This window comes from Lactuca serriola, chromosome 9 (genome assembly GCF_051521515.1).
Source record: "Lactuca serriola cultivar US96UC23 chromosome 9, Lser_US96UC23_V15, whole genome shotgun sequence".
Classification (NCBI taxonomy): Eukaryota; Viridiplantae; Streptophyta; class Magnoliopsida; order Asterales; family Asteraceae; genus Lactuca; species Lactuca serriola.
The window spans coordinates 35,101,397-35,173,485 of NC_136416.1; the positions used below are offsets into that span (position 1 = coordinate 35,101,397).

Sequence of the window (72,089 nt, forward strand, 5' to 3'; positions counted from 1 at the left end):
GTATTATCCTAATATAGCATACAAAACAATGAGTGTAACAAGATAGAATACATACCTCTTTGATGTAGAAAGTCTTCATGAAGCTTGAGTGCCTAGTGCCCCAAGTGTGACACCTCAAATGGTTCACACAACACCAAATACACTTGGAATAACTTGAGAGAAATCTACACTTCATGAAATCGGCTATCCCTTTCTAGAATGACACTCTAGTGACCGATTTTGTCAAGAATAAGATCTTTATATAGTGTTACAATTAGGGTAAACCCTAATTGTCATGACTTTCCATTTCCTTGGATCCATGGGTTCAAATACACCATGGAACATCCATGGACCATCCTATGGGTTTTAGCCCAACTTGATTATCCATGGAGCATTAGCCCACTATACAAGTATGGATGATTTACACAATCAACCCATATATTTAATTAGTCTTCTTTTGATCACTTAATTAATCCTAGATTAATTCTTGATCAATACTAATTAAATAATCTTATTATTCTTATTATTAATATACTAGAACTTATAATATATTAATAACCATAAGTGTCTTATTTCTCTCATTATAGTCTATCCAAGTGCATGATGCCATGCAACCCAAATGGACCATGCCGGGTCGGGTCAAGTCTTACCAATTATAGTTATGGACTTAGACATTAATCCAACAGTCTCCCACTTGGATAAGTCTAAAACTATTATTGCGAATGACTTCAAGAACCGACTGGCAATCGTAGCTCTCAAAAGCTTCTGTCGAACTCTGACCTTGTCGATGAACTCTGACCTTTGTCAATGACTTGTCCATTAGATAAGGGATAATATATTCCTCCATTCTAGATATCATATGGACTGACACATGGATTATAATCATTCTCTCTGTCCATTTGTTGTTTCCCGATTTCCGATTTATGACGACTGACTAATTGAACAAATCAAATCAGTCCTGGCCCGGCCGAGCACTTCCATTTGTCATCATCAAATCATCGAGGGGCCCACAGATATCGCTTTTATTCCGAAGGTAAAAGGAATGGATAAACTTCGACTCATATGGCTTGTTCTACTACTTGTTGAATCATACACAAAGGCACGTTTTATAGCACCGAGTTACCGAATGCGTTTTCATGCAATCAATGTACAACCAACTCATAGTAACAACTCATATCTCTAGGTTTGAAGAATATAAGATATTATCGTCTCATGATCACTCGTGATAAAATCCATGAAGTGATTCCAATGAGCGCGGGTTGAATCCAATACTCAGAACTTATGAGCACTCATGAGTGTTGTAGCCCTTTGTCCAACACCTTAGACCTCTACAAGCCAACCCATGACAGTCTTAATTCATATCTACTTCTAACATATGACCGAATGTGGATGGTTTGAATAACTTAGTCATTCCGGAAGAATAACCTAGTTTATTCGGGAAGTCAAAACATGCAAAATGAAACACAATAATAATTGAATCCAATATGGTATCAAAGCCTATGAACATAAATAAAACACCTTTTATTTATCACCATATGATTACACATTAGTCATTGTATACTGTTTCAGCTATCAACTTTATTCTTGAATTTAAAACAATAGTTGTCCCATGCTCCAAGCATGTACACTATGTTTTTCTAAACACTAGTCATGCCACACACCAAGTATGCATGCTATGTTTGTCTATGATCTTTACTTTGTGAAATAAATCAATTAAACATAACTCCAATGATTCTCTTTTCACACTCCCAAATCCTTACTGCAAATGCAAGAATTCCAAATTCATGCCATTTACTGAAATCTGTTAGATTCTAAACTTATATGCATTGATCCTCTTGTAATGATTATGCACAAAGTCAGAAAGACTTGACAACAATCATTACAGAGTATTCCAAAGGAGATCAGCTCCTTGGAAACATCCTTCTTGCATTAAGTTTCCTAATCTTAAACAGATTGAAAATTCTAACTTTGAAACATTTCCAGATTCCATTTTGACTATCACTTCTGAACAAGAGTTGTCTCCTTACAGACTATGTCAATATGGTCCTTCCAGAATTATCACTATACTTCCAACTGTCCTTGAGCAACCAATCTTTGGTAAACCTTAGGTTGTCCTCGTCAATTGTTTAATCCTTTTAGTCATATCCAGTTCTAAACCTTTTCCCTTCTTAATGCCCCAGGCATTTGGAAAATTTTAGAAAGGATGAATATAACACATGTAATCGATCCTATATCTGAAGCATATGGGACACGATTCATGATGTCTCACATAAAGACTAAACCAGTCTTTTGCTATAATATGTCCATTTGAATTTGCCAAGTTCTCATAATTCAGATTATGAAAAGGGATGTCGTAATCATAATCGAATTTTAGAACGCAAACAATGGACCCATATACAGAATTTCCTTATGTTGAGCCATTCCAACATGAAATTCATATATATATATATATATATATATATATATATATATATATCCTTGACTAAATGATTAAAACCTCACGATCTAAGCTTATAGATTTGAGATGAAGTATAATTTCCTCTCCCTTAATTATAGCAAAACAACTTTTTCCCAATTGAAACCTTTTGTTTTCTATAATTAACATTGCTAACTTGAAACCTTTATCATAATTATCATGCTCCCACTAACATGATGATTATTAGCATAACACTTATGCTCCCACTAGCTTTGACATGTACTCAGAAATCAGCTGACTTTCTTACCAAAGTTCAGATTTCTGATACTAGATTGTTTTGATAAAAGTTTATCAAAATCATACACCTTCCCTTAGATAGCACACTTGTGTGTCTAAACAATTATGAAGAGGGATGTCATAATCATAATGGTTAGACCTTTTTTCCACTTCTCACAAGTCCAGGTTAGTGTGCCGGTAAACCACACACGCTCCACTAACGACTTTGAGAATGCAAATATCACAATTACTATCTAGCTAAAATCTACTTAGTGAAAGTGTTTCCTCACCATCATTTTCATGAATCGGAGAGAAACCTTATGACACTTAGATTTACTAGTGTATGTGTTCTTATCCATGTGAATTGTCAAAACCATAGTCACAAGACAGGGATAATGACAAATCCAAACCCATATGGATTGAACTCAATCTTAACTTCTTGCCACCTGGCAGCTCAAGGGCCTGCCATTGCTTCCAAGTTGTTATGCAACCAATTGAGAACTCTAAGAACTCATATGCAAAGCCAACTTTAACTGGAATGGGCACAGAATATGTCAACACGATAGGTTATAAACCTCAAGTTGTGTGCTAGTGAAGAACTTCAGGTTTTATTCTTGATTAGTTCTTGAGACTTTCAAGACCTTTAAGACTCCCACTGTCCTCTTGACATATAAGACTTTCTTGTCAGTTATTCAAGAGATAGTGTGGATTCTAATCAAGACAAACACTTCACACAATTAGCCTAAGTTGGTCTTTGTTTTATCCAAAACATCACAACTTACCAATTTCAAATGTACAAGAGTAGAAAACTTTTACTCTTACATTTGAAAAGTGTTTTAAACCTTCTTTAAGACATGTCACTCAAGTTACAATCTTAGAGTATAACTCTAAGAATTGTTTTGGAACGAAGTATGACTCATCTTCTTGAGTTAACCACTTCAACAATTCAAGTTCCTCTTCTTAGTCATAAGAATGCACTAAGATTTTCCTTAGAGAACTAATTTTGATATGGTTTCTTAATCATTAAGATGATCACAAAATTGATACTAAAGTACTCGCCCATCTTTTCAGATTTGAGAAACTTTTATCCTTCTGCCTAATTTGATTCTTCTTATTCGCTCTGTCATACATTGGAACCTTTTTCCAATGTCTCAGAGTTACACTTAAGCTTGTAAGTATAACCATATTTACTAAGCTTTAGTAAATTATGACGAATAATCTTATTGATCTTTTGTGGTGGACTTGACCAGTGCACAAGAATGTGTACTCGATCCCTTAGTCCATTACTTGACTCACACATCCATGTGAACAAGTAATTATTCTTAATTTTCCAATACTTGAAAATTCTCATTCATCATGCTATACAACTTGCATGATTCCAAGTTTCGGTCCAATTGAAACTTGGGTGATGAGAATCTTTCCTTATTTGGTAAATTTAGACATTACCACAAATGGAAGAATCAATTTCATATTTCCACTCTTGCTATTAATGGAATCATATAAGCAACAATTCTTCCTCAAATGCCATTGTAAGGATATTTTAAAACAAATAAAATCAAAATTTTCCTTTATTTTAAAACTATGCGGAAAAACTTATCCTTACAATCCATATCAAAACTTGTTGTTATCTATTCCTAAGAAATATCTCATAACTCCTAAGAAGTAGCTCAAGAATCCGATCTTCAAACTATGCGATAGAAATCCATCTACGCCATCAGATTCAACATATTCTTTCTTTAAGTTTCTTCACTTTTCTTTGATTCTTAAAACATCACCATGTGACCCAGTCACATCATGTATCAAGAATCTCAGATTAGAAACTTAGCAGAGTTAGATAGTGGACTTTACCTGAAGTAGAGTCAAACTTATTGACTTTAACATCCTTAGGTAAATTTGGCAGCTTCGCAATCAATGCCCCTTTCTTTGGCAATATAAACATATGGAACCTTTGATAATGGTACACGGGACTATCACAGACTTAGCTTTTCTTTTTACCATTTGGTCAACCGAGTTGACTATGGCCGATCCCTTTCCATTGGGAAGAGAATGCTTTCCGGAATTTTCGGTGTCACTATTGTCAATGTCCATCAAGTTTTAAGGAAGTTGATCTTAACAAATAGATAAGATCATTAAGGGTCTTGTCATAGTCTGTTTCATAGGTGTTCCAAAAGAACTCACTATGTGACTTAGAAAGTAGTTGAACCACCAACTTTCTCAAGACTTTGACACCCAACTCGCCCGGTTTGTCAATATGTGACTACATCTCCAAGATGTGACCACACCTAGACCTTGCCTTGCCAATAGGGCCTGAGTGACCTTAAACTTTTCAAGAACTTGTGGGTTAGGGAGAATAATTTGAAGAGGTGAAGAAGTATGATATCCATGGGACATCATCTTCATTTAGGAAAGCTTGTTTCAAGAGATTTGGGAAGATCATAACTGTCTAAACCAGACATCTTTTGGGAGATATTCAAGATAGTTGATCTTAAGTCCTTAATATGACACCCAATATGAAATATTAAGGCTAGGACCCAACAAACTATTTTATAACTTAGAAGAGGTATGCCGTAATCCAAGCTATAAAATATTTGAAGGTAGGTGAATGACGATTCACCAATTTCCACCAAGATAAACGAAATGTATTATTAGGTTTTAATTGGTTTTGAAACTCCTAGATCTTTTGAGATTCATTGAACTGTTCAATGGCATGTTTCAATCTCGAGTGTGCCCTTCAGGTTTTGTGACTGGGATGCCGAGGATCACAAAACAAGGTGTGAAGTAACCATGCAAATTACTTGGTACCCTTAAGTGTTTACCTCTCAATCGATGTGCCGGTTAACCACACACGCTCCATCGATACTACGATAAACATTAAGTTACCCTTTTCCTACCTTGTTAAATACGAGTTAGTGTGCCGGTTAACCACACACGCTCCACTAACCGACTTAAACAAAGTGCAAAGTGTAATTTCATGGATTAGCACCTTATTCACATTTTCCTAAGTAACTAAGATTGGGTATTATTAAGAGTTTAGTTACTTAGTATTTATCATTAATACTTTTAATGAAGGGAGAATTCTAGTCCTGTCAAACCCGTTCGGCTAACGACCCTCCACCAGTCAAGCAAGCGGTGGGTAAGAGTGGACACCCATTAAGTTGTCATTTTATAGGCAACAACCTTATACCCACCTTATAGACCGACTTCGTGAATGAGGCGTACTAGCGGTAAGACTGACTTTACTCTTATACATATATATATTAACTTATAATATTATAAAGTATAAGGGTTGAATTTTAACTTTTAAAATTCTAAGGGCTAACTTGGAATTAAAGTATTCATAAGAGAAAACTTTACAAATTCCAAAACTTGAGAGCAAGTTTTGAAACTATTCAAAAATAATTAATTCCATAACTTATGTGTTTAAAGTAGTTTTAATCCAAAAACTCTTCAAGTTCCATAACTTGAGGACAAGTTATGGAAGACTTTAAACTAATAAAAGAATTAACTTTTCTTTATTTTATAACTTAAAGAATTAATTAAGGTTACACATTTTTTTTATTTATTTATTAATGAAGTGACTCTTGAACCTCCATAACTTAAGGACAAGACTCTTCATCTTTTGTAACCATTGCCAACTTTTATGAGTTTTATGAAACTTAAATGTGACTTTTCATATAACTTGAGGACAAGTTACAAAAACACATTTTAGAATCACCTCTTAGATTAATTTGGATTGAAAACAACTATTTCACTCAACTTTCTATTAATCTAAGCAACTCATAAGAACAAGATAATTCAAATCAAACTGTTTCATGTAATTAGTCTAAACCTTAAACTAATACAAAACATGAATCTATTGACAATTATCTTTGAAATCGGATTAGCATGAACATTACCACATCAAAAACAAGTTTATAAGTTCAAAAACAACTTAGGGTAATGTTCCTAGTCCATTCCAGCCAAAAAAGTCGAGTTTATGCTGTCTGGGGGTCCAACTCGTCGAGTGCACGAACCAACTCGGCGAGTTGGATGCTTTTTGCCTTGGACTCAGCGAGTCTGCTGGGCAGACAGCATCAAAACTCGATTTTCCAGCTTCTTTTGCAAGTATAACAAGAAAACAAGCCTAGGCTCTGATACCACTGTTAGGTTTTGAGCATTCTAACACTCCTAAGTGTACATGCAACCCTAAATACCTTGGATCTATGTTTTCTCTATTATACATGCAAATAAGAACTTCCAAGGTATTATCCTAATCTAGCATACAAAACAATGAGTGTAACAAGATAGAATACATACCTCTTTGATGTAGAAAGTCTTCATGAAGCTTGAGTGCCTAGTGCCCCAAGTGTGACACCTCAAATGGTTCACACAACACCAAATACACTTGGAATAACTTGAGAGAAATCTACACTTCATGAAATCGGCTAGCCCTTTCTAGAATGACACTCTAGTGACCGATTTTGTCAAGAATAAGATCTTTATATAGTGTTACAATTAGGGTAAACCCTAATTGTCATGACTTTCCATTTCCTTGGATCCATGGGTTCAAATACACCATGGAGCATCCATGGACCATCCTATGGGTTTTAGCCCAACTTGATTATCCATGGAGCATTAGCCCACTATAAAAGTATGGATGATTTACACAATCAACCCATATATTTAATTAGTCTTCTTTTGATCACTTAATTAATCCTAGATTAATTCTTGATCAATACTAATTAAATAATCTTATTATTCTTATTATTAATATACTAGAACTTATAATATATTAATAACCATAAGTGTCTTATTTCTCTCATTATAGTCTATCCAAGTGCATGATGCCATGCAACCCAAATGGACCATGCCGGGTCGGGTCAATTCTTACCAATTATAGTTATGGACTTAGACATTAATCCAACAAAAGCATCAACCACCACATTGGCTTTCCCGGGATCATACAGAATCTCACGGTCAAAATCCTTGACTACGTCAAGCCACCTGCGCTGCCTCATATTCAGATTTGCCTGATCCATGAGGTACCTCAGACTCTTGTGATCCGTGTAGATGGTACAACGTGCCCCATATAGATAATACCGCCAAATCATGAGAGCAAACACCACTAATCCCAACTCAATGTCATGAGTTAGATAGCGAACCTCATGTGACTTTAGCTGTTGAGAAGCATAAGCAATAACTCTCCTACATTGCATAAGCACTACACCCAAACCAGTGATGGATGCATCACAAAATACCATAAAATCCTCAACACCCTCGGGAAGGGTCAACACTGGGGCCTCACACAACTTCCGCCTCAGTGTCTCGAACGCAGTCTGCTGATTTGGCCCCTAGTGGAAATCCACGCCCTTCCTCTTCAGACGAGTGAAGGGTACCACAATCTTGGAGAAGTCCTGAATAAATCTTTGGTAGTACCCTGCCAAAACCCAAGAAATTCCTGATCTCCAAAAGAGACTTCAGAACCTAACACTGCATCACAACCTCAATCTTGGTTGGTTCAACTAAAATCCCGCTTTGGTTGACAAGACGTCCTAAGAACTGAGCCTCTCGTAACCAAAACTTACACTTTGAGAACTTGACATACATACGTTCTCGCCTCAAAACCCCCAGAAGCTCTCGAAGGCGCCCTCATGCTGCTCAATGGTCTTGGAACATACCAAGATATCATCGATGAACACAATGACTGATCGATCGAGCATCGACCCACAAACCCGATTCATTAAATCTATAAATGCCGCAGGCGCATTAGTGATCCCAAAGTACATCACCACAAACTCATAATGGTCATAACGAGTCCAAAAATGGTCTTCTCCACATCCTACTCTCTAACCCTCATCTGATGATACTCTGACCTCAAGTTAATCTTGGAGAATAGGTGCGCCCTGCAGCTGATCGAAGATGTCATCAATCCATGGAAGAGGATAACGGTTTTTCACCGTCAACTTGTTCAACTCTCGGTAATCAATGCACATCCGGTGTGAACCATCCTTCTTCTTGATAAATAAAACTGGTGCTCCCCACGACGAACTGCTCAGTCTAATGAACTGCTTGCCTAATAGCTCCTGAAGCCAAGAGGACAACTCATGCATCTCAGGCGATGTCAATAGGTATGGCGCCTTAGGAATCGGAGTCGCACCAGGAACCAAATCAATCCTGAACTCAACCTACCTCTAGGGAGGCATGTCGGGTAACTCCTCTGGGAACATATCAACAAAGTCTCTAACAACTGGTACATCGAAAACTAAAACTTTGGTCCCAACCCGGGTGTCAATCACATATGCAAGATAACCCATACATCCGTGTTGTAGATACTGTCGGACCCTGGTTGCAAAACAAAATTTTGATCCAATCCTGGTACCCCCTCCATAGATAACCAGTTCTCCCCCACTTGGGGTTCGAACTATCACTCGCTGTCCCTCATATTCGATCATAGCCTCGAATATGCTCAACCAATCCATCCCTACTATCACACACACATCCCCCATGGGGATAGGAACAAGATTAATCAGATAAGGCACCCCAAAAATCTCCAATACACAACCCTGATAAAAGCTCGATGTAAATATCCCGTGTTCATTGGCGATAGAAACCCACATCAGACACCCCAACTTATGGGTTTTTAGCCATAAGAACATCCTATGTGCTCATGCAAACCCTAATGCTTGGATCTAGGTTTCTCTATTGTACATGCAATTCATCCAAGACTTTAAACCCTAGATCTAACATACAATTAATCATATTAACATATGGATGGGGTTTAGATCTTACCTTGATTGTTATGTAGCAATAACAATCTTAAATCCTCCTTGTAATGACTTTAGAAAGATTAGAGTCACAATTGTCACTCCTCTAATGGTTCACAAACACCAAGAGCAAGAGGATGAAGAATAAGGAGAGAAGAGGCTGCCCAAAACGTGTAGAAAACCTAGTGGAACTCTTCTCCACGTTTTTGGGGCTTAAGGGTACTATATATACATGTAGGCTATTAGGGTTTTCAACTAGGAAACCCTAATCTGACTGCTTAAGCCCTAAGCAGCCCATGAACCCTTTTAGAATATCCCTTGGACGATTTCTAATGGGCTTCCCCATAGAATTCGTCCAACCTATTATTCCAAGGTGATCCATAGCCCAAATGTAATTATCTTATAATTACAGTTCCAGTCCCTTAAGTTTAATTAATCTCTTTTAGCCATAAAATTAATTATCAATTAATTCTTGACAAATATTAATTAAACAATATGATTTCTCCTTTAATATATTATTCTCATAATATATTAATAAATCATAATTAACCCTCTCTCTCCATAAATCATCCTATCAAGTTGCTTTGGTGAAGGCAACCCAAAAGGACCATGCACCATCGGGTCAAGTACATACCAAAATAGTTATGGACCTAGACACTCATCCAACAGTCTCCCACTTGGATAAGTCTAATAACTATTCTGCGTATGACTTCAGATCCTGATCTGCAATCATAGCTTTCAAAAACCGCTGTCAACTCTGATCCTATCAGAAGCGCGTCCTTTAGATAAGGGATCATATATTCCTCCATTCTAGATATCGTATAGACGTGAGACATGGATTTCAATCATTCTCTCTATACTGTTTCCCGATTTTCGATTTATGACGACTGACAACAGACAACATTTGAACACATCAAATTAGTCTCGGCTTGGCCAAGCGCTTAGTGCCATCACTAAATCATCGAGGGGCCCACAGATATCGCTTTCATCCCACTTTGGATAAAAGGAACAAATAAACTTTGATTCAATGCTTGCTTGCACTCACTCACCGAATCACACACAACAATATGTTTTATGACACCAAGTTACTGGTGCGTTTACATATTATCAATGTGTAACCGACTCGCAAGATACAACTCACACATCTCGGTTTCAAGAATATAAGATATTATCGTCTCACCAATCACTCGTGATAAAATCCATGAAGTGATCCAAGTGAGCGTAGGTTTAATCCAATGCTCAAATCATATTCATAAGCACTCATGAACGTTGCAACAAACATTTGCTTATGTCTAATACACTTTAGACAATCCACACACCAATTCACTATAGTCTTCATTCATACCTACTTCCAACATATGAACGAATGTGGTCCGTTCGAATAATTTGATTGTTCTGAACCAATTTAATTATTCAGGGAGTTAAAACATGCAAAGTGAAACACAAGAATAATACTAATCCCATATGGCCCCAAACTCTGGGTATAAATAAAACATTTTATTTAATCACCATATTGATTACTCATTATTTGTTGTTTCGGGCAATCAACTTCTTACTTGAATTATAACTACACTTGTCCCATGCTCTCAGCATGCACACAATGTTTATCTACGGTCCTTACTTTGTGAAATAGATCAAATGAACACATTTCCAATCATACTCATTTCACAACTCCCAATCCTTATCATAAGTATAAGAATATCAAATTCTTGTTACTTATGCTAGATTCTAACACTTTATGCAATGATTCTTTCGTAAAGTCATAGCTCAAAATCATCAAGACTTGGCCAATCTCTATCAAAAACAATTCTATAGATATGATGTCTCTCACTCAAAGTACATTCCTTTGAACATCCTTCTTGCATAAAAGTTTCTAATCTAGACATAGATTCTCAATATCCAACTCCCAATATGGAAACATTTCCATATTTGTCATATGACAACTCATTCTTAATAGAATCTTATCTATTCATAATAATGTCAATATGATCCATCCAATATCATACTTCCAACTGCCCACAAGCGACCAATCCTCAGCGAGCTTTGGATCGTCCTTTGATAGTTGTTTAATTATTTTAGTCAAAACCGATTCTTGTCATTTTTCCCTCAAAATGCGCTAGACATTTGGAAAATTTTAGAATGGTCAAATATTATAGCATTTGCAATCGATCCTATAGCCAAAGTGTATAGAACTCAATGCATAATGTCTTACATAAAGATCTGATACTTTATCAATCTTCTGCCATAATATTTTATGTGCCACGTTCTCACAATTCGAACTGTGAAGAGGGATGCCATAATCATAATCGAAATTTGAGAACACACTATGTATCCTTGACTAAATTTATTAACATTCCACAACCTAAGTCTTTAGATTTGAAATCAAGCATAATATTCTCTCCCATAATTATAGCAAAACAACTATTCAACCCTTACGACTTTGCAAAGTATAACTCTTGTTTTCTATAATTAATATTGCTAACTTGCAATACTTGTCTTAATAATCATACAAGCACAACTTTTATGCTCCCACTATCATGATGATTATTATCATATAAGCATAACACTTATGCTCCCACTAGCTTTGACATGTATTCAGAAAACAGCTAAACTTCTAGAAAACAATACCTATTGAATTTCTTAAGTTCATATTTCTAATACGTAATGCTTTGATAATCTTTTATCTAAGCTTCTTAATCTCATACACCTTCGCCTAAGATAGCTCATATGTGTGTCTTAAACAATTCAGACTAATTGCCAAATCTCACAATTCTAATTATGGAAAGGGATACCATAACCATAATCAAATTCGAGAATACAATTTTCACAATCACTATCTTCTTAAAATATCTCTTGGTGAAAGCATCATCTTCATGAAGGAGGGTGTAACGTCCCAAAAGTCAAGACCAAAAAAATTTCTTTTTAATAAAACATTACTTTAAGCAAAGACATCATTCCAAAACATAATCAGAGTATAAGTTTTCAAAACACATGATTATTATCAGAGTAAACATTCCCAGGCTGACTAATCTATGGTGTGTGCCATGCGATCACCCCGAGCTCCTCCCTCCGCTACCGGAAGTACCTGAAAACAAAACGGAAAACCGTAAGCACGAAACTTAGTGAGTTCCCCACCCTACCACATACCATGCGCATAACTGCGCACTACACATACTGGGCCACGCCCTCCAACTAGCTGCAACTAACACATAATGCAAATACTGAGCCACGCCCGCTATCCTGGGCCCCGCCCTCTACCTCGGGCCTCGCCCGCTACAACGACCCCGCCGCTCCAGGCCCCACTTGGCTTCGAGCCCCTCTCGGATACAGATCTGTTTCACTTAGGCCTCGCCCACTAACATATAATAGCACATAAACATATCACATAACATCACATAAGCTAAACATATACTAACAGCTCTTGCTCTAAGGCCTCGCTTATCTCCGGGCCCCGCCCGTGTCCTGCCACTGATGAGTCATGGAACCTCGTCCATACTCCTACTGATAGTGAGATACGGGCCCAGCCCACCCTCACTCCTTTCCTAACTTGGGCCTCGCCCCTGGGCTGCTGCTACTAAGATGTGGAACACCATCCACACTCTGCTATTGGTGATTTACGGGACCTCGCCCACCCTCACCTCCCTACCAGGCACATACAAGTATCACACAGACAACAAGTATAAACTATCGCATAAACCATTCCTTGGGCACCCGCCCTCTATCATTGGACCTCGTCCGAATATCATACTAGCATATTGTGCCTATGGCTAACCCCTGGGTCTTCTACTCATAACTACATGGGCCGACATTGTGGCCGTAGACCCATTCATACAAAGGGAAACTCACCTGATACTGTTGAACTGTTGTTGCTAGTCCCTTTTGGCCGCTACCTGACCACTGACTCCACACTGCTGTTCCACTAGCTCCCCAAGCTACCAATATCAATACAACACTGAGTCAAACTGACCCCTGACAGACAACCAAGTCAACTCTGGTCAAGTCAAAGTCCTGGTCAAAGTCAACCTTCCAGGTCAACCCTACTTGCCGAGTCCACCTACTGACTCGCCGAGTTCTTATGCTCAAAGTCCTTCTAATCGCGACTTGACTCGCCGAGTCAGACCCTGACTCGCCGAGTCTACTGATTCCCAAATCCTGACCTGATCAACTCACTGAGTCCTGGCTCGACTCGCTGAGTCGAGACTTAACTCGAAGGGTTTGGGACCACGCGACCTGACTCGTCGAGTCTACGAACAGACTCGCCGAGCACACGGCAATCTTCATCCAACTCGCCGAGTGGTTCATCCAACTCGTCGAGTTCATGCCTATCTTCATCCGACTCGACGAACTGTTCATCCCACTCATCGAGTTCCTCCTCATCTTCAAGCTACTTGCCGAGTCCACTCGAAGGACTCATCGAGTCTATTCGGATCTACATACATGCAGAGGACTTTCGAGTCATGCATGGACTCCAAACTGTAGATCTACCCTTCCCAAGCCCATCCCCCACGTAAATTTGCAAACTTTACGTGTAGAGAGGGAGATCTAGGCAAAAAGCACCAAAAACTAGGGTTTAAGACCAAGAGGCTCCATAATCCACTCAATGACTGATACTTTACGGGATTCTAAATCAAAACAAGCATGGATCTGAGGTAGCAACCTCAGATCTGGACCTCAAGCTCAAGATTGATCTTAAACATGGCCTAAAAGCCCCAAAACTCATAACCAAGGAAAATCTGGAGGAGAGAAACGACTTAATACCTTCAAATGCTCTAAAATGCTCCCCAAACTTCGGATCCAAGGCCACTCCTTGATGCTTCGAAGATTCCCACTCCTTCTTCTTCCTTAAAACCACTCAAAAATGGCTAAAAGCTTGAATGAACACAATGGAGGCTTAGGGTGCGGCATTCTGGGTGTGAGAGACAGTAAAGGAGCCCTAGGAAGAAGATTGAGACGTTTAAATAGGCTCCATGCGCCAGATTTAGGGTTTTCCTCGCACAGACCAGACTCGCCGAGTCCACTTGGCCGACTCGCCGAGTTGGTCACTTACTCCTCAACCCGGATCCCGCTCCGACTCGCCGATTTCCTCCTTGGACTTGCCGAGTCCCCCTTAAATCTAGGGTTTCCTTTACTTTCTGGACTTTCAAGACTTTGGGTGTTACAACTCTCCCCCACTTAAACTAAACTTCGTCCTCGAAGTTGCTATGGCCCACCGCCTGATCATTCTGACTAGCATCAAACCTTGCGGATAATCATCTCGGGTTAACCCTGACCCTGAACATTCTGAAACACGACTTACTCAACCGACATTCCTTCTGGTACTCACCGAGTACTGCACTGAACCCGTAGAGGTTCTCCACTTCTTTCCTTGCACAATTTCCTTGCCTTCCCAAGGCAAAGCCTCATAACCGACTTTTTCCTCTGACACTGTGAAGGTCCTATCCTTTACTAAATCCATCACCTCCGCTATTCCCAGAACGGGTCATCACCGTCAGTACTCACTGACACCCCTTTCTGCCAAAATTTGGTGTCGAGCACCCGTCGACTCAGCCAACTGAATTCCACAATAACCCGCCTTCCCGCACTACTACTGACTGGATATTCCTGCCATTCCTCATCTGCCTTCCGGATGATCTGAGACCACTCTGGTCCTTACCAACCTATCAATATCTGGTTTACCGGCTCTCACCGGTAGCTAGTCCCAACACCATCCCTGGTCGCTCTCAGCGAATTCCAAAGAAACCTCGACCACCTATAACTGCTCAATCAATTTTGCCATTCAGGCACTACAAACCTGGGATCCCTGATCCCCTAACTTGACACTAAGGTCCCTACCAGGTTCCACCTGCGCTGCTAAAACTCACGAGCCTTGCCCACGGGTCCCACCCGCCTCTATCCTTCTAGACCATCTGGTCTATTCACTCTCGCTCGGGCCTCGCCCACGGGTCCCACCCAACAATATTACTGAGCAACCCTGCTCCCAAGTCTCATCTACACTGCTAATCTGATACGGGCCTCGCCCACGGTTCTCACCCAACTATATCCTGGAGCGGCCTCTCCCAAGGTCTCACCTTTCTAGGTCTATACAGGCAACTCCCTATCATTCTCATCCACCACCCATTCCTGATCCCTACCTGATCACTAGGAGATAAGGGCCTCGCCCCAACTCCGCTAACGAACTACTAAGGAATGCTACGACTTACCCATAGTCTTACATCACCATCCATTGCCGACTACTAGTGAATGCTACGGCTGCCCCGTAGTCTTACAACACTTCCTACCACTGACTGCTAATACAAAGGCACCCATGTGCCATCAGCTCTCGAAATCCTTACTCCGACTCCCTCGAGTCCTTCGGGCGATCCACAACCTGAATTCCAAATCACACATTAACCATTACCAACACACGTACTAACTGATGGGGAGTTTCTCAAACTCCCAACCCTGAATCCTCAAACCATCAAACGCTGAACTACTTCTTCTCCATCACGGAGGTCACGCACTAAATCTGGGTCTGCGTGCTCCTCCCCTGGCTTGCTCGAAAGATTCTCCCCCACTTCGATTCTGCTTACCCCTTGCTGCTCAAAACTCAAAAGAGACCCCGATCTTTGCTACCATTCCATAATCCATTTACTGAGGAACCCAAGCCAGCCATAGCTAGGGATTTCACCAATCCATCTCTATCACTGAACCATTCCGAACTAACAAGACGCACCAAATCCCTTCCACGCATGCTACATCTACTGCTTCCTTTGAAACCTACTTCAATAGAGCACATCCCCTACTACCATACAAATATCCAGGGTATGCAGATGGCATATAACTCGATCACAATCAACCACTCAAAACAAAATACTCATACCAAAATGATGCGGAACCAAAACAATATAATCATGCACAAATAAAGAACTGAAAATGGAAATTGCATACCTGCAACGTCCGACGATGCTCGCGTCTCCAAGGTCGCCATCTGAAAAGCCCTGCTCCCTGCTACAGGTGCCTCTACCCGACCCTGACGGCCATCCGTGATCCTCAAGGTTGCAGGGGCGGGTGCCACCACCCGTCCTGCCGAAGACAAACTGGGGCATTGGGCCTTCTTGTGGCCCCGCTGGTTGCAATGAAAACATATCAAGTCGGATCCCAGTGCGGTGGTAGCAGTACAATACCTACTGAAATGACCAGTCCGACCGCACCTGAAACATCCAGACTCACCACCGCTACCACTCCTGCACGCGCCCCCGTGCGTCCTGCCACACTTCCCGCATCGACTGCGGTCCTGATAGTCCCTCGATCTCGAATCCGATCCCTTGGGCCTTTTTCCCGAACCTGTAGCTACCTGAACCTCGTCCAGCTTCCTCTTCCAGATCTGCTCCAAATCAATTTCCCTCTATCTAGCCCGAGAAATCATATCTTCTAGCGTCTTACAGCCGGACCTGCTCACGAACTCCCTGATGTTGGCTCTCAACATCTCATGGTATCGAGCCTTCTTCATCTCCTCATCCGCGACATACTGCGGTACAAGAAGAGCCCTCTCCCTGAACTTGGCGGTGATCTCCGCCACAGTCTCAGTAGTCTGCGTCAAATCCTGAAACTCTCGTGCCAGCTGTTGCACCTCAATAATCGACGAAAACTCCGCCCTGAACCTGGCCGAGAAATTGCTCCAAGTCATCGCGTCCAACGCGGCATCATCCCCCAAAGCATGACCAATCTCCTCCCACCAATCCCTCGCTCTGTCCTTCAGAAGACAGGAAGCGAGTCTAACCTTGTCCCCCTCGGGACACTTGCTCGTATGAAAAGCGTTGGCTACATCCGCCAACCATCTGCTGCTAGCAATGGGGTCCCTAGCCCCATGATAATCTGGTGCCCCGCAGGCTCTGAACTCTCGAAATGTCAAGGTATGCGCTCCCATCAATGCCATCATCTCAGTACGGAAGGCTCCCAGCCTCTCATCCAAAATCTCCAGTATACCCTCCTTGACCGTGCCAAAGATCACAGGAGTCTGAGCTAGAATACTGCGCGTAACCTCAGCTGATATCAACTCTCTCATCCGCTCCTCGAGCTGCTCGGTCCCTGAACCCAAGCCTAATCCCTCTCCGGCGCCTGATCCGCCCGCTGGTCTCTCTCGCAATGTCACCATGCTGAAAATATACCACAACCACTATCAGAATACTCATCACTGATGCGAGACCAAACATGCCGTACCAGGTTCCCGGTCTTGTCTCTTCCCTTCCCGAATCGAGTACGGATCCTCTGCTTTCAGTAGTACGGGCCCATACTACCTTCCACATCTATCCGTACTTTCCTCAGGAGTTGCTTTGACTCCACCAGGTCCCTTATCCACTAATACTGCTCCCAACACTATCTCATCCTAGGCTTACCCTAGGGAAACCTCTAACTCAACTCAAACCAGTCCTCAGCTGCTGAAGGCTTCCTCGCGATGCCAATTAGCCATCACTTGGATACCATCACATGTGATGAGGCTCAGATAATCCTTCGAGTAAAAGACTCGTCCCTACAACGGTTAGACTCAAACGAGAGCTGCGCAATAGGGCCAAGTCCAACACTCTGAGATTATTCAACCCTGATCACATGTGACGTGGCGTATCCACCTAATGGCTAACTCCCATCACTCAAAATCCCACAATGCACAAAGCAAGCAACATTCGGACAAGGGGGAATCTAACCACAACATACTCAAGCAATCATATCCACATAGCAAAAATCTGAACTAGCATGCAACACAAACTCACAACTCAGGCATAACCTAAACAGGCTATCCTACTACTGTCTACTCAGCACTACTATACAACTCAAAAGCACAAATAACAGGCACATAAGGCGTCATCCCTAGATCCTTAGTCCTATTCTAGCATGCAGTTCTATCAACTGATAATCATAACATAAACTTGTATGGGTATTTTGGGGTACTTACTTGAGTTTGGTTGATTGCATGCACCACACCTCCTTTCTCTTTTCAAAGTTCTTCTCCTTCTGAATTCTTTTTGCTTTTCTAAAACTGTTTTCTTTCTCAAAACTCTCTTTTTACAAAACTATCTTTCTATTTTGAAAACTTTTATACCAATTCCTCTGTTTGAGTTCAGACACACCCAAGAGCATGTCTGAATCCCTCAAACCAAGGCTCTGATACCAACTTGTAACGTCCCAAAATTCAAGACCAAAAAAATTTCTTTTTAATAAAACATTACTTTAAGCAAAGACATCATTCCAAAACATAATCAGAGTATAAGTTTTCAAAACACATGATTATTATCAGAGTAAACATTCCCAGGCTGACTAATCTATGGTGTGTGCCATGCGATCACCCCGAGCTCCTCCCTTCGCTACCGGAAGTACCTGAAAACAAAACTGAAAACCGTAAGCACGAAGCTTAGTGAGTTCCCCACCCTACCACATACCATGCGCATAACTGCGCACTGCACATACTGGGCCACGCCCTCCAACTAGCTGCAACTAACACATAATGCAAATACTGGGCCACGCCCACTATCCTGGGCCCCGCCCTCTACCTCGGGCCTCGCCCGCTACAACGACCCCGCCGCTCCAGGCCCCGCCTGGCTTCGAGCCCCGCTCAGATACAAATCTGTTTCACTTAGGCCTCGCCTGTCACAGGGCCTCGCCCACTAACATATAATTGCACATAAACATATCACATAACATCACATAAGCTAAACATATACTAACAGCTCTTGCTCTAAGGCCTCGCCTATCTCCAGGCCCCGCCCGTGTCCTGCCACTGATGAGTCATGGAACCTCATCCATACTCCTACTGATAGTGAGATACGGGCCCAGCCCACCCTCACTCCTTTCCTAACTTGGGCCTCGCCCCTGGGCTGCTGCTACTAAGATGTGGAACACCATCCACACTCTGCTATTGGTGAGATACGGGACCTCGCCCACCCTTACCTCCCTACCAGGCACATACAAGTATCACACAGACAACAAGTATAAACTATCGCATAAACTATTCCTTGGGCACCCGCCCTCTATCATTGGACCTCGTCCGAATATCATACTAGCATACTGTGCCTAGGGCTAACCCCCGGGTATTCTACTCATAACTACATGGGACGACATTGTGGCCGTAGACCCATTCATACAAAGGGAAACTCACCTGATACTGCTGAACTGCTGCTGCTAGTCCCTTTTGGCCGCTACCTGACCACTGACTCTGCACTGCTGTTCCACTAGCTCCCCGAGCTACCAATATCAATACAACACTGAGTCAAACTGACCCCTGACAGACAACCAAGTCAACTCTGGTCAAGTCAAAGTCCTGGTCAAAGTCAACCTTCCAGGTCAACCCTACTCGCCGAGTCCACCTACTGACTCACCGAGTTCTTATGCTCAAAGTACTTCTAATCGCGACTTGACTCGCCGAGTCAGCCCCTGACTCGCCGAGTCTACTGATTCCCGAATCCTGACCTGATCAACTCACTGAGTCCTGGCTTGACTCGCTGACTCGAGACTTAACTCGAAGGGTTTGGGACCACGCGACCTGACTCGTCGAGTCTACGAACAGACTCGCCGAGCACACGTCAATATTCATCCAACTCGCCGAGTGGTTCATCCAACTCGCCGAGTTCATGCCTATCTTCATCCGACTCGACGAGTTGTTCATCCCACTCGTCGAGTTCCTCCTCATCTTCAAGCTACTCGCCGAGTCCACTCGAAGGACTCGCCGAGTCTATTCGGATCTACATACATGCAGAGGACTTTCGAGTCATGCATGGACTCCAAACTGTAGATCTACCCTTCCCAAGCCCATCCCCCACGTAAAGTTGCAAACTTTATGTGTAGAGAGGGAGATATAGGCAAAAAGCACCAAAAACTAGGGTTTAAGACCAAGAGGCTCCATAATCCACTCAATGACTGATACTTTACGGGATTCTAAATCAAAACAAGCATGGATCTGAGGTAGCAACCTCAGATCTGGACCTCAAGCTCAAGATTGATCTTAAACATGGCCTAAAAGCCCCAAAACTCATAACCAAGGAAAATTTGGAGGAGAGAAACGACTTAATACCTTCAAATGCTCTAAAATGCTCCCCAAACTTCGGATCCAAGGCCACTCCTTGATGCTTCGAAGATTCCCACTCCTTCTTCTTCCTTAAAACCACTCAAAAATGGCTAAAAGCTTGAATGAACACAATGGAGGCTTAGGGTGCGGTGTTCTGGGTGTGAGAGATAGTAAAGGAGCCCTAGGAAGAAGATTGAGACGTTTAAATAGGCTCCATGCCCCGGATTTAGGGTTTTCCTCACACAGACCAGACTCGCCGAGTCCACTTGGCCGACTCGCCGAGTTGGTCACTTACTCCTCGACCCGGATCCCGCTCTGACTCGCCGAGTTCCTCCTTGGACTCGCCGAGTCCCCCTTAAATCTAGGGTTTCCTTTACTTTATGGACTTTCAAGACTTTGGGTGTTACAGAGGGAATCTTATGGCACTTAGATTTTAATGGTGTATGTGTTCCTATCCATGCTAATTTGTCCAAAACCAAAGTTTGCGACAAATCTAAACTCTTATGGACCGAACTTTCTTAACCTTGATTTCTTGCCTTATGGTAACACGAATGCCCACCATGTCTTCCAAGTAGTTAAGCAGCTCACCCTTTCTTATCAATGTACTTTTCATTGATGAAGGTCCTTGCCTTTTATGAATTCAAATGAGAACTCATAGAACTCACATGCATAATTAACTCGATTGGAATGGCACAAAAACAAGATATTGTCAACACAATAGGTTGTAAACCTCAAGTCGTGTGCTAGTGATGATCGATAAGGTTTATTCTTGATTAGTTCTTGAAACCTTTCAAGACCATTAAGACTCTCACTGACTCCTTGACATATAAGATTCTCTTGTCAATAAACATTTCTCGACAAACAAATATTCAAGAGTTAGTGTAGTTTTTATCAAGATAAAACACTTCACAAAATTGGTCCTTGTTGGTCTTTGTCTTATCCAAGACATCACAACTTTCCAATTTCAAATATACAAGAATAAGAAAAACCTTTTTCCAAATTCCATATTTGATGAATGTTATAAACCTTCTTTAGACTTGTCACTCATTGTCACAATCTTAACTCTAAGACTTGGTTTTAGAATGAAGTATGATTGACTTCTTGATTTAACCACTTCTTCAATTCTTGATTCCTCTTCTCAGACATACAATTGCACTGAGACTCACTTAGAGGATCAATTGAGATATGGTTCTTAATCATTAAGACCTATCATAAAACATAATAAAGGTACTCTCCCTTCTTCTTAGAATAGAGAAACTTTTATCTTTCTGCTTACTTGATTCTTCTTATTCGTTCAACTATTGATTTAAACTCTTTCAATCAACTCGGAATTACACTTAATCTTATAAGTATAATCATATCCACTAAACCTTTAGTAAGTCATGACGAATATCTTTGTCACTCTTGTGGTGGACTTGATCAACACACAACCTTGTGTACTTGATCTCCTAGTCCTTCACTTGACACTTTTTCAACGAGTCTAATTTCCAAATATGAAACTTCTCATTCATCATGCAACCAAGTTGTATGATTCCAAGTTTCTGTCCAATTGAAACTTGGGCGACGAGAAACTTTCCCTATTTGGTAAATTCTTGACCTTTCCACAAATAACATAATTAAGAATCAGATCCATTATTGATAATAATAGAAACTTATAAACACCAATTTTTCATACACGCCATTGCAAGGATAAATAAATAATATAAAATCAAAATTTATTTTATTGCGGAAAAATTTGTCCTTACAATGCAATTCAACTGAAAAACTATGTTGTTACATATTCCTAAGCAATCTATTCTAACTCCAAGTAGTATCTTAAGAAAACCAATCTTCAAGCAATGCGATCGAAAACCATTTCTTCACGATTGGATTCCGCTCATTTCTTTCCTTAATCTTCCTCTCTTTTCTATGATCCTACAAAACACCAAATGTAATCTTATCACATCATGTATTAAGAATCTAGAATAGGAACTTAAAAGAGTTAGTTAATGGATTTTACCTAAAGTAGAGTCATACGTTTTAACTCTCCCATCTCTTAGATCTCTTAGGTAAATAGGGCAGCTTCGTCTCCAATGCCCCTTCTCTTGGCAATAAAAGTAAATTGACTCTTTTGGAACAACGCATGGAACTACTTCAGACTTTGCCTTTCTCTTATGACCAAACCCTTCGATCATGGCATGCCTTTCGTTGCCTATATCCACAGAGGTCTGGAAGGCAGATCCACCAATCAACTTTGCTTTTCGAGTGCGCCAAATCATTGCTGATTCAGCAGCAATAAGCATATAGGTGAGATCAATGAGGGTTACGTCGTGGTTCGTCATATAGTACTCTTTTACGAACTCACTATATGAGTCAGGAAGTGACTGAAGAACCCAGTCAACAGCCAACTCCTCATAGACAACAGATCCCAACATTCTTAACCTATCAATGTGTGACTTCATCTCTAGGATGTGTGCACACACTGACTTTCCTTCTTCATGTTTACTTGCCAAAAGGGCTTGAGTGAGTTTGAATTTTTCAATCTTTTGAACTTGTGGGTTAGGGAGAATAATAGGAGGAGGTAGAGGAAGTGAAGCATGATTTCGTGTTCCTCGATCGAATCATGGAATATCATCTTCATGTGAAAAGCTTGTTCCACGGGATTTGGGAAGACCATAGTTGTCATACTTTGACATCTACAAAATGGGAGAAAAATTAAATTCAAGTTAGTTGATTGATTGAGTCCTTAATAAATCACCCAAATGAGATATTAAGGCTAGGACCCAACACAATACTCTACAACCTAGAAAAGGGATGCCGTAATCTAGTTGAAGAATATTTGAAGGTAAGTGAATGACGATTCACTAATTTCCACCATGAAAAACGAAAAAGAAATTTAAGTTTTAAATCTATTGAAAATTCCTAGATCTTTTGAGATTCATTGAACTTTTCAATGGCATGTTTAAATCTCGATATGCCCCTCTAGTTTGTGACTGGGATATCGAGGATCACAAAGCGGGTGTGAATAACCATGCAAACTTACATGGTGCCCCCACATGTTACAGTCATCTATTCGATGTGCTGGTTAACCACACACGCTCCACCGAACTATGACAAACATTGAGTCACCCTTTGCTACCTTCGCTTAGAACCATTTAGTGTGCCGGTTAACCACACACGCTCCACTAACGTCTTCTCAAGGGCACAAAGTGTAATTTCATGGAATTGCATCAATTCACTTTTGCCTAAAGTAACTAATATTGGGAATTTTATGAAAGCATTTAGTTACTTTTGTACTTCATTATACTTATAATGGAAGGTTTCTGTCCTATCCTACCCGTTTGTCTAACGACCCTCCACTAGTCAAGAGTGCGGTGGGTAAGAGTGGATACCCATTCAATCGCCATTTTATAGGCAATTTCCTTAAACACCCCTTATAGACCAGCTTCATGAATGAGGCTTACTAACGGTAAGACTGACACTTTACTCATACATATATAATACTAGACTTTTAATGTTATATATAGTATAAGGTGTATTTTACACTTTTAAAATACTATGTGGTCAAATTTAATAATTATACTTTTAATTTAATTAAATTGTAAACCAAAACTTTATGGATTTATTAAATCTCTTTTAATTATACACTTTAATTAATTAATAAAACCATAAGGGTGTGATTTGAACTTTCTAAAACAATACTAGGGTTTTAGAATTTAACATTTCTAAATTAAACTTTTAATCAACTTTTAAATTCCAAAACTTGAGGGCAAGTTTTGAAACATTTCAAAACATTAGGGTTTCAACTATTTAAATTTCAAAACAAAACCTTTAAGTTCAAATTTAAACCATAAAACTTACATGGGCACAAATGAAACTTTTTTCACAACACAAGGATCAAATAACAAATAATAGAAATTAAACAATTAATTTTGTCATTATCTATATTTGACATAATTTCAATTTCTTGCAAGATAAGTTACCCAATTAATACAAATAATCAATCTTTAATCATATAAGGAAGTTATTATCTAATCAATTAGTAATTATCTTTTGTTTAATCAAGGATATACTCAAATATAAGATAAAATTCGAATATTAAAGACCCAAAACAATTAAGGCAAGTATCCTCAAGCAAAACAGCAAGAAATCCTGAAATCTGCTCTTACTGACGCTCGAACTCGCCGAGTTCCTCTATGGACTCGCCGAGTCGGAGCAACTCGCCGAGTTCATCAGTCAGGGAGCCAAAAAATCGATTTTGAAGCTTGAACAAATAACCAAGGCATCAATACAATAGAAACCAATCAAGGCTCTGATACCACTGATGGGTTTTTAGCCATAAGAACATCCTATGTGCTCATGCAAACCCTAATGCTTGGATCTAGGTTTCTCTATTGTACATGCAATTCATCCAAGACTTTAAACCCTAGATCTAACATACAATTAATCATATTAACATATGGATGGGGTTTAGATCTTACCTTGATTGTTATGTAGCAATAACAATCTTAAATCCTCCTTGTAATGACTTTAGAAAGCTTAGAGTCACAATTGTCACTCCTCTAATGGTTCACAAACACCAAGAGCAAGAGGATGAAGAATAAGGAGAGAGGAGGCTGCCCAAAACGTGTAGAAACCCTAATGGAACTCTTCTCCACGTTTTTGGGGCTTAAGGGTACTATATATACATGTAGGCTATTAGGGTTTTCAACTAGGAAACCCTAATCTGACTGCTTAAGCCCTAAGCAGCCCATGAACCCTTTTAGAATATCCCTTGGATGATTTCTAATGGGTTTCCCCATAGAATTCGTCCAACCTATTATTCCAAGGTGATCCATAGCCCAAATGTAATTATCTTATAATTACAGTTTCAGTCCCTTAAGTTTAATTAATCTCTTTCAGCCACAAAATTAATTATCAATTAATTCTTGACTAATATTAATTAAACAATATGCTTTCTCCTTTAATATATTATTCTCATAATATATTAATAAATCATAATTAATCCTCTCTCTCCATAAGTCATCCTATCAAGTTGCTTTGGTGAAGGCAACCCAAAAGGACCATGCACCATAGGGTCAAGTACATACCTAAATAATTATGGACTTAGACACTAATCCAACACCAACTCCCCAGGAGTCATATCAAAACCCATACTAAAAGTCTGAGATACAAAGGATCGACTCGCACCCGAGTCAAAAAGCACAAGAACATGCAAGGAATTCACTAAGAAGGTACCTAACAAAAATATAAACATAATCATCCCATGAAATAAGCTATAGAATAATAAATAGAACATACCAGTAATGATGTCTGGTGCTGCCCTAGCCTCCTCTGCAGTTAGCTAGAAAGCATGACCTCAAGCCCTCGGAGGCTCCGCTCTACCCTGGCGTCTATCCGTAATCCCCGGGGTAGCAGTAGCTGGCGCCTGAATTGGTATGGTGGCATGTAAGGGACATTGGGCCTTCACGTGGCCCCGCTTCTCACAATGATAGCAGATCCCACTACTCAACGAAGGAGCCTGCTGACGACAGTCCTTCACAAAATGTCCCTCCCGGCCTTAATTGTGGCATGCATAATAAGAAGAAGACTGACAAATACCCTCATGAACCTTAATGAACTTGTCACAAGTGCGACCCCTCTGTCCATAGATCTCGAATCAGCAGGCTTGAACCAATTTGCTACAGACTATGATTGCACATGAGCCTGCCTCAGCTCCTTTGCCTGAAGCTCCATCTCAATCCTCCGCTTCATTGTGGCCTCCTGTATGTCAACGAGAGTACCATAACGTTGGGTGGAAAAAAACTGGATGATATTCGTCTTGAGCAAGCTCAAGTACCGGGTCATGTGAGCTTGCTCAGAAGCAGCAAACTCAGGGAAAAAAAGATCCCTCTCTGTAACATCTTGGTGATCTCGGTCACCGTCTCAGTCCCCTGTCTCAGATCCAGATACTCCTGAGCCAACCTCTCCCTCTTAACTAACAATACATACCTCATATAGAAAATCTCATAGAACTTCTCCCAAGTCAAAGCATCCCTCTGCTTAGGAGTATACGAGCCAGTCACCAGTCTCCACCAATCCATCGCCCTTGACCGGAGAAGGTTCGGGGCACACTTGACCTTCTAATCAGCAGGTCAAGAACATGTGAAGAAACAACCCTCAACGTTAGATAGCCACCTCATATCCTCGATAGGGTCATGAAATCAATTGAACACCGGGGGCTTCATATTGTCGAAGTCCCGGTACTGGAAAACTCTCTCCCTCGAATCCCCGCAACAACAACAGCTACAGTAGTTGCATTAGCAACAACCTCAGAAAGTGTAGCATAACGATCATCAAAAAGCTCAATCATAGCGGTCTTGATAGACCCTAACCATCAGGTAAAATTAATTTAGTTTTCTTTCACAAATTATTAAATGTAGGTTTTTATCTAAGGTTTATGTTGTATAATGAAATGGTATGATGAAATGTTTCAAGTGGCTTGGCACATTATCACCAACAAAGGAGTTGTATAATTAAATGGTAACTTATAATGAAATTGTTTCCAATAGTGTATTGTAGTTGGAGATACTAGCTAAGAGGGTAATCTTATTGTGAAATTGGTTTTGGTGATGATGTTTCAAGTGGTTTTGGTGAGATACTAGCTAAGGTTTATGTTGTATAATGAAATGGTATGATGAAATGTTTCAAGTGGCTTGGCACATTATCACCAACAAAGGAGTTGTATAATTAAATGGTAACTTATAATGAAATTGTTTCCAATAGTGTATTGTAGTTGGAGATACTAGCTAAGAGGGTAATCTTATTGTGAAATTGGTTTTGGTGATGATGGTGATTGTTGGAGTCATTTTTATAATTGGTGTGTAGGAACAATGTTAAAGTCTACCAGTCTATTAGGATGCCTCAGTTTCATACATCACTGCACTTCCACTTGACACTTATTGTAATGATAAATGACTCTTCGCGCCGTTATATTTTAATGTATTGCCCATGGTTAAGGCTATAGTTAAGGTTAGGTAAGTTTGGTATTTTGGTTTGTAAGAATGTAACGTTTCAATTTTCACAATAAATTTATCATTTTTAAATGAAGATAAATATCCAGTTTGATAAAGTTGTAATCAAGATAAAGCCATTTGTTTATAAACCGAAATCCAAAATTAAAGTTATAAATAAAACATTGTGGAATTTCAAATCATAAACTACTGATGTGTGTATACAATCATGCCTTTGCCTTCCCATGATCTGAAGAAGTAATTGAACACATTTAATCTACAACTATAATCCAATGTTTAGTGGGTTCCCCAAAATATCAAATACAACATAGAACACCATACATAACAATAACGGTTTGTTTCGGCCAATGAAACATTCAAACATACAAACATCAAACACGACCTTACTAGTCTAGCTCAACATACAATCATGTCATAACAACTATGTCATAAGTAATACAATGAGAAAACTCACCTTGCTGAAACCCGAAAATCACATCTACACACTAAACCCACAAGGTTGATCTCACTAACCACCTAAACACTCAATAGAGGTCAAACCTCGGTCTCTAACCCAAAACCCTAAAGTTTGACCCAATTTTTAAAACTCTATCAAAATGTAAAAATTTTCGTCAAAAGACTCCCCGCCCCTCTACTGGGTGCCCAATGCCCACTACTGGACAAAATAGTCGAGTTCCAAGGCTAAAACAGATGCGTCTCAAAATTTTCCAAAGCCCCCTGACACATGAAAAGGACACACCACACCTATTATTATCCAACTCTTATTTTTCGACTTAATCTCTTATGTCCAGACTTCCAACTCTCAGATCTAGATCTTATTGACGTATTAATGGATAAAGTTTCCAACTTTATCCATTAGAATACCCTAAACCAATTCGATCTAAAACTCTAGGTTCCCATTTTTATTCATGCATGAAGTAAAGAGAGCCCTTGCATGCACTCTCTACTCCACTTAAACATTAGATTTAGAAAAGAGTATTGCATAAAGATCATTAAGTTGCCCAAACTCCATAGATCAAACCATCCAAGGGACCAAAAAATCAAATAAAGCACTAAAACTCCAAATACTCTTAGATCTAAAGGTGAAACACAATAAAGCAGGGAAATTTAAGACAAAACCAAGGTCCAAAAGGTGAATGAAGGTTGATTTCTTCAGTTGCAAAAGCTTTAATGATCAATCTTGCAACAATACTTCACTATAAAGCCACAAAACTCCACAAAGTGGATGAAAGTAGAGGGGAGATGCTCAAAATATGAAAGGGAGGCTAGGATTTCTCAAGACTCGATCTTAGGGTGATGGAGGTTGAGAATAAAAAAATACAGGGGTTAATGGCCATTAAATAGTCCCAAAACCTTAAAAAACGTTCATCCCATGGGCTAGGTGCCATGGTGCCCTCTAAAGTGGCGCTTTGTGGCCTCAACGTAGTTCAATAGACTTTTCAGTTTTCCAACAAATGCGATAAATGATTTCTTGTTTCGCTCCATCCTTCTACTTTCTTTTGGACGATAAAACCCCCAATCAAAAAATTAAAAAACATAATCGAGACTCGGATGTTACAATTCTCCCGCACTTGAACAAGATTTCATCCTCGAAATCCTCCTTGACTAAATTTCAGAAGACAAACCTAACACAAATCCTTTGCGACTTCTCCAACCCACTCACCACTTTGATGCATCCATAACAGGTGTTCCCGATACCATTCAAAACCGAGATTAAATTGCCATTGCTCATTACAATCCAACCCAAGTATTAACTTGACCCAACACAAATACCTCTCTTACCACTGGAAATCCAAACAAAATCTTAATGAAACTACACAATTTCGGAAAACTCCATCACTGCTATTACGAATAAGACCCTAATGATAATCTTCACAAGACCGGAAACCCCTATGTCTGAAACTCTTAAATTCATGCTCAAATATTGATGATTACCTTTTGATATACATATCCCATAGTCCCCTCGACTAGGAGCATCGCCACTCATGCATAAGTGAGTGACAGAAACATACCGACCATAATCACTCGACAGATCACCAATATGAATGATTACGCCCAAAAAGGATTCCTATGCTCAATTGACTTCCTAACATGTCATCACTATTCCACCGTTACCACAAACATAGAAATGAATGAATCATAACCTTGCGTCGTAACTAATTTCCCATTCCGACCCAGGCATGTAACCACTTGATAGATCAACTAAGGGTACTATTGTGAACCCCATGGTTTGTAGTTTCTAGAACCAGTACCCTTTCACTGGTAACCAAGCTCACAATAAACGACTCTTGCAAACAGACAAGGATCCACAAACAAAGTAACCCAACAAGGAACTACTGATGCACAACCATGGCTTTCTAAAAAGTCAACATTTTACCCAACACATGCCTAAAACCTATCGGCCACTAGGCCACCAATAGCCTTTCCACAAGCTCAAAACACTCGGACTATGTCAATTAGCCTAGTAAATGAAGAATTAAGAGTCTCAACCACATAACTGTCGGGTCCCACCCACACAAGTCGTACACATGCTGGTTCAAAATATGTCGTGACACTATCTAATCATCGAAATGATAAGCTCACGGTACAACACTGTTCTTGCCATCATTACTCCACGAGCCTGAAGACTCACGACCATCACCTCAGTGGACCTATAAGCACTCGACCATCATCTTACAGACCTGCAGGAACCGAGTCAACATCCCTTCCAACACTTGCCATCTACATCACGAGACATACAAGTCTACAACATGTAAAGCATCCCGAAGTCTAGACTGATACTAGTTCAACCCCAGGCCAGTCAGGAAATAAGAAAGATATTCGAACGCTTGTTCCTACTTGAAAGCAATATATCGGACAAGAACCATGCAATAAAACCGGACAAAGAGTTCTCAGGCTATTTACGACTCCACTCGAAGAATGAGAAACCTTTGCAAACTGATAAGCCTTACCACACCCAGTGAAATCTCATCAAATATTATCCCCGAGTCAAACTTACTAAAGTACACCAAATCTAAGACACAATTTTCAGACGTCGGTCATGATGTGACCATCTTTGACACGTTAAACATTTCATATTAGGACTGTAAACGAACCGAACGAAAGACTTGTTCATGTTCGTTCATTTAAGTTAGTTGAACAAACGAATGAACACAAACGAATAAATGAACGAGTTTTATTATTTTTGTTCGTTCGTTCAACAAAATACATTGTTCATGTTCTTTCGTTTATATTCGTGAACATGTTAAAATGATTAACAACGATTAATGACTTTGTATATTGGATTGAGATACTCTCAAATGAGTCACGTTTATATTCGTGAACATGTTAAAATGATTAACAACCATTAATGACTTTGTATATTGGATTGAGATACTCTCAAATGAGTCAATGACTTTGTATATTCGATAATGAGTCATGTATGATCGGTCTTTATCAATACCAAAAACCCGTGAAAAGAAATAATCGCGTCCGTACACTTTGATTCTCTATTGAAATTACAGACGTACAATCAATAACCTTTCCACCTTCTGATAAGATTAAGCCACGAACCCACAAATTTCGACCATTCTAGTAAACTCCATTTCTAGAACAACACTAGTGATACTAATAAGATACCGACGTCATTTTTCGCCAAGAAGTTTATCGAGTTAGCTTCAATTCTCTCTTTGGCTACTCGTGTTTTTTTTTGTCGTATTTTATCTGTTTTTTTTTGTCTATGAGCTTTCTAATCTTGATATAACCCTAAAATCTTTGTGGGTTTTCAGTAAAAAGTTCTCCGAAAAATGGGAGACAAAGCAAATGATGAGTACTTCTTGGAGTATAATGAAGATGACGAAGTTCAATACGACGATGTCGAAAATAATGATAGTGACGATGGTAGCGATGACGATGCAAGTCGCAACTCTACGCGTTCTTCATCGCATTTCTCCTCTCGTCAATGGCCGCAGAGTTACAAGTTAGTTTCGCTTTCTCTCGCCCGTGTCTTAAGCTAGCTAGTCTTGTCCACCGAGTATAGCAACGTACAGCCTTCACATCATGCAGTACAAGCTACTATAGCAGTGCTATGGATTTGTCATATGTTGCTATGGAAACAGATCTGTTTCTCTGTGTTACTATTATTAATCTTGAAGAAGGCTAGAAATCTTGGTTTTCCACTTGATTTCTATTGAATCAGGGAAAACAATCGTCCGATTTGTTTAGGCGTATAATGAAACCTGTCATAATTATCATATATTATCAGTTAACATCTATTCTGGCAGAAGCTCCCATGGTCTCATGCTCGTATGATGTGGGTCAATCTTGATATTGTTCTATAAAATATGGCAAAAAGTTCGAAACTTTATATATAAGATGCTTTCTTGCTACGAACATATACACACACCTTGACTTTTGTAGTCAAAGGTATACCTTTTAAAAAGTTATATTGATTTTGTCAAAATTGTAATCTTTGTTATGAACTTGCTTAATAATGCTGAGAAATGATACCGATTTTAGAGCTGAATAGTTTATTCGACTTTAAAGTCAACCTAGAAGTTTGTTCATCTTTTTTTAATTGGGAGGAGAGCACATATTTAGCTACCCAATTAAAGTCCAATACGCAATTATAATGCTATTTTCTTGATTGCAGGCAGACAATTGATTCATATTCAATCACAGCAACACCAAATTTCGGACTCCTTAGATCTCCTTCTACCACTATATATTCATCCTTATATGATATTGGTATTGAAAGTAACTTTGATGCTGAAGCAAAAGCTCGGTTGCTATCCGAATGTGAAAAACTTTATAGCAAAGAGGATCTTGAAAAGATCACAAGGAAGATATCAACATGGTCAGGAAAGGGTTCTTTACACGAGCAACTTGGAGAACTTCCCATTAGCCATGGATGCAGTGTTACTCAGACTGTATTCAATGGTGAGAATCTCCAAAATGAATCTTTACAAATTCTTAATACTAAAGAAAGTGTAATTATCATTATAATGACTATATATTTTTTATAATATGGTGGAATAGCGGTGAATGTTATGGTTGGAGTTGGGCTTCTTTCTACACCATATACAATTGCACAAGCTGGTTGGGCAGGATTGGGAATGCTAGTTGTGTTTGGTGTTATATGTTGCTACACTGCTTCACTTATGAGGCATTGCTTTGAGAGTAAAGAAGGGATTCTTAGTTATCCGGATATTGGAGAAGCTGCATTTGGAAAATATGGGCGCCTCATCATATCTGTAAGTTGACATGGTCCCACCTGCTACACAGGACATGACAGAACAAGTTGTACTGTGTTTGACATGCATTGGACTGGTACCGAGACTCAGACCGATGTCAGCGGTTCAACAAAATTTTTAATTTTTCGTCCCACTCAGAAGGTGAATTGTCTGTGCAAAAGACGAAAATGCCCTTTCCATCATCATCATTGAAAATAACCCTAGAAAGTTTTGTCTAGTCCCGTTAAAAGATGTGACCTATATGATTTATAAAACTCCTTCTGATACTTATGGGTTTGGTGCAGATCGTCTTGTATACCGAGCTTTATGTAAGTGAATCAATGGCTTTGTAATGATTTGTTTCTCCCTTTCTGTTTCAAGTTTCAACAGCTTTACATTTTGAACTTTTTCAGTCATATTGTGTGGAATTCATTATATTAGAAGGAGACAATCTCAATAGTTTGTTCCCTGGAGTGTCCTTAAATTTGGGTGGTTTTACTCTCGACTCCATGCACTTGTTTGCAATTGTCACTGCTGTCATTCTTATACCTACTGTCTTATTGAAGAATGTCCGAGTAATTTCATATCTATCAGGTATCTTATACAATATTATATATATCTGCTAGTTGAAAATGAAGTTATATGAATAAATGCCAATTTTTTTGCAGCTACTGGGGTATTGGCTACAGTTGTGGTTATATTTTGTGTGTTTTACCTTGGGACAGTGAATGTTGGGTTTCATGAAAGTGGGCCCGCAGTTAAGTGGAATGGTGTTCCGTTTGCTTTGGGCATTTATGTCTTTTGCTATTCTGGACATTCTGTGTTCCCAAATATATACCAGTCAATGTCTGATAAGACCAAGTTTAGCAAGGCCATGGTAATAGGGTATGGCACCAAACATTTACTTTTGTTCAATTATTAAATAAATATGAAAAAAGTAAAATGTTCCATGAGCTAATATCTTTTTTTTATTATGTATCTCAGTTTTTCATTGAGTGGGGTTATGTATGGGGCTGTTGCAATAATGGGGTTTCTCATGTTTGGTGAAAGGACCTTGTCTCAAATAACATTGAACATGCCAGATAATGTGATTGTTTCAAAACTTGCTTTGTGGATAGTGGTAAGTGTCAATTTAAAATAAACAGTAAATAAATTACATTTTGGTCCCTAAGTATTACTGTTTTTTGCAGCTTTGGTCCTTATTTGATTCTTGTAATATTTTTGATCTCTGTCCCTAATAAAATGACTAATTTTGGTCCAGAAAATATAGTCATTTTACTTTGAACTCAAATAAGGACAAAATTGCAAGTGAAAACTTTTCGGGACTAAAGATGTAATAATTTGCTATGAGTATTAATATATGTTTAACAAATTGCAGGTCATCAACCCGTTCACCAAATATCCTTTTAATGATTATAACCAACTAGGAATTGAATTATAATCCTCCTTTATCGTTTTTAATTTCTATATCGTTTTATTTCACTTGTTACCTTGACATTCTATAAATATGCTTTGCTTATGAATCCATTGGCTAGTGCCATAGAAGAGCTGTTACCTGCAAGAGTCTCGAGTAGCACTTGGTGTTATGTTCTTCTCAGAACAGCACTAGTCCTCTCTACTGTCTGTGTTGCAGTTCTCATTCCTTTCTTTGGTAAGATGGAATCAGGGAAGGAACGGAATGGAATGGTTCATTCCATTGCTGTTTGTGTTATGTGATGAACTGAATCTTGTATGTTTGAACTTTGACTGCAGGTGCTGTGATGGCATTGATGGGATCACTCCTATGTGTAATGGTGGTAAGTATCCACTTTACTTGACCCCTTTACATTCAAAAATATTCTTGCAAGGCTATTAATGTAATTCTTGATTTCTTGTGAAAGTGAAAACTTTTAATTTGTATGTCCTTCAACACAGGCAATAGTAATGCCAGCTTTGCTGTTTCTGAAAATTCAAGGAAATAAGGCAACAACTACACAGGTAAGTCTCAGATCAAAACCGTGACATGTGCTCCTACACATGACAGGACAAGACAGATAACCTTGTACTATGTTTGATTGGGTCTGGGACTGAGACTGATGTCAATGAGACAGAAATTGCAATTTCTTGTCCCACTCAGAAAGGTAGAACAGTTTTGGGACAGAGACTCGCTCTTGATTTGTTGTTTGTTCAAAAAGACGTAAATGCCCTTTCACATCCTTAAAGTTGGCACAAGAATTTTTTTTTTTTTTTTTTTTTTTTTTTTTTTTTTTTTTTTTTTTGATGAAATTTTATATGATGCTTGTGTACACAGATTGCTTTGAGTATTTCCATTATTGTGGTGGGTATCATGAGTGCTCTCGTTGGGACTTATTCGTCATTATCCAGTATTGTTACGGAATATTGAGACATTTTTTGGGCCCACAAAGATGTGATTCGTCATTGTTTTAAGGCAAGATAGTTGTAGGAGGTTTTTTTTTGGTAGCTACCGAGAGGTTATATTATATGATTGTCATATCGAAAACAGCTCAATTTTATCACTTTTTTTTTTGGTTCCATGTAACAAATGCAATTTACTTGGTATATGTTACTTATGTTTCTATATAAAATTTGGTCATTATGAGTGGATAACACTTCGTACATTTAGGTGATAGTTAATATGAATTTCTTAAAGTTAGAAAAAATATTCAAGTTGGCAGAAGTCTTGTGTCAAAGGCCCAAATATAGGAGAGTATTATTTGTACTTTTGTATGCATGCAGCCATAATGCTATATGGATGTCACGGGCACTTATACACAAACTCTTAGAAATCCTCAAACTATTTGGCAAAAATAAATTTCTCATATAGTATTTGGTAGTTAATTACAACAAAAGCAAGATGATTAGATGATTTGAACTTAAATCGATTAGCAACTAGTTGTGAGATCCATGTAGGTTAATTTTTTTTAAAAAATTAAATATAAATATCTAAATATTTAAGAACTTTGAATTTATAAGAAAATAATGAATTCTTATAGTAGAAATGTTTTTTCATGTTTTAAATTTAAACAAACAATTTGAAAAAATAAATAAATAAACTAATAATTTTTATTTTGAGAATTTTGAAATTAAAAGGTTAGTTTATTAATGACATTGATATCCATTTATTACTATATTTATTATAATTATTACATTAAAATATTATATAAAATTTTAAAAAATATAAAAACTTATAAAATGACATGTAGAAAAAAAATTAATTCAAAATAACCATAAAATAACATTTGACAAATTAAATGAGAGTATGACAAATGGTAAAAGACTTTTCATTTATTAGAGTAAATTAAACATCGAATAACTCTCTCTCTCTCTCTCTCTCTCTCTCTCTCTCTTTATTTTTTTTCCTAACTACAAGCTTATCATGAGTTACATTTGAATTGTTTTCAAAATTGATTCTCGAGCTTTGATTGATTGTTATATTTTTATACACTACTAATGATCTTTCATATTCTAATGTTCAAAAGTTAGAAGAACAAGATGGAGGCATAAATGACAACAAGAAAATATGAGAATTATGAGCAAAATAAAAAAGTTAATTCAAACGAAAGAATTTGTTTGTTGGTTTTTATGAAAAAAATGTTTTTGGTTTTTACGAATGTAAAGTCAAAAGATTACTAGTAAACCTGGTAAAAGACCCAGAATCGAAAAAAAAAAATAAGGGATTAAAAAAATATTTATGTTTAAATTGAATAATCATAAAATGTAAAGTATTTGTACCGTTAACCATAGATATTACAATGTAAATGTTACAAGATTTTGGTTGAAAACATCCATCAACTCCAACATAGCAACAATGAAAACTTTTTGAAAAGCAAATTCTTATTTAGCAAAAATAAGAATGTAATATTGTTTATTTTATTCTATCCATTACTCTTATTAGATCATATGGTTTATAACTTTATTAATACTATATGTGTCGGTTTATATACTTTTAGTTCTACTAGTCTGTTCTAATAAATAAATATATATATTTTTCTATTGATAAGTGTTACAATATTAAAAATTCTCATTAATATTATATGCCATTTATCATGCCACCTATTATATTATATGTCAACCTATTAATTTTTATTTTTTTTAATTTAAATTTCCTACTCTAATTATATTAAATTAATAATTGATTCTTTATTTCAAATTTCACATTTTAATTACATTAAATTAATAATATTAAAATAAAAAATAAAATAAAATAAATATATATTATAAGATGATATAATTTCATGTATTTATTTAAATCAACTTTTATAATTTTATATAACTAAAAAAATTTCTTAATTTATAATTTATTTAAAATAACTTATTTGAAATAATTAATTAATAATTTCAAGTTTTTACTATGAAGGTTTAATTAATTTTGTAACCGTGATTTTTACTGGTTATAAACTAATGTACCCCGTAAATATAACTTTAGATCTTTACACTAACGAAAATCTATAGTAATCGTACATGATTATACTATCTTTACAAACCAAAACTAAATTACGCAATTTAACAATCAAATGTCACTATTTAGTTGGGATAATATTTATAAGGCGTATTTTTTTTTATGAAACAATAAAATCATATGATAAACTGATTTAAGATATGACTATAATAAAACCATAATATAAAATAAAAATATGACGTGGCATTACTAGTTTTGGCAAACATTGCAAAAAGAATTGACCCTGATAAACAAACTAATTTTAGAATTTTTGATTTGTTGCGGGAGCACGAACAAAATGGAATGGGTGGTGTAGCGATCTCCCGAATTTCAAGTACATTTTACCCTTCCATTCCCCCATTTACACACACTCGCCCAAGGTAAATCTGAGTGTTTCTTTCCAAAAGCCAGGTCCATTCTCTCTCGCTCACGATCACGATCACGATCAATCAACTTTTGCAATTCTTGATAGGTAAATCCTCTCGATTCTCGAATTATTATCATCATCTTTCTTCTTCGATTATACTCTCGAATGCGTTCGATTTCGCTTTCTGTTAACATAATCTTCGTTTTTGATTCTGTGCATGGCACTTATTTGTGATATAATTCGATGCGATTAACGACTGATCTGTTTATTTTGTGTTTGGAGACGATATCTTTTCCTCATTTTAATCCCATCATTCCGCTGTCATTTTATCGTCGAGATGCCTGTTTTGTTTGTTTCTTGTAGTGATTTGACGTTATGATCTGCAAGCATTTGTTTCTAATTCCATTAATCGGATATTACATTATGGAAACGATTTGAGATTCGATTATTTTATCGTCGGTTGTTTTCATGTACCGCAGACCTATAACATCTTCCACATTTACGATCACAAATTCGCTTCTCAATGATATCATCAAATTGTTCCACATTTGAATGTTGTGTTTCCCTGCGAACCAATTTTCCCCAAATTATACGTACATGACATATATTTGCTTACATATACATCTATCTTTGTATACACACACATACTTGTACATGCACATAAATACATACATATTCGTGTACGTATCTATGTATTAATTGATGTATTTTATGCATATTATCAACACATATACACATAAATTAGCCTTGCATTTTAGATTTTCTTAACTCTAGGTGGTGTGTGACAACTGACAAACGCTTACTTTTTCAGAAAACCATAAATCATTTTCTACACTTGATCTTGATATTTTCATGGTTAAAAAAAATTCTTTGCAAAACACTGTTTCGTTTTGTTATTAAATAGAAATCACAACATTTTATACATTCCAGATCATGTGAATAGAAAACAGAAATTGTAAATGTTACAATACGAGATCAAGTTGCTATGTTTTGCTGATTCTTGATTATGATAAATGGTTTTGTAAATTATCTTTGATGTATTCATGTTGGATGATCTATGTTCTTCCCAGATATTTTGTTGTTGACAACAATTTCGACATTTGACATCATAAAAAACTACCTTCCATGTCTTTTGATGATTATTGCACTGAATCTACATTTCATCTTTCCTGTTTCTTACAGGCTTTGAGTAAAGATGGCAGATGGAGAGGATATTCAGCCACTTGTCTGCGACAATGGAACTGGAATGGTTAAGGTATCAATTCGAATGTGGTATTGTAGTTTTGTAGCTAAACTACTTTACTCTCATACTCTTTTGAGGTCAATTGCTTCTTTGTTGTGCTTATTTTTGGGGCGTGAATTCCTATTTCATAGCCCCCCTCAAAGTAAATGCAGCATTTTATCCGATATATGGTTTAATAACAATGTTGGCCATTCATGGAATATCCAAAATATCACAAAAAATTGCAAAACATAGCACTTTGTGGGCCAAAATGCTACAATGCTTTGTTTTGGTTACTAATGGACATGTGGTCAAATCTAATTTTTCAAAAATGGAAACGCTAAATGCAAGAAATAACAATGTAGTTTCATTTTTCCTCGTATATAATTCCAAAATTGTTCATATTAAGACCTTGTAACGGGTAACTTGATAATTTGAAATCTAATAACATGGCCCATGTGAACAAGTTTTTATTCCACGTCACCTTCCAAATAGGATGTCCATGTGGAATACCTACTGACAGTCCACATAGGATGTCCATGTGGAATACTTGCAAACATATTTTTTTTTGCTTATATAATACACTTTGAGGCTTAAATTTTCTATCCAAATTTGTTTTCCATTTATAAAATTTTTTCTTAAACTTCTTAGGCAAATAAGCCAACAATGGGCTGAGCTGACATGGCAGAAATAGTCCACATAATTGTGATTTGGTGTCTATGTCTGCAAAGTAAAAATTGGGTTTACTGGTTACCCTTTAATCCAATTATCTACTTATGTAACTGTATATATTTTTAAAGTCCAATGCCTTAATTAGAATAAAGTTGAAAGTACACTGCTATACATAAATGAAAGTAAGTTGCTGTTTCTTGCATGTAGCCTAAATAGAAATGTTGTTTTCTTTCAAAAGTCAGAACATCCAAAAGGAAATTGTTAAGTTGATATATATATATATATATATATATATATATATATATATATATATATATATTTTGGAGTAGAAGTAGGCTGCTATTTGTGTGTTTACTGTTATTTAGGCTGGATTCGCTGGAGATGATGCACCAAGAGCTGTTTTCCCTAGCATCGTTGGACGCCCACGTCACACTGGAGTGATGGTTGGCATGGGACAAAAGGATGCATACGTAGGTGATGAGGCTCAATCCAAAAGGGGTATTTTAACTCTAAAATACCCAATCGAACACGGTATTGTCAACAACTGGGATGACATGGAGAAAATCTGGCATCACACTTTCTACAACGAACTCCGTGTGGCCCCCGAGGAACATCCGGTTCTTCTCACGGAAGCACCTCTCAACCCAAAAGCCAATCGTGAAAAAATGACCCAAATCATGTTTGAAACCTTCAATGCCCCTGCTATGTATGTTGCAATTCAGGCTGTCCTGTCACTCTATGCCAGTGGTCGTACCACCGGTAAGTAAGTTCCCTTAATTACATATAATTAATTGGTTACTGAGTGGGAGTGGTTGGTTTTGCAATTAATTTGCAGGTATTGTTCTGGATTCTGGAGATGGTGTGAGTCATACTGTGCCGATTTATGAAGGATATGCACTCCCGCATGCTATATTGCGTTTGGATCTTGCTGGGCGTGATCTGACGGATGCACTGATGAAGATTCTGACTGAGAGGGGTTATTCGTTCACCACTAGTGCTGAGAGAGAAATTGTGAGGGACATGAAAGAGAAGTTGGCGTATATTGCGTTGGATTTTGAGCAGGAACTGGAAACATCCAAGACTAGCTCTGCTGTGGAGAAGAGCTTTGAGCTGCCCGACGGGCAGGTGATTACCATTGGTGCTGAGCGTTTCAGGTGCCCGGAGGTTCTGTTCCAACCATCCATGATCGGAATGGAAGCTGCTGGGATTCATGAGACCACTTATAATTCTATCATGAAGTGTGATGTGGATATTAGGAAGGATTTGTATGGTAACATTGTTCTCAGTGGTGGAACCACTATGTTCCCTGGTATTGCTGATAGAATGAGCAAGGAAATTACTGCTTTAGCCCCCAGCAGCATGAAGATCAAAGTCGTCGCCCCACCTGAAAGGAAGTACAGTGTCTGGATCGGTGGCTCCATCTTGGCTTCTCTTAGCACCTTCCAGCAGGTAAATTTTTTACTCACACATTCATTGACTTTGACTTTGGCTTTGGCTTTCACATAAATAAATACTAATAATTATTAATTGTGAGTACAGATGTGGATTGCTAAGGCTGAATACGATGAGTCGGGCCCATCCATTGTGCACAGGAAATGTTTCTAAACATGAGGAGGATTGATGACACAGGAAAATAATAATAAAAGGTGGTACTACTGAATTGAGTACTCTGTCTGTTTCGTGAGAGGATAATGCTGCTGCCCATTTTATCTTCTTACATATTGTTCTACAAATTTTTTTCAGTTTTTTGGTAGTTGAAATAGTAATACAATCTGCATTTACATTTACATTTGCATTTGCACTTGATTGTTATTTTTGTTTCGATACTACTGTGTCTGTTTCTATAAATGAATTACATACGTCCCTTAATTGGAAACCATTTATTAATTCCCTTGTACATGCATGTGTGACGATGATTTCTTTTATTATATGCAATTATAACACTTGAATATGACTACTCCTTTTAAACTAAACATTATCAGCATTTTACCAAGTACTAGGTAATTTGGGAAACAAGATGAATACCGAATTCATCACATCCACAATATATGCATTTTAGAAATTAGAAAAAGTCACAACTCACAACCATACATGCTATTGGATTTTTATTACACATAGTTATCTAATCATCGATTACTATATTAAACGAATACAAAGATAGAAATTGACTTATGGATCCAAACGACATCACTACTGAAAAGTTAAAACCAAGTTTATTTATTAATATCTTAGGAACTTACGCCAAATATATATATATATATATATATATATATATATATATATATATATATATATATATATATATATATATATATATATATATATATATATATACTATAAATGTTTGCGGTTTCAAAGTTTTGATAAGTAAAATAGCCAACGGCTTATGCCTAACTCCAAAGGACTCCATATTTACAAAAAGACATAAAAATCATATTAATTATAAGATTTTTAAAAATTGATTAATATTCATAATAACATGTACATAATCCATACTAATAAAACAACATTACGGGGAAAGGTAAGGGGGCATCATCATAAGCGCTATCAATCAATAGTATAATGACAATCAAATATTATCTTCGATGACAGTTTTAATCCTATGTTGCATCAGGTGGTCTTAATTGGTATCGTGTTGTTGCTCTATAGTCATTTGCTCATCTTTGTTGTAGTCCCTGTCTTTGTTTTCTATTGCATTTTACTAGTGGTGTTTTAAATAATTGTCTCCAGTTCCAAGGAAAAAAAATTATTATTCATTTGAATATATCATGTACAAGTTTTTTTTTTCATGTTCACCATCATCCGCCGCCATCAAGCTGCAGGCATCCGGCGACTCTTCTGTTGCATGTATATAAAACTTAAACCCACTAATACCTCAACAATGGCAGCTTCCGTCTTCTCCTTGTCTGAGAAATGCAATGTCTGCAATAACAGCACAGGAGGCCTGGCGTCAAAACGAGTCATCTCCACTCTCCTCTCCCGAGCCCACAACAAGGTGTTGTGCGCCATGGGTGAAAGCCACATGAATATACTCCTCAATGCTTCCTTCATCTTCTGCTTCCCACCATTGTTGCCCTTGCAATCCCTGAGCCTCCTGATCTTCACCTTAACCATCGCTCTCATATTTTTTGGCAACATCCGATACATCTCATCCCGCACATCATCTTTTATGGTCTTTCTCACCATGTTTTCCTCCGCCATCATGATGAGGTTGGCGTAAAGAATCTGAAGACGGGAGCCGCCAACAGTATTGGGACCGGCGTCATGGAATACCTGATCGGTTTTGGCTTCCTCAGTCGGAATCGACCTATCGGGGTTTGGGTTTATCCGAGCCAAGTTTTTTTTGGATTTGGATTTCACGAGTTTTGACCGAGGAGATCTTGGTTCATGATGATGAACAATCCAGAGTCTTGGCCGAGGAGATTTGTTGTCAGGCGTTCTGGGCTCGATAAACCAGATTTCAGATGGGATTTGTGCAGTAACGTGTTTTTGTCTGCCGGTGTATGCGGTTGGTAAATCAGACACGTATGGTCCAAACACCATGCAAATCCGGGCATAAATTATGCATACAACTCTCGACGTCAGCCTAACCACTTTTTCGAAAGGCAGGGTCCATAAATTCGGTTTTGTGTGATGAACATGTTGTTTCCAGGGCTGCGCATGCGGTATTCTCCATTCAATGGCCGGGAACTTCATCATGTTCTTGAACGGCACCGGAGAATTCATTTTCTTCTCCGGCGCCGCTTCCAATCCCGGAGAACAATGCATCGAACCATACAAACCCAACGTCGCCGACAAGAATCTCTTCAACTTACGAATTTTCTTCTTTGTTTTACTTGTCCCATACTCAAATTTCCGTAAATCCGTCGTTCCTGATTTAATATCAGTGTAAACCCTATCGAAGGAATTCAACGTCAAATCCGAACATTTCCGGCCAAGCCTTGCAACTACGATTGCAGCTTTGTCAAGATCTTCGATCTTTTCCGCACACGCCAGGTTTAGGAGATACCCTTCGTCATCAGAATTGAGATAAACAACGCCTTTAGATTTAAAGATTTCTTTCCTGAGGTTCAAGATTTCAGGATCGGAGAGAGATCTGTAGAGGGAAAGAAGGCGGGATACGGTCTTGGCAGCCTCGAATACGAGGATTCCAAGGGGGATATTTGCGGGTTGTTCGTTGGGTGATCTTTTGACGCCGCCATTGTTGCCGTTGAGACAAGCAATGGAAGCGAAAGCCACCATGATTGGAGGGTTTGTGAAGATGTTACATACGTTTTGTTTTTGTTTTGGTGATGATGAAGAAAATGCGGGAGAAGGGGTAGATCATGAGGGTGGGGTCGGGGTTGGGGACTTGGGGTTATGTTCATGATTATGGTTTCCGATAGTTGGAAACGTTGTTGCCTAAAACTGGATATGGATTGTGGGCAGGGTGTGGTCGTCATAGGGGCTGTTAATCCAAGAAGACACAAAAGTCGTAAAAGCTGTTGATGTACATTTATACTACTAAAAAAACAAATGAGACCCTAGAGTATATTACACATGTTTAGTCACTTTACTTCCAAAGTTCCAATATTGGTATATATTTATACTACAAAAAAAAAATCCAAATTCAACGTGTCTTTAATAAAGATACAATATTTTATATATTGGATTTCCTTAAAGAAATACATGGGTATTTACTAAGAGCATCCACAAGGTGCAATATTCATGGGTTTTTATAGAGGCAACAAATCGTGTTATCGTTTCGTATTTTTATCTGACACGACACGATATGATGTTGTGTTTTTTTTAACTAACATGAAAACAAACGAATTAAAAAACGACAAATACAACACGACATGAAAAATATAACATATACTAAAAACTAGTTTATTTAATGAATACTTTATCAAATATAACACAATAAACACGAAAAACACTATAAAAAACTGCTAAATCGTGTCAATTTTGTGTCGAATTTTGAGCACAAACACGACACAACACAACATCGTGTTTTTTACAGTTAACACGAACACGACACGAACACGAATTCAAATTTCAGTTTCGTCCCAATTTCGTTTTGTGTCGTGTATTTTTGTCGTGTCGTTTCATAAATTGTCACCCCTAGGTTTTTATATCTTGGATATTGCATCTACACACGGTGCAATAAATTGTCATAAATTGCCACCCCTAGGTTTTTATATCTTCATATCATAACATAAACTTGTATGGGTAATTTGGGAGAACTTACTTGAGCTCGGTTGATTGCATGCACCACACCCTTTTCTCTTCTCAAAGTTCTTATTCTTTTTTTTGAAATCCCTTTTCTTGACGAAGTTCTTTTTATAAAAATGATTTTCTTTTGAAAATTTCCTTACCAAGCCCTCAGTTTGAGTTCAGTCACACCCGAGAGTGTGCCCGAATCCCTCAAACCAAGGCTCTGATACCAACTTGTAACATCCCGAAAATCATGACCAAAAATTTCTTTTAAAAACATTACTAATCCATAGCATTAAGTCATTCAAACATACAAAAAGGGGTTATATGACAAATCAGAGTATCTTTTCTAAAACACTTATTCATTTTATCAGAGTAAACATCTCAGGCTAAACTTCTTGGTGTGTGTCATGCGATCATTCTGAGCTCTTCATTCCGCTATCGGAAATACCTGAAACCAAAACTGAAAACCGTAAGCACGAAGCTTAGTGAGTTCCCCAACCTACCACATACCATACATATCTATTGAGCCATACATGTCATACATTATTCTGAGCACATAACCATATACTGGCCCCCCGCCCGCTGCATTGGGCCTCTCCCGCCATCAGACCCCGTCTGTCATCAGGCCCCGCCTGGCATCAGGTCCCACCTACCATCGAGCCCTGCCCGGTATACAAATATGTTTCCTTTAGGCCCCGCCCGCCATAAACATACATACGATTAAATAACATACTGAAACATACATAAACATTCCCTAACTATACCCTGCTCTAAGGCCTCGCCTAACTTGGGCCCCGCCCCTAGTATGCTACTGAAGTAGTGGAGCCCCGTCCACACTCCTACTAGTAGTGAGATACGGGCCCTCGCCCACACTCACATCCTTCCTAACACGGGCCTCGCCCCTGCTTTGCTAATATCGAGATATGGAACCCCATCCATACTCAACTAGTGATGAGATACGAGAACTCGCCCACACTCACCTCCTTACCAGGCACATAAAAGTATCACGAAGACAACAAGTATAATCTAATGCACTACATAAGAATCTTCCTCGGGAATACCCCGACATCGGACCCCCAGCCCGGAAGCATATTATTATCTAACGTACTTCGAGCTTACCCCGACATTGGACCCTCGGTCCGGATCCTATCATACCGACACATGCAAGAATCACAAAGACCTCTAGCATCCTAACATTCCTCGGGCCTCGCCCGACATCAGGTCGTAACCCAGAACATATATCAATAAGTGCCTAAGGCTATCCCCCGGGTCTTCCTTTCTATACATAAGCATAAGCATGAACATGAACATAATGGGCCGACATTGTGGCTGTAGACCCATGCACACAGTGAGGAGACTCACCTCGAATTGTTGAAATTGCTGATAACCCTCTGGCTGCTATCTAACAACTCTCCGAACTGCTGGTCCTCTAGCTCCCCGAGCTACCAATACCAAAAATAGCAACACTTAGCCTAACTGTCCTTAAGAAGCCAACTAAGTCATCTTTGGTCAAAGTCCTGGTCAAAGTCAACCTTCCAGTTGACTCGACTCATCGAGTTGTTCTGCCAACTCGCCGAGTCCATGTTCCTCAAGTCCCAAAACAACCACGACTCCACTCGTCGAGTCTAGCAAGAACTCGACGAGTTCTCCTTCATCTAACACTTTGGGACTATCTTCAACCGACTTGCCGAGTTCATCCTTGAACTCGTCGAGTTCGTCTTCATAACTAAGAAGATTGCCTTGGACTCACCGAGTTCCTCTTTGAACTCGTCGAGTAGTATGATCTTCAGGTCCATTACAGACCCAGACCGGTTGAGTCCTTTACTAACTCCATTTACTGATCCGAATCACAAACATAAGGGTTTGGGTTTGCGATCCGAATTGCTGAGTCCATGAACTGACTCGCTGAGTCCACCTTGTGACATCTCTATTATGTCGATTACAGTCCATTCCAACACCTTCAACCCATAAATTTGGACTTCTAATGCTAGCATTGCACGTAATGTTGCTAACTTTACATGCATGCAAGGTGCTATGGAGCTAAAACTCCTAATCCAAGCTAAAATGAAGGTCTAAGACATGAAATGGAGCCATAGCTGGATAAAGCTACCCACTTAGAGCTCCTCAAGCTTAGAAATTGTGACATCCCCATTTTCACGGCCAGAAAAGACCGCTGTTGTTTATGCTTTATAAAAATCAGAGTACCTCTTTTTAATAAAAATGTGCGGAATTTGTTCCCAGTGAAACATGATAAATTCGTTACCAAAGCATTTCCGAAGAAATGTATTTTTATTCATTTAAAACATTAGGATGTCATCGTCAATACAGAAACATAAGCATAAACAGAACTTACATTCGTTATCACTAGTGATCTATATCTCCTTAATCTCTCAGTGTAATGTGACTTCATATTGACACTTGTGATATAAATAAACTGAGTGGGTCAGGTTGGGAAACCTGGTGAGTACATAGGGTTTTCAACCCACAATAATATAATTATTATGTTTAATCATCAAACAGTTAACCCAATTACTCATCCCCATTATCTTCTTTAATCTTAAGGATCTACCCTAAGAATCAGCTATTTCTCGTTCATTCATTCCTAAGGAATAGGTACGAAGTCCATCGTTGTCAATGACACAGCTGTCAAGCACAACTGCTAGTTCTATCACTTAGGGGCAGCTGCCATAGTTGTGACATTCTATATGAGGCGCTTCTGCCGATATTGTCCTTTAGACGCTGCTGTCAAGGTTATAATGTTCTCTATTAGGCGCAGCTGCTGATATTATCCTTAGAGCGCAGCTGCTAGGATGTTTATCGTAGATCAACAACATCTACAGGTTGTGGCGCAGCTGCTAGTGCTCATCTATAGGGTACTAGGTCCATTGCTGCCAATGTTCACCTATAGGGCACTAGGTCCATACCACTAATATTCCTCTATTTCAGCTTTCACCCCTCATCCTTCATCTATCCATGTTTTACCCAACATATTTTGTAGATATAAAAATACATATACAGTTTAAAACATTTAAAACATGTATAAAAATCTCTCACCCAGTATAGACAACAAGTATTCAGACAAAATGCATACATAGCACGTAATTTATATTAAATACTTCATATCTATGTGTAAGATGAAAGTAACTATGCACTCGCCTGATTAGGTGGTGACTCTGTACTCGGACAACGCTTCGTTATCTCAAAACAATTTTCCCTCGACAAAACAACGGGTTTTCTCGAAAACTGGGCTTCGCTGGAGCAGTGTTCCTGAGCCGAAAGGCTCTTCTTCTTAGAGCCTTCGGGCGCTCCAGGCTTCCGCCTCGTGCTAGGAAGCTTCCCTAGGCTTTTTGGGGGGTTTTAGGGCTTAGAGAGATGTTCTAGAGAGAGAAAGAAGTGGGGAAAGGTGTGAGGAAAAGAGGCAGCCTCGAGCCTCTATTTATAGGCCTCCAGGGGCTTCACCATGCCATGGTGCCTCTCACCACATCGTGGTGTTGCGTAGGCTCCAAGTTTTCACCTGGTGCTGACACGTGGCATTGCACATAGGGTGGAAATCAGCTGATTTTCAAAAATTCATAACTTTTGCATACGAGATCCGTTTTCGACGTTCTTTATATCCACACGTAGGTAAAAATAGGATCTACAAATTTCATTTTGACTCCGTCGGCTAATTCTCGGCCGATCTTAAATTTAACAGTAAGAGGAGTTTAGACTGTAAAATGACCGCGAAGAATTCGAAATTCCTTCATACGGACTCCGTTTTCGTCTGTATTTTTACCGTTAAGCTCCTATTAATGAGATCTTAAACTCTCATTTAGGTCGCGTAATACAAAAACCGCTCGAACTAAAATTCGAGTTTCGGGCCGTGCACTGCTAAGCCGAATCTTAGAAAAATCATAACTTTCTCATACGAAGTCAGATTTGGGTGTTCTTTTAATGGATGTTCTCGGTTTAACGTATACTAAAACTTTGGTTTAGATCACTAAGGCTAAAAAGTCCTCCATTGTAAATTCACTATTTACGTCTCCCGGTGCCGTGCCGGTTTTGCCGTAAAACTTCGACGGGCCATAACTTCTTCATTATAACTCGGATTTCGGCGCTCTTTATATGTACGGAACCCTTGAGACATATTCTAGAACTTGGTTAAGATTAATTATTCTAAATAATCTTTTGTCAAAAAGTCGTTTTCGACCCCTATTATCTCTAAATTGACTAGCCCGGATCTACGGGCGTTACAGAAATGCCCATATCTAAAGTCCTTTTCGTCCTCAAAGGCTCAATACTCAGATTGGCCTTGGAAATGGCCCAAAAGTGGGAAAATACAAGCTAGAAAGGGAATCTAGATGATTAACAGCCAAGGTATAAGCTTTATACCTTCAAATGATCTGCAATGCTACCCCAACTCTGGATCTATAGCTTCTTCTTGCACCACCAAGGTCCTTCTTCCTTCTTCAAGCTTCAATTCACTCTCAAGGAAAGAACTAGCTCAACAATGGAGTTGGGTGGCTAGGGTTTCGAGTTCTGGACTAGAGAGGCCGCAAATAAACCCTAGGGAGGAGAATAGGATGCTTAAATAGGGCACCAAGTCCCGGAATTAGGGTTTCCAAACCCAGACAAGACTCGTCGAGTCCACTTGCCGACTCGTCGAGCCGTTCACTTAATCCGCGACACGAAACCCGCTCTGACTCGTCGAGTTCCTCCTTAGTCTCGATGAGTTGACCCCCTTTGACTTAGGGTTTTTCTTCCCTTTCCGGGTCTTTTGGATTCTCGGTGTTACACAGACGTTACATTAAGTCCTTAATGGGTTAAGAGTTCTTACTTAACCCTAATCGTCATTTTATGTGAAAACCCTAATCATGTTTGGGCTTCGAGTTGGGCCTTTTTTTAGGCCTAAGTGTTTGTGATCTTGTTGGGCCATCTGAGAACAAGTGTATAAATTAGGAAAAATTAGATGGGCTTTAGGGTAAGGCACATGTAAAGGGTTTGGGCCTAATTTGGAACATTAGGCCTTGGTTGACCTTTTGGCTTTTGGGCCTCCAGAGTGTGAGTTTGGGCCTTGGTTTTGGACCAAGCTAGGTTAGGGGTAAAATAGTCTTTTTACCCCAAGTATAGATTTATGGTTATGCATTAGAACCCAATTGTTAATTGGGTGTTGTTTTGATGACTGACACTTCAGAAATCTGTCAGCCAGCAGCCAGGGATCGTCTGTGTGAGTCGGTAGTGTGAGGTGAGTTTCCTTACCGGGTTAGTAGGTCGAAGGCACCAATGTCAGACCATGTTTATATTATGTTGTAAGTATGCTAGTTGTCTTTTTGACTCTTGCATGTGCTCGTGTTTATATGTTTTCTGGGCTAAGGCCCGATGCCGGACGGGGCTTGACGGATATTTGTATGGTATGTATCTCTATGATTATTGCATGTGCATGTATTTATTTGATATATGTTATTGTACGTTGGGCGGGGCCCGTTTTACCGAGTTCAGCTCGATGTTGGGTAGGGACTTATGTCGGGTGGGGCTCGATGTCGGACGGGGCCTGCTATATGTTTATTATATGTATCGTATGTGGTAACTTGGGGAACTCACTAAACTTTATGATTACGGTTTTTAGTTTTATGTTTCAGGTACTTCGATTTTCAAAAGGAAGAGCTCGAGATGATTGCAGAGCACACATCATATGTTCCACACTCTATGCTTTACTCTGATTTGATAATGTTTTGTTAATTATGAATCACTTTGGTTTCATGGAAATGATATGTGTTAACGCTTTATTAATTTAAGAACGAAATTTTATCTTAATTATTTTTGGGGCGTTTCATATTGATATTTTTTATATTATACAAAGTTAAATGGTTTTTTGCAATACTAAGTTGGTTTACTAGCAATTAAAGATTAGTCGGTGACTATAAATTGTAAATCTGTTAAAGTTTAATAAAATAAATACGACTAATATAAAAAAAAAAATAGGTAAATAAGTCTAAAATCATGACAAAATAAATTGATATGACTAATACAACACTAATATGTCATCAATAATGTTAAAATTATCGGAATTGACAATTTCATTAGGCATAATTTGATCACTAGGTGCTGCACGTAGTCAGTCGTGTAACGACTAGAGAATAATTGAAGTTTAATCCAGGACTAGTCCTTATTTGTACAATTTTGCTCGTAAGTCATATTCTTGCAAAAAAAACGTTTGTCTTGAACAAATTGATTTGTGTTTTTATATAATTTTGAAACTTTGATAGCCTCTTGGAAGTGGTAAATCTTAAAATTGACTTCCTAGTTATCTGGACTCATTTTGCATAACCAAAGTTTAGTTACAATTATCACCTCTAAACCTCATTTATAAGAAACCAATAGCGCTTGGCATCAATTTTAATATTATTTTCTTGTACATAAATCATGAGTAAGCAAAGATTTCATTGGTAAGATGCTAGTTTCCCAAGTTTTTAAAAGTATATGATAACGACTAATGAACATATTTGTGGTTGTATCGAAATTGAAATGCGCATTGGTGGTGGTATACGATATTATAAACATTAGTATATTTTACTAATTAATTAACTGCCTCGCTCGTTTTCTTCAATAAACTCAAGTCAATTCTCCCGAATTAATCATCTCGCGAACCTCGACTAGATATATATCCCTGTTTCACTATGATAATTCAACATATATACGTCCCCAAATTAAACAAAAAAAATAAATAAATAAATAAACATTCAAGAAGTATGATTATAATTATTACCTAATCGTTGAAGTTTACCTTGATTAATCTTTTAATCCGATCGATGGAAAAGATACTGGATTTTTGGTTGTTTAATCTATTTTGCCTTGCAATTAATATAAACACAATCCATATATTCCATATATGCTTTACAAATTGATTGCAAGCTAATTGACACTCATTGGTCTTTGATCTCCCTTTGGTTCACCAAAGACCAAATCAGAAAGTAACTGAAACTAATTAAGCACCCACAAACCATATACTGATCATCAGACGTCAAACCCTGTCTATATCTTTGTACTTGTTTTATTCACGGAATCACGGAAATTAACTAAGACCATGAGCATCCTTGGCTTTCCAAAGGCATGCACGCACGTAATATTCATTCTTGATCTTCACATAATCGAGGTTGTTGTAGTACTCCTCCGATGAGTGACGGAGGAGGGCGATGAAGAGGTTGAGAATCCATGGTCTGGCCGGAGCATATGAAAGTTGGTTGCTTGAAATCGCCCTGATTCGCCGGTGGGAAGCCTGACATAGGAGGATGACGGCGAGTCGGTCAGCGCCGACCGGAGTAAACTCTGCCCGGTGCTGTTCCTTTGTTGCATGATGGCCCTGTAAACGAAGGGAATTAATCCTTCCATTTGAGAGAGAGAGAGAGAGAGAGAGAGAGAGAGAGAGAGAGAGATATGGTCTGGTTAGGGTTGGGTTGAGGATGGTGGGGGTGGAGTAGTTGGTGTCGTTTATAGGGGTAGATGATGAGGACGTGGCGTAATCGTGTTGAGCAGAAGGCTTTCTACGCCATGCCAGGTGGCACGCCGAAAAGGACTTCACCGGAGAAACCCACACGCAGAATCGGAAAACGATGTCCTGGCCTGGTTTGCTTGCTGAAAGCAATGGTGAAACTAACACCCGCACCATCTTTACCAAATCTAAATATAATAATGTTTATCCATTTCTTAATTATTCCTTTACTATTTATTACTAGTATTAGTTGTCTAATTATTATAATATTTGTATTTGTCTATTTGACATCATGGATTCTATAAATAATACCCCCTATAATATCCACTCTTTAGACCAAGCCTAGTGTTTGAAAAGTTTATTTTTAAAATGTATCTTAATACCTTTCTAACAAGTTAGGTGATAGGGTTAGATGAATGTTTTTTTTTAATTATTATTTATTTATTATAATGCATATTATTTTTAATATGTTTTTTTATTAATAACTTAATCTTTCTTAAATAAAATAAATTAAAAACTGTTAATTTTAGTAGTACATTTTACACAACTTTCAACTTACTCAACGCATATTACTTGTTTTTATAAGGGAAATCTGCGAAAAAGTCACAATATTTTAGGTCAGTTTACGATTTAGTCCCAAATTAAATTTTGTTTACAAAAAAGGACAGATTACCGGCTAAAACTTCGGATTAACCCTTCGTGGCCGATTTCACAGATTTAGCCGGTATCTCGTCTTTTTTCGTTAGTTAATCCAAATTTTGGGGCTTTTTCATTAATTAATCAAAATTTTAGGGTTTTTTTCATTATTTATTACCAATAAACCAAAATATTTGGACTTTTCTAAAGATTACCTTTAAACTAATATATATTATATGATCTAATTTAATATGTACTATTCCATGTCTTCTTTCTTTCTTATCCTCTTCTAGGCTTACCGTATGTTTTTATCGGTGTCGTCAAACCCAACAACAAAAATTTCACTCATAAGCCTCGTTAACTCCATCAATTTTCCAAAATTATTCATTCATAACTCTATGATCATCTTTCAATCCCCTAATAAAGAATGGAGAAAATCCTTGTTGATTACGTGGATGTCCGTATTACCTAACCATGACTTAAACCGTGGTTCCAACACTTGGATGTTCCAGTTACCTAACCATGACTTGAACCCATACACTAATGGCGTTGTCCATAGTGTTGTTAACAATGGAAGACGAATCTCACATGTTCAACCACTGATACATTGGCTCGAGTCTTACTTATAACGCCCACAGATCCGGACTAGTCAATTTAGAGATAATAGGGGTCGAAAATGACTTTTCGACAAAAGATTATTTAGAATAAATAATCTTAACCAAGTTTTATAATATGTCTCAAGGGTTCCGTACATATAAAGAACGCCAAAATCCGAGTTATAACGAAGAGGTTATGGCCCATCGAGGTTTTACGGCAAAACCGGCACGACACCGGGAGACGTAAATAGTGAATTTTTGATAAATGACTTTTTAGCCTTATCAATCCAAATAAAATTTGTAGTATCTGTTAAACCGAGAACATACAAAAAAAGAACGCCCAAATATGACTTCGTATGAGGAAGTTATGAATTTTCTAAGATTTGACATAGCAGTGCACGGCCCGAAACTCGAATTTTAGTTCGAGCAGTTTTTGGCCTATGCGACCTAAATGAGAATTTAAGATCTCATTAATAGGAACTCAACGGTAAAAAGACAGACGAAAACAGAGTCCGTATGTAGAAGTTATGAATTTTACGCGGACATTTAACAGTATAATCTCCTCGTACTGTTAAATTTAAGATCGGTCGAGAATTAGCCGACGAAGTCAAAACGAAAGTTGTAGATCTTATTTTTACCTACACGTGGATATAAAGAACGTCAAAAACGTAGGTTGTATGTGAAAGTTACGAATTTTAGAAGTCGAAAGTGTGCTGTGCGAAAATGGGTGATGTGGCACAATCTTGGCCATTGCTTTCTCCCCAAGTCTTGCCACTAAATGGTGACATGTGGCACCAAGTTCAACCATTTTCACCCTATAAATAGAACCTCTCTCACCCTCATTTTCTTCACACCTTTCCCATTCTTTCTTCTTTTTACTCTCTCTAGAACCTCTCTCTAGCCCCGAAACTCCCCGAAAAGGCTAGGGAACCTCCCTAGCACGAGGCGGAAGCCCGGAGTGCTCGACAGCTCCGAGAAGAAGAGCTTTTAGGCTCGGGAACGCTGCTCCAAGCAAAGCCCGGTTTTCTATAAAACCCGTTGTAAGTGAGCTACGTCTACGCTATTTTTAATATAGTTTTTATTTAATTATACTAACGTTATTAGGAACTTATAATAAGTACTTGAGCTATTATTATGGATTATAAAAGTATTTTTTAACGCTTATATAATAATAATAATAGCTAGACTATGAATTAGTCTCGGCGAATAATAGACTAAACTCTAGTGGTTATAATATTAGGTTTCGTCGAAGGAAATTATATTTTTTAAGAAGCGAAGCGCTGTCTGAGTTCGGAATCACCACCTTTTCAAGTGAGTGCATAGTCCCTTTCATGAACATGATTTTAATACAAGTATCGATTGAAGTATTAAATATATGTTTATGTGCGAATTATTTGATGTTGCCTGAGATACTTGTTAAAGAACATACCTGATCATATATGTTGATTTAGGATAAAGAGTAAACCTAAATTAATTATGAGAAATATTGGGTAGTGTTTTCTTACGAGTACGAGTGAATTATACTCAGAGAATAAAACCTTAGTATATGTCATTGATCCGGGAGCATGAATTAGACATAGTCATTGTCCCTAGTCCGAGAGTATGGATTAGGCATAATCATTCACCATTAATCCGAGAGTATGGATTAGTCATTCGTACCTAGTCCGAGAGTATGGATTAGGTAAAGCCGTTCATTTCTGATCCGGGAGTATGGATTAGGTAAAATGGCTAATCTTAGGTCCAAGAGTATGGATAGTCTCGTTGTGAGGATCGACGGGGTGGGATAAGAGTTGTTTATATATATGGTGAAATTGTATATTTTGTGTGTTTTAAACTATATATATGGTATAACATTGTGGGATTGAAATCCCTATGTACTCACTAGGTTTCCCAACCTGACCCACTCAGTTTATTTATATCACAGGTGTTGATATGAAATCAAATTACACTGAGAGATTAAGGAGATATAAATCACTAGTGATAATGAATGTAAGTTCTGTTTATGCTTATGTTCTGTATTGATGATAACATCCCAAATGTTTAAAAATGAATAAAAATACTTTTCTTCGGAAGTGTTTTGATAACGTATTTATCATGTTTTACTGGAAACAAATTCCGCAACATTTTTATTAAAAGAGGTACTCTGATTTTTATAAAGCATAAACAAAATCGGTCTTTTCTGGCTGTGAAAATGGGGATGTCACATTACTTGACCCCTGTTTCCTTACAACACTGTAGAAGCCCCAACGAAAGATGAATCCCACTTGGTTCATCATTTATTGTTTTTTTTTGTCAAAAAGTAAAGCATTCTGGAAGCCCCAAATAGACTAAAACGTAATAATGACAATTATTGTAATATCACACCAATTGTCATTATGACTTAAACGTAACATCACAACAATTGTCATTATTACATTTTCGTCTATTTGGGGCTTCCAGAATGCATTAGTTTTTGGCAAGACAAAAACCAATAAATGATGAACTTTTTGATAAAGATCGGAACACAATCTCATTGATGGATCCAAGATCTCATTCTCGTCCCAAGCCTTTTTCTACTCAATCTTCTTCCAAAAAATGCACTACAATATGCAATATTATCCCCTCTTTCTCTCCTACAAGCATATAACTCAATTAGGGTTTCTCTCAGAGTGTTAAGATGATAAGGGAGGCGGAAATGAAGGCTTAAGTTCCTTTAAATAGGACACAAACCCTGAAAATTAGGGTTTTCACACTCAACTCCTACTCGTCGAGTTGGGGTCCTCCAACATGTCGAGTAGACTCTAGAAATTACGCGACCATTAACACTCTCTACTCGGCGAGTTGGGCCTCCAACTCGTCAAGTTGATCAGACAACAAGAATATAAATTAATTAAATATTATACCTGGGATTCGGGATGTTACACCTATTTTAAGGAAACAAGGGTCAAGTAAGACTTGAGCCAAGGTATCAGTGGTTAAACCATGTGGAATTCGTATTTTGTTGTTAACAAAACTATGGACAATCTCATTAGTGTATGGGTTCGAAATAAGGTTCGAGTCATGGTTAGGTAATAGGAACATCCGAGTGTTGGAACTGTAGCTCGTAGGTATACCAAATTAATATTTTAATAGTTTACGACGATGGATAGCTTGTTGACATTTTTTTACAATTAGAGTTAACATTCTTCATGGTTTTCAGTACATAATATCGAGTTGATTTTTTTACCTATGTTGAGTTTTATAAGCTTATTCGTTCATTCTTCATAGTTTTCAAGCCCTATTGTAAGGAAACAAGGGTCATGTAAGACTTGAGCCAAGGTATCAGTGGTTAAACCATGTGGGATTCGTATTTTGTTGTGAACAACACTATGGACAATGCGAGTAGTGTATGGGTTCGAAATAGGATTCAAGTCATGGTTAGGTAACAGGAACATCCAAGTGTTGGAACCACGGTTTAAGTCATGGTTAGGTAATAGGGACATCCACGTAATCAACAAGGATTTTCTCTATTCTTTATTTGGAGATTGAAAGACGATCATAGAGTTATGAATGGATAATTTTGGAAAATCGATGGAGTTAACGAGGCTTGTGAGTGAGATTTTTGTTGTTGGGTTTGACGACACCGATAAAAACACACAGTGAGCCTAGAAGAGCATAAGAAAGAAGACATGGAATAGTACATATTAAATTAGATCATATAATATATATTAGTTTAAACTTTAAAGGTAATCTTCAGAAAAGTCCAAATATTTTGGTTTATTGGTAATAAATAATGAAAAAGCCCTAAAATTTTGATTAATTAATGGAAAAGCCCCAAAATTTGGATTAATTAACGAAAAAAGACGAGATACCGGCTAAATCTGTGAAATCGGCCACGAAGGGTTAATCCGAAGTTTTAGCCGGTAATCTGTCCTTTTGTAAACAAAATTTAATTTGGGACTAAATCGTAAACTGGCCTAAAATATTGGGACTTTTTCGTAGATTTCCCTTTTTTTAATTTCATTTTTAACTTAAGCTTTTTTTATTATTTTTATTTTTTTATTATGTGTCTGTGAGTACAAATATTGTTTCAAAATATCAAAACCCTAAGGATGTCATAGACAATACATACCATAAGTTACAAGGTCAAGACCTAACGATCCTAAATACTTTTGTATGTCTTCTTTTTAATCACTCAACAACATCATCTTCAAGTCTACATTTCCACTCGACTGCCTAAAGTAGTCTGTGATTGTCATTTATACTATGCTAGATGAATGGTTCATCAATACTGAAGTTCTCTCATCATCGTCTCATCATTTTCATCACCCATCACTACCCAATATAGTTTATATAAATATATGAAAACACATATATGATTAAATCAAGTAAAATCCATATAATTCATCTAACACATATATCAAGTAATATAGATAATAGGCTCACATATAATTTAATCGTCTAGATACTTTATATCTATGTGTAAGCTGAAAGTAACTATGCACTCATTTGTTAAAGTGGATGACTAGAAAGTTGGGCAGCGCTTCGCTTTAGCACTTATCCTTTCCTTTGATCTGACCTAGGTTCAATTATCACTAACTCTTAGTATATTATTTCTTATGACTAATGATTGTTTAGATTCCTCAACAATCTCAATGTCTACATCAAGATCTATGAAGTAAGGAGCAACCAGGTAAGATCATATCGGAGGTAGCGTACGTTTGGTATACAAACTATACTATTTGGAAATCTCACTTTAAACACCTCACTAAGTCTAGCCTAGACGTTACCCCCATAAGTATATCAATTAGTATAACAGCTTGGAATCATTGATAAATCTTATTTAGAAATTCATAACAATGATCTTGAATATAAATATTATTGGATTAAGGTGTCTAAGCTCATAATTGAATTGGTATACTCTTGTAGTTAAAAGCAAAGTCCTTTTTGGGTCCAGAAATAGCTAGAAATGATATTAGGAGAGAGAAGTATAATTTATTAGATTACTATATGATTAATGAATTACTAATTGGAAATTATGGAAAAATGATTTGTTAATATATTATGTGATTAATATATTAATTGTAAATACATAGTTGATTTGTTGATTTATTATGTTACTTATAAATTAATATGAGATCAATTGTTAAATAATTGATTTGTCAATTTATATGATTAATAAATTAATGTGCAATTAATTAGAATTGACTAATTATTAATCAAAATTAATATGGAATTAATTGAAGGTGAAAGGGGTGAATTGTATTTGCTCAATAGTTGATCTAAAGAAGCAATTCTAGAACCCTACATGGTATGGACGGTTTTGGAGGGATTCCTAGGGTTTCTGGAAGCATCTTGGTTGCATAAAAGGAAAGGATTTGAATTAGGATTAAATCTAATATATAATCAATTCAAATCTTGCTTTGCCTGCAATTTACCTAAACTATAAATGGGACCATTGGCTTGCAGTTTTCGTTTACTAGATTATCTAAAGGCATAGGAATGAAATTTCCATCATATCTCCTCTCTCCTCCTCATTCTAAGGTTTTTGGTTTTGGGTGTGAGCCATTAGAGGCAACATCCTTTTGGTGCTAGGTTTCCAAGACCAAGAAACACAAGGGATTGAAGTGATTTGTTCACTACAACAAATCAAAGGTATGTAACCCTAATCCTATGTATATTTCAATTATAATAGGTTTCCCTTAAGGTTCTTGATGTTCATAGTTTATTGTTATCAATAGAGAAAACATAGATCATTTTTAGGTTGCATGTGAACTTAAAGGTTTTCTATTTAATTATGCATAAAAATAAATAGTATCATAGCCTTAGTTTTCTATTTAATTATGCATAAAAATGAATTGATCAAATTAGAGTTTTCTAGAAATTAAACCCTAAAGGCTTAATATTTCGAAAATGGCTAAGGTTCTTGAAACCCTAGCATCCACCCTTAATTTCGAAAATGCTAGGGTTTCTCTTTGGGTTTCTAGTTTCCTTAATTACAGTTTTAAATGCCTTAAAATTTAGATAAATAAAACTTGGTAACCCTTATCCCTATTTTTCGAAAATTAGAAGGGTTAAAGGATTAAGATTAAATTTGAGTTACTTTGTTAATTGTTTAATTAAAGATAATTATTTAATCCCTTATGATTTAAATTTGAATTATTTTATTAATTGTTTAATTGAAGATAATTATTTAAATACCTAATGATTTAAATTATTTTGATTGGTTAAAGGATAATTAGTAAATCATTGATTGTTTAAGATTAATTATTAAAAGTTTAATTCAAAAATAAAATTTAAACCCTAGTATTTTGAAAAGTTTAAAATACACCTTATACTATATATGATTCAATGTTTAAAATATTATATGTATAAGACAAGTTAGTTAAATTAATAGTAGGCCTCATTCACGAGGCTATAGTCAAAAGGGTTATAAGGAAACGACCTATAAAATGACCGTTGAATGGGTGTCCACTCTCCCGTACGACTCTCTTATATAGTGGAGCGTCGTTAGCTGAACAGGTTTGATGTGACATAACCTCGTAAAAGTATAATGTTATTAAAGTACTAAAATCTTTTATACAAATCTCAATTCTAGTTACTTTAGGAAAAATGTGAAGTGCATGCTAATCCATGAAAACACACGTCATCAATATTTATATGTTGTTCGTGGAGCGTGCGAAACACTAATTTGGGACTATAAAGTTAAGTGATGGAAAATCGAAAATTATCATTGTTAATGGAGCTTGTGTGGTTTACCAACACATCGATTTGAGATGATAAATGACTTCGAATTTTTTAGGCGGGTTTGCATGGTTATTCGTATCTTATTTGTGATCTTCGGCATCCCAGTCAAAAATTGAAGAGCATAATCCGAGATTAAACATGCCATTGATGTTTTAATGAAAATCTCAAAAGTTGTAGGAGTTTCACATGATTAAATTGGTGAAATATTTCTACGTACCTAAAATAGTTTCGTGATATGACTGCGGCATCCCTCTTCATATTATGAAATGAAAATATGGATCTAGCCTTACTTTATAATTTGGGTGAATAATTAAGGATCAAAATGAACTAACTTTCACCCGATTTTTGATGTCTTATGAAGATAGAAATGGTCTTTGTGACATCCCCAAAATCACGGCCAGAAAAGACCGGTTTCATTTATGCTTTTAAAATAATTTCAGAGTAAATCCTTTTGATTTAAAAGAGTTGCCAAATTTGTTCCCAAAAACAAAATATGATAAATAATATTTACCAAAGCATTTCATAAAGAAATGTATTTCATTATATAATCAAAACTCGGGATGTCATGTTTCGATACAGACACAAAAGCATAAACAACAAAGGATAGACCATACAATAGTTACATATAACAACTGGTCTAATAAACAAAATAACTTGATGATTCATCCATCCTATGCCCTCGCGCCACTACCTGTAATACAAATAAACTGAGTGGGTTAGGCTTGGGAGCCTGGTGAGCATATAGGGTTTTCAACCCGCAATAAATAATTATATTTACTCTTACCAACCAACAATAACCCAATTACCCATTCCCGTTATCCTCACTTTACGCCCCTAAAACAACATCTATCTCAAGGGACTTAATCTAGGATTTTCATCGGGACGAACATTACTGCAAAGGGGTTTCCTCAACAGTAGATGTCCTAAAGGCAACCATGAGGGGGATAGAGTACACAGGTGAACACATCATTCACAACACCTACAGGTTATGATCCTACTAGCGTTCCACATGACTGTCTAGAAAGAGTATGTGGTCGTTATCCATACTCCTCTGAATAACTAGATCAACAACAATAACATCGAGGCCTTCATCTGTTTATCACCCATCAACTATATACCCATGTTCTACCTAACATATTAGTAGATAAAAATATATATTTTTATACATAGTTTAAAACCTGTATAGCATTCTCATTCAATACATATTCCAAACAACAGATGAGACACATACACATAACACGTATTTCATAGAGAATAAATCATATCTATGAGATAGAAGAAAGTGAATATACATTCACACATATAACAACGAAATATACACATAACATGTATTTCGTATAAAATACTTCATAAATATGCGTTAGAAGAAGGTAACTACACACTCACCTGATCAGAAGATGATCAGACAGCACTACGACTTGTAGAAGTAGTATTCTTCGGTACATGGAAGATCTTCACAAAAACCGGGCTTCTCGCGGGCAGGGCTTCGGCTCGGGAATCTGATTTCTCAGGATATTCGGGGCTTCAGGACTTGCTTCGGGGCTCGGGAATGATACCGGGGCTTCGGGATATAAGTTGCACGCAAAAAGATGCAAAACGGGAGAGAGAGGAGAGAATTTGGGCAAAAGAATCAGTTGCCCTTGACTTCCTTTTATAGGGGCTGGAAACCTCGATTACGCTGGGCGTACTTCGACGTTATGGCGTGCGTATGGATCGAGTGACGTCATTGCATGCGTAGCTGAGGCGGTTCCGGGTATGCTGGGCGTACTCCGTTACGCTTAGCGTAACCCGATTAAGCAGACTTCAAACTTGCGTAACTTTCGCATACGAGCTTCGTTTTCGACGTTCTTTATATCCATGCGTAGGTGAGACTACGCTCTACAACTTTCGTTTAGACTCCGTCGGCAAATTTTGACTTTATTTTTATTATTTATTTTTAGTAGGCCTGGATAGGAAAACTCTGTTATAAATTCATAACTTCTTCATCTGACGTCCGTTTTCGTCTGTCTTTTCACCATTGCACTACTATCAACGAGATCTTCGATTCTTGTTTAGATTGTTTCGACCAACAATCACTCGATCTTGAATTCGAGTTTCAGGCTGCATACTGCTAAGCTGAAATTTAGAAAAATCATAACTTCCTCATACGAAGTCAGATTTGGGCATTCTTTTTATGCACGCTCTCGGTTTAACGAACTCTACAAAATTGTTTTAGATCATTAGGGATAAATATCAATCTAACGTAAATTTACTTTTTACGTCATTCAACGTCGTGCCGGTTTTGTCGCGAAACTTCGACCGGTCATAACTTCTTCGTTATAACTCGGATTTTGGCATTCCTTATATATTTGGAAACCTCGTTTCAACTACTAAAACATTATCCATAGACATCGGCTTTATCTAATATTACATTTTGACGCTTATTTTATATTCTTAATTCAATTAAGACACACAATTAAGCACAAGACACATAATACTCAAATAATAAACTTCTATTATTTCAAAACGGGTTACAAAGGTTAACCTAGACTATTACATCGCTATTAATGACAAGCTCAGAAACACAGGCGTTATAGTCTTCCTTGTTCTTATTGAAATTTTTTTCTTCAATCATCTAGATATGGTCTTCCACATTCGAGTCAAGGTAAAATTCTCTTCCCTTCCTGAGGAAATGGTGGCAATGGACATCGGCCTTTTTCAACTCTTCCACCTCTTCCTTTTGTGATTCTCCCAACATCATGTTTTCTTGATTTGAAAGATATGAAACAAATCAAGCCCACATGACATATACATATGAAGATGGAAATTCTATGTGTGCGCATGTTTTGAAAATGACATCGTGCATCGATAAATTGGAGAGAATGGGTATCGTATTCCGAAAGGAACAAGCCAATGATTTGGTTCTTTTTTTTGCCTCCAAATTCATATAGTCAGTTCATTAAGAACTTTTATATGTGGAATCTCGATGTGACCCTAAATGATCTGACCTAAATGTTTATAGTTGCTGAAGCAGTAATGCTTAAGAACAAAATTAAAGCAGAAATGCTTATAGGGTCTAATCCCAAGGTTTCCATGGACATTGACAATGATAACATTTTTGATCAAGAAAATAGTTCTCTTCCCAATCAAAAGGGATTGGCCAAGGTCAAACTGTTTGATCGTATGGTAAAGAGAAAGGATCATTCTGAGATCATTCCATATGTTGATCCCAATGAGTCCACTTGTTTCTACTGCCAATTGAAGGGACATGGGAAGAGAAGTTGCCTGAAATATTTGAAAGATCTTAGAGATAGTAAAGTTAATTTGCATGACTCTACTTTAGGTACATCCATTAACTAACTCCATAAGTTCCTAGTCCTAGGCTCTTAATACATAAAAGAAAAAAGGAAGCTTGAGAAAAGTAAGCTAAATCTGATTGTGAGAAATGGACTTTAGTCACATGGTTTGATGGTCAGAATTTGGAACTACTACTAGGGAGTTAGTATAATTTAATAGATTATTATTACTCACGGAGATGTCTAGAAATATAGTTTTTCTTTTTATGCGTTGTGACGACAAGTTCCAATTTTCTTTTTATAAATAAAATGAAGTTTTGGTTTATGAAGTTGATTTATTTGTATTTCATTGCAATGGCATTTATGAAAGTGTTGGTTATGTTTCTAATAATGGCAATATTAATGGTGGATACTGATTCTTCAGGAACGTGCTTGTGCATTATCATTTTTGACCATGTAAAAAGAAATATCATCACCAAGTTTAAATTGGACATAAACTTTTAGTCATACAATTCGAATTCCACGATGCATGAGAATCTTGTTCATTGGAAAATTATGACTAATTCATTGTTACATTTTATGTGATGAAAGTGAAGGACTAATGGATCTAGTACATGTTGATAAGGAAATTTCAGATCCGCCACAAGGGATGATAACTCTAGTCATCATGACTTACTGGCGCTTAATATGATTTTGTTTGTAAGATTAAATAGAATTCTAATACTTTTGAAAATGTTCATAGAGCAACATAACGAATAGAAGAATCTATTAGGCAGAAATATAACAGATTCTCTAATCTAAAAAGAAATAAGAGTACTTTAGTATCTTGTTTTATGATCATCTTAGCAATTGTGGAATTGTATCACAACTAATCCTCAAGAACATCTTAGTGAAATTGTATGACTAAGAAGAGGAATCAAACATTGTTGGAAATGTTTCGATCAAAGATTAGTCATACTTTGTTCCAATCAAGTTTTAGAGTCATGCTCTAGTAACTATCAATCGTATCTTGAAACTCATTCCAAACTAAGAAGGATGATAAAACCTCATAATATGTAGAGTAAATAATGCTTAACTTACTTTAGTACATTTAGAATTGGAGTTTTGATTTTTTCATTGATCGAGAAACAAAAGATAAAACGAGTCCTATTCTATGGAGTGTTTTCTTGTCGGGAATCTGCACGAACTTTTGAATATTTTTTTAGCTCGTCAAGGAATGTTCCTTGAGATAGAAACTCATATGTCAAGAATTCAATGGGAGTTGTATTGATCTTGAGAGCTTACAAGAGTCAACTAAAAATGATCCTTTTCGTTATCACTAGCACATGAACTGAGGTTTATAACATGTTGTGTTTAATTGATGTATTCTAATTTATGTACACTTCCAATTTAGTTGGCAATGCTTATGAGTTCTATGATCTTCATTTAACTACAAAAGGTAACGCACGCTGATAAGTGGAAGTATATTGATCAATATGGTGAGTTACTAACAAAATGGAAGCACTGGTAGGCCCTTGAGCTGCTAGAAGGCAGGAAATTAAAAATAGTGAAGTTCAGTCCATGAAGGAAAACTGAATTTGATTTTGGTTTTTCCTAAACCTTGTCTTATGACTGTACGTTGGAATTGATTGATTTACATGGATAGGAATGTATGCACCTTAAAATCTAAATGGAAAAAGGTTTCGCTCTAATTCATGAATATGGTTATAAAGAAATACTTTTCCTAATAGATTTTGATGATCTGATCTATATGGATATTAGTTGTGTAAATTGCATTATCAAATTCACAATATGATTACGACATCCATCTTCATATTTCGAATTGTCAGGAATGGCAAGAAATTGTTTGAACTTTCAAGAGATATATATAAGCTTAAGAAGTCTAGTTGGAGACATACGAAGCATCGCATAACATAAATATGCACTTCCTTAAGAATGTCAAAGGGTATTGATTTCTAGAGGTACAGTTGATTTCTGGGTACATGTCAAAGCTAGTGGGAGCATAATAGTTATGTTGGTATTGCATGTTAATAATATCGTTCGTTGGGAACAATGTTTATGTTTTTGCAAATTGCATAGTTTGGAAAATGTTTCGCTATAGTGGACTTAGGGGAGATGGAACTCATACTTTATTTCGAGTCTAACGGCTTAGACCATATTGTTTAATGGATCAGATCATGTTGATCAATGGAAGTACACTAATCAATATGGGTGAGCTACTAAAAACATGGAAGCATTGGTATGCCTTTGAGCTGCCAGAAGGCATGAAATTAAAAATAGCAAAGTTCAATCCATGAAGGAAAATTGAATTTGATTTTGGTTTGTCCTAAACCTTGTCTTAGGACTGTTGTTTGGAACTGATATATTCACATGGATAAGAATGTTTGCACCTTGAAAGCTAAATGGCAAGAGGTTTTGCTCTAATTCATGAATATGGAGAACAAGAAATATTTTCGCTAATAGATTTTAAAGAACTGATATATATATATATATATATATATATATATATATATATATATATATAATATGGATATTAGTTGTGTAAATTGCAGTATCAAATTCACAATATGATTACGACATTCCTCTTCATATTTCAAATTGTGAGGAAAGGAAAAGAATTGTTTGTACTTTCAAGAGATATATCTATCAGTCTTGAAAGGGTTTAAACACATACACACAAACACACATTGTCCAACTATGGTGTATAAGCTTAAGAAGTCTAGTTGGAGACTTATCGAATCATCGCATAACATAAATATGCACTTCCTTATGAATGTCAAAGGGTATTGATTTCTAGAAGTCTAGTTGATTTCTGGGTACATGTCAAAGCTAGTGGGAGCATAATAGTTATGTTGGTATTACATGTTGAGAATATTGTTCGTAGGGAACAATGTATCTATTTTTGAAAATTGCATAGTTCAGAAAATGTTTCGCTATAGTGGACTTAAGGGAGATGATACTCATACTTTATTTCGAGTCTAAAGGTTTAGATCGTATTGTTTAATAGAACTTAGTCAAAGAAATATATGAATATCATGTTGAAATGTTTCAACATAGGAGATTCCATATATAGAAATATTATAGTTAAGAATTCAACAGATATTAAATCCTTGTATATGACATAATGAGTTGAGTTCCTAGAGCATTGTGTTAAAATGATTAGAATTTTGTGTGACTAATTTTGTTAAACAACTATCAAGAACATTATGATGTTTTATCGAAGATTGGTTGCTTATGGACAGTTAAAAGTATGACATTATTCGGGAAGGACCATAGTGACATGTTTTGGATTGAGATAATTATTGGTTAAAATTGACGGTCATATGGGAATATGGAAATGTTTCCATAATGGGAGATGTTTACAAAACCTACATGTGATTTGGAAACTTTTATGCAAGAGAAGTGTTCTAGGAGTGTATCTTGAATTTGAGACTTCATAACCATGGAATTGTTTCTAGTAACAAGTTCATGTGGAACGTTTTGTAATGTCGAAGGCTCGGTCTATGTGACTTAATAACCTTGACATCACAGAAAGACAATGTATGTATAGCTAAAATTCCACTACATCTTAGATAGTGATAAGAATTTGGAATCATGAATTGAGAATCATTAGACTAATGTCCAATCGATCTATTCACAAAGGAAGGGCCATTGAGAGGTATAGTATGCATGTTTCTAGCATGACATGATTGATGTTATCTAATTCAAATGGTTAATTGATTACTTAAAACATTATACAATGAATAAATTCGTAATTGTTATGATGATTAAATAATATAGATTTATTTATAATCAATGGGTATGATACCATAGTCAATTAATTTATTATTGTGTTTAACTTTGCATGTTTTACTTCCCTGAGTAATTTTTACTATTATTCAAAATTCCACAGTCGTTCATACTTTTGGAAGTAAGTAGTGAATTAAGACTATCGTGAATTGATTGTAAATTGTCAATTGAGGTTAAGACATTGCAATTGTAATTGCTACAATATTCATGAGTACTTTGAAAATAAAGATTTTAAGTATTGGATAAACCCACGCTTAGAGATTACTTCATTGATTCAATCATAAGTAATTCTAAGATGATAATATCTTTTATTCTTAAAGCATAGATATATAGTACATAGTATACAAATTAGTTGTGCATTTGTTTTCTCAAAGGCATCTCGTAACCATATGTTATAAAGGGATATTCTATGTATGATTTGATATGTAAATTGTATCACTATATAGTCAAAGTAATTCGTTCCTTTTGCCCTAACAGGATAAGCGATATCTATGGGCCCCTCGGTGATTTGAGTTGATCTATGTGACAACCCGAAATTTCCATCCAGTTCAGTCTAACACTTCTTTGAAAGTCAAACTCATTGCTGTTATCTTTTAGCACAATTAGAAGTTTATTTGAGCATTCTGAGCCGTGTATACTGAAGGAATAAGTGTCGGTGTTAATCGGCTGAAGTTTTAGTTCAAAGAAATGACTTCAAACACTCATGCAAGGAGTTCACGGCCAACACATGGGAGTTTACGGCCTTAAACTCCATGTGGGCCGTAAACTCTTGCATATATGATGAAAAGGTGGCATTTTGTTCATTCCTTCCTTCCATTTGGCCCAAATCCTCTCAAGTATCATCCCGATCTTCGTCCCCGATCTTCAAAACTCGTAAGCTTATTGTCTTAACTAGTTGATATCTTTCATGAACTAGTAATCTTACATGATTTCATCCGTGAAATCATTCCATTTTGTAGATCTTCAAGTTTCACCAAGAACACCAAGAACACACACTAGTGTTCTTGGTCAAAACCGACCATTCGAGCTCGTAGATCGTAAGTACTCTTGATCCAACTCATTTTACACTAAGTTTATCATATTTAGAGCTTAGAAAACATAAGAAATCAAGGGATTCAAGGAGTTTACAGCCAAGGCATGTTCTTGGGCCGTAAACCCCTTTTTAAGGGTGCAAATGACACCCTAACACTTTAGTGAGCCTTGGATATTAGCATAGAACCTTAACCCTTTGAGTTAAGGACTTCATTTCACGAAATGGTACTCCTTACCATGAGTTTATGGCCGTAAACTCATGGGGGAGTGTTCCCAGGGTCGTGAACACCAAACAAGGTCATTTTAGGACCTTAAACCCACCCAAACACTTGTTTAAAGCTTTGGAGCACTTAACCACTTAAGCCCTTAGAGTTTTATGCCCCTTTTGGTGACTAATTGAGAGTTTACTGCCAGGAGTAAACTCCCCTGGGCCGTAAACTCCCACAAACATGGTCATTGGACCACAAACTCCCGTAAGAGGCTTCGCACTCCTTTGTTGCAACCCGATAGCCTCCTAGCACTTGACCAAAGTGTTTTCCTCGCCATAGGATGTTTATACATGTTTAATTAGTGTTATAATCACTAACTGTTTATATACATATGTCTTCATATGTAATTAGGATCATTATGTGTGTCAAAGTCTTCACTTGATACCAAGCACTTGTCCGCCACTTCCTTCCGATCCGTTCACCGCAGGTGAGTTCATACCCCTTGAATTAACCTTTTAAATGTTTTTAAATGTTTATAAATGCTTTATGGGGGGATACAAGTTGAATCATGTTTAGTTATTATATCAATCACATGTGATTAATAATTAACATGCAAATGGCTTTACTTTACGTTAACTGTTTTACCAATCAGATTTCTTCAAATGTTTATCTTAAACGTTTTTAAGTGTTTAAAACACTTTATTAAACTGTTTATTAAACACTATAGGTTTCATTTCAAACCCTGTTACATTTGTGTTTCAAACAAAGGTTCCTTTATACTTAAACTATTTTTATCAAACAAATACTTTCAAACCGTTTTATAAACTGACATCAAGTCGATCTTTTCTTAGGTATTAATCTTTTTCAAAGGTTTTACAAAACTCCTTTTATGCTTTTATATTGTCAAATGCATGCCCATATATGTATAGTTATATAAGTAATGTTTAAAGGACTTAGGAAGGTTAACTCACTCTATCTACTTTTCCTCATTGGAATGTGGCTATGGGGTATCGGTCATCCGTCCGAATGTCGTCTAAATATTAGCTATATATCATGTATACATATGTAGACATAAAATTTTTCCTCAGTTAGTTCAGTACCTTTGGGTAGCAAAGGCATACTTCGAGTTATACACGTACATGGTTAGTAACTATTATAGGTATAGTTAGGAGATACCACTTACCATTACAAGTACAAGGAATGACACAAGAGTCGGTTCATTCATGAGTCTATACTAGTACATTACATGTTACATGAGTACGTTTACATAGATACGCTTACATGAGTACGTTTACATAGATACGCTTGCATGAGTACGTTTACATAGAGACGTTTACATGAGTACGTTCACATGGATACGCTTACATGAGTACGTTTACATGGATAATATATGATGAGTTACTATTACATATTATATGTATAGATATTGTTATATAATTCTCCTTCTTATCTTTATTTTGTGATTCAATCACATAATCGACGAGATAGATTGGACTTAATATCCTAGTACCAAAGGATACTTTGCGGGACTAACCATTCCTAAAACCTTGTTAGCTACATAGATAAATGCACATCTATGGATGTTTACGGTTGATACCATTATAGGTATACTTTAAGGGACTAACTATTCCTACACCCAGCTGTTAGCTACAAAGGTAAATGTACATCTACAGATGTCTTCAGTTAACACTGTTAGTTATCCTAGTACAAAAGGATAATACTTAAGTTATTTATATTATTATTACCTTTACCTTGTGAGTCATTCACATAACCGATGAGGTGAATCATATTTGTGTATCCTAGTTCCAAAGGATAGAATTTCTTATATTAATAATAATAGTCGTACAGTTAGGTCTTGGTAGAAGGCTACTTTCAAAACAGTCGAGTCTTGGTAGAAGGCTACTTTCAAAACAGTTAGGTCTTGGTAGAAGATTTCATCCATACTAATAGGAATCATATGGATTTCTAGGGTCTTTCAAACGCTTTCCATTACTTACAAACATTTCCACACTTATACGAACTTTCTTTCAAAACAATGTCAAGACTTTCATTATAAGTTTTACAAATCAAAGACACATTAATACTTATGAATTCACCAGCTTTTTGGCTGATACTCGCTTTCAAAATAACTTGTATTCTCAGGTCACAAATAGACAGGTACGACGACCAGGTTTTGTGAAGATGGAGCAGTCCAGACTCGTCTTATATTCTGATTGTTCATTTTATTGTTGTATCTTATGAAAGAACACATTTGTAATTAAAATTATATGATTAATGCAATGGATGATGTTGTTGCTTGTTTACTACTTTACATTGTTGTGATACATTACATGACGTCCTCCGCCCCAGAACGTTTCCGCCGTTCTCGGTTTTGGGGTGTGACAATCTATAAGAACCAAGCCTGGTCCGGACTGAATTTATGTGTTCAATTTTGTTGTCTGAAATTTGATCACAAATCAGAAATCAGGAAACAAACAAATGAACATGAGGTTGATTTAATCCATGACTATGTTCATACGATATCTTAAAGAACAAACGAACATCTGATCACTTATCTTAGGGCCAACATTTGATTCGAATCAGAGTTCAACAGTGGCTTTGGAAAGCACTCTTTTTTGTTTAGTTTAAGGTTATACTTGCAATTGTAGTTATAGACTCATCCAAGTGAGAAACTATTGGATTAAGGTGTCTAAGCTCATAACTAAATTGGTATATTCTTGTAGTTAAAAGCAAAGTCTTTTTTCGGTTGCCCTCATGTCCAGAAATAGCTTGAAATGATATTAGGAGAGAGAAGTATAATTTATTAGATTATTATATGATTAATAAATTAATTGCAAATTATGGGAAAATGATTTGTTAATATATTATGTGACTAATATATTAATTGGAAATAAACAGTTGATTTGTTGATTTATTATGTGATTAATAAATCAATATGAGATAAACTGTTAATAATTGATTTGTTAATTTACATGATTAATAAATCAATGTGAAATCAATTAGGATTGATTAATCATTAATCAGAATTAATTTGGAATTAAGTCAGGATTAATTAGAATTAATTAAAGGTGCAAGGGGTGAATTGTATTTGTTCAATAGTTTAACAACATAAGCAATTCTAGAACCCTCCATGCTATGAACGGTTTTGTAGGGTTTCCTAGGGTTTTTGGAAGCCTCCTAGTTGCATAAAAGGAAAGGATTTAATTAAGATTAAATCTATTATTTAATCAATTCAAATTTTGCTTTGTCTGCAAATTACCTAAACTATAAATAGAACCCCTGGCTTGCAATTTTTGTTTACTAGATTACCTACAGGCACAGGAACGAAATTTCCCTCATACCTCCTCTCTCCTCCTCATTCTAGGGTTTCTTGTTTTGGATGTGAGACATTAGATGCATCATCCTTCTGGTGCTAGCTTTCCAAGGCCAACAAACATAATAGATTGAAATGATTTGTTTACTACAACAAAGCAAAAGTATGTAACCTTAATCATATGTATATTTTGATTATAACAGGTTTCCCTTAGGGTTCTTTATGTTCATAGTTTATTGTTATCAATAAAGAAAACATAGATTATTTCTAGGTTGCATGTGAACTTAAGGTTTTAAGTGTTTTTCCGCTTACATGTATTTTTTATAACCTAGAAAACCCCTTGAATATAAGTTACACTGAAATCAATATGTGACATCCCCAAAATCTCTGCCAGAAAAGACCGATTTTCATTTATGCTTTTAAATAATTTCAGAGTAAATCCTTTGGATTTGAAAGAGTTGCGGAATTTGTTCCCAAAAAAAAACATGATAAAATAATATTTATCAAAGCATTTCAT

At 37.1% G+C, this 72,089-nt stretch overlaps 3 protein-coding genes across 4 annotated transcripts; 2 read left to right on the forward strand and 1 right to left on the reverse strand.

Moving 5' to 3' along the window:
• Positions 1–30,938: 30,938 nt before the first annotated feature.
• Positions 30,939–35,258, forward strand: LOC145073109 (amino acid transporter AVT1A-like). Of its 2 annotated transcripts, XM_079019667.1 has the most exons (13): positions 30,939–31,090; positions 31,209–31,399; positions 32,072–32,358; positions 32,458–32,672; positions 32,957–32,980; positions 33,065–33,245; positions 33,320–33,536; positions 33,636–33,771; positions 34,030–34,047; positions 34,155–34,302; positions 34,404–34,447; positions 34,566–34,628; positions 34,942–35,258. In XM_079019667.1, the coding sequence occupies exons 2-13, from the start codon at positions 31,227–31,229 to the stop codon at positions 35,032–35,034; spliced, it is 1,599 nt and encodes a 532-aa protein (XP_078875793.1). In that variant the 5' UTR covers positions 30,939–31,090; positions 31,209–31,226; the 3' UTR covers positions 35,035–35,258. The 2 variants fall into 2 exon arrangements, with proteins under 2 accessions (XP_078875793.1, XP_078875794.1); XM_079019668.1 differs by lacking the exon at positions 30,939–31,090 and having other exon boundaries at positions 31,106–31,399.
• A 2,109-nt stretch (positions 35,259–37,367) lies between these two features.
• LOC145073405 (actin-like) lies at positions 37,368–41,237 on the forward strand. Its single transcript, XM_079019951.1, has 5 exons — positions 37,368–37,561; positions 38,639–38,711; positions 39,716–40,109; positions 40,186–40,799; positions 40,890–41,237. The coding sequence occupies exons 2-5, from the start codon at positions 38,652–38,654 to the stop codon at positions 40,953–40,955; spliced, it is 1,134 nt and encodes a 377-aa protein (XP_078876077.1). The 5' UTR covers positions 37,368–37,561; positions 38,639–38,651; the 3' UTR covers positions 40,956–41,237.
• An 865-nt stretch (positions 41,238–42,102) lies between these two features.
• On the reverse strand, positions 42,103–43,659 carry LOC145073404 (protein PSK SIMULATOR 1-like). Its single transcript, XM_079019950.1, has one exon. It carries the CDS (start codon positions 43,590–43,592, stop codon positions 42,162–42,164), a length of 1,431 nt encoding a protein of 476 aa, XP_078876076.1. The 5' UTR covers positions 43,593–43,659; the 3' UTR covers positions 42,103–42,161.
• Positions 43,660–72,089: the final 28,430 nt, after the last annotated feature.

Bases quoted from the DNA above. Each gene is read 5' to 3' on its own strand.
- LOC145073404 (XM_079019950.1), bottom strand. From the start codon at position 43,592: ATGGTGGCTTTCGCTTCCATTGCTTGTCTCAACGGCAACAATGGCGGC.
- LOC145073109 (XM_079019667.1), top strand. From the start codon at position 31,227: ATGGGAGACAAAGCAAATGATGAGTACTTCTTGGAGTATAATGAAGAT. The intron at 32,359-32,457 runs GTGAGAATCTCC...ATGGTGGAATAG, and splicing joins TACTCAGACTGTATTCAATG to CGGTGAATGTTATGGTTGGA. The intron at 34,629-34,941 runs GTAAGTCTCAGA...TTGTGTACACAG, and splicing joins ATAAGGCAACAACTACACAG to ATTGCTTTGAGTATTTCCAT.
- LOC145073405 (XM_079019951.1), top strand. From the start codon at position 38,652: ATGGCAGATGGAGAGGATATTCAGCCACTTGTCTGCGACAATGGAACT. The intron at 38,712-39,715 runs GTATCAATTCGA...ACTGTTATTTAG, and splicing joins ATGGAACTGGAATGGTTAAG to GCTGGATTCGCTGGAGATGA. The intron at 40,110-40,185 runs GTAAGTAAGTTC...ATTAATTTGCAG, and splicing joins TGCCAGTGGTCGTACCACCG to GTATTGTTCTGGATTCTGGA.